Source organism: Ahaetulla prasina, chromosome 10, assembly GCF_028640845.1.
Source record: "Ahaetulla prasina isolate Xishuangbanna chromosome 10, ASM2864084v1, whole genome shotgun sequence".
Taxonomy (NCBI): Eukaryota; Metazoa; Chordata; class Lepidosauria; order Squamata; family Colubridae; genus Ahaetulla; species Ahaetulla prasina.
Window position 1 is genome coordinate 28,043,277 of NC_080548.1, and position 56,991 is coordinate 28,100,267.

The window sequence follows — 56,991 nt, forward strand, 5'->3', positions numbered from 1 at the left end:
AATTAAATAAATATTATTTTATTTAGTCAGACCTTAAAGCAGGGGTCTCCAACCTTGGTCCCTTTAAGATTTGTGGACTTCAACTCTGGGAGTTGAAGTCCACAAGTCTTAAAATCCACAAGTCTTAAAGTCTACAAGTCTTAAAGGGACCAAGGTTGGAGACCCCTGCCTTAAAGGTACAGCAGACTCTAGATTCATAATGGCGAACCTATGGCACGTGTGGGCACGTGTGCCATTGCCAGCTGTTATTCTGGTTTCCGGTGCGCACTTGAGCGCCAGCCAGCTGGTCTTCGCAGGTGCCGGAGCACTGGAAAACGGCTTGAAAATGGCTCAAAAAAAAAGGCCAAAAAACAGGCCGTTTTCTGGCCATTTTTCTGAGCCACTTTTCACCCACTTTTAGGCCAAAAATGGCTCAGGAAACAGCCTGAAAGCAGCCCAGAAAATGGCCTGAAAAACAGCTAAAAATGCCCCAAAATAGGCATGTGTGTGCTGGCCAGCTAGTCTTTGGGTTTCCGGTACTCTGGCATGTGTAAAGACTAGCTGGTCTGCGCTTCGGCGCGCACACATGCACACGTGTTCCGGTTTGGGCACCCGGTGTCAAAATGGCCCACCATCACTGCTCTAGACGAAGGCTAGAATTAAGGCTTTATTGTTCTACTACAGCATTTTTCAATCATGGTCACTTGAAGACGTGTGGACTTCAAGTCCCAGAACTGCTATGCTGGCTGGGGAATTCTGGGGGTTGAAGTCCACATATTTTCAAGTGACGGAGGTTGAAAATCTCTCCATTAAGAGATAAAAGTGAAATGACACCTCAATCCTTGGAAAGGTAATGTGAAAAAAAAAGAAGACTAAAATAATCCTGCCTTGATTGTTATGTGGTATAAGAGAAGCAGAGGGAATGCTGACTGGGGAATTCTGGGAGTTGAAGTCCATACATCAGGTTAAAACTTGAGCTGTGAGATATAAAGGCAGTTTTTGGAGAATAATAATATTCCAAATCCTTGGGAAGTACTTGATAGGTAGATAAAAATGCCCAATCTAGTCTAAACATCTGGAGGATTGTGCGGTCAACAACAATGACAACAACACACGGGGAAAAAAAACAGAATCAGTTAAGATTTCCAGGGTGGAGTCGGTTTTCCTGCCACCTCCTTACCTGCCTTCACAGGTATTTATTATATGGTAGTCTAAATAGCCATTTCCTCTATTATTAAGGTACAAGTAATGTATAATTATTAAGTAGAAATGATGGCTGCCAGTTGTGGGACTCAGAAGGCATTTGAATGGAGAAACAGGAATGAAGGAGTTTCTTCTTCCTGTGTTGTGGTCCTCCAGCAGCCTGCGGAGCTGGCAACGGAGTCCGACAGCGATGAGGCTGAGGTGAGGCCAGGGCCATCGGGAAGTGAGGTGCGGACTCCAGAGCCTCCAGAGACTGATAGTAGTGAGGCAGAGGAACAGGAGGAGCCTGTTCCTAATGTACACATGAGAAGAGCTGGCAGAAGGCAAGAGCAGCTCAAGCAGAGAGGACAACTCGGGAGTAGGGCCAAGAGATGATTGGCCCCTCCCATAAGGCTTAATAAGAGACCAGCACCGGTGTTTCAGCTTTGCCGGAAAACAACGTTGTAGCTGTGTCTTCTGCTTCGTCTTCTGCTTCGTGTACGTCTTTGTTTTTGGTGGCTTCTGGATGTTTGCCAGGAAGGGCCTTTGGCAGTTTGCCTAATTGGACTAAGGTTTGTGAGATAGCTGAGGAATTTGTGTTGGGAGGCATTTGTTTTACTTTGAGTTGTACGATGCTGGGAATGAAGTAATTCCCAGCTGTTCGAATAAAGTTTGTTTTTCCACGGACTAAGTTTATTACTACTTACTCGGGTCCTGGGTCACAACATCCTGCTCTTCTTCCTGCAAATGTAACCACAGGTAGTTCTCAACTTACAAAGATTCATTTACCGACCGAAGTCACAACAGCATTGAAAACAGTGACATATGACTGGTCCTTGCACTGATGGCTGTCCCAGCATCCCTCCACAATCATGTAATTTGGGCACTTGGCAACTGTCACGTATGTACGACGCCTGTAGTATCCCTTGATCACCTTTTGTGACCTTCCCAGCCAGTTTGCACCAAATCAAGTCAATGCGGGAAGCCAAATTCACTCAATGACTACATGATCCACTTAACAACTCCAGTCCCGCTGGCTGGGGAATTCTGGGAGTTGACGTTCAGCTTTCAAGGAGAGATCGGACTGCCATCTGTCCGAAATGGTATAGGGCAAGGGGTCTATAAACTTGGCTCTTTTAAGACTTGTGGACTTCAACTCCCAGTTGAACTCTGGGAGTTGAAGTCCACAAGTCTTAAAAGAGCCAAGTTTGCAGACCCCTGGTGTAGGGTCTCCTGCTTGGGCAGGGGATTGGACTAGGTCAGGGGTCTCCAACCTTGGCAACTTTAAGCTTGGAGGACTCCAACTCCCAGAATTCCCCAGCCAGCTTTGAAGTCCTCCAGGCTTAAAGTTGCTAAGGTTGGAGACCACTGGATTAGATGACCTGCAAGGTCCCTTCCAACTCTGTTAATTGTTACCCTCTTAAAGTCAGCAAGTTTGAAAAACGCTTTAGAGATTTAAGTGCTGGCAGGTTTGACCAACGCAGTTTTTGAAGTTTTGACCCATCCGTGGCAGGCAACTTTTAACCGAGTTGGAAGAGACCTCGGAGGTCTTCTAGTCCAACCCCCTGCTCGAGTAGTAGGAGACCATTCCAGACAATCTCTTCCTAACGCTGATCTAAACTTTCCAGCCATGCAGCAGCACAGGCCCCAGAATGCAGAAATGCTGGGAGTTGTAGTTCAGCATCCGTCCAGAAACCTCCGCTTTTCCCCCTGTGCTAGCTCTTCGGCATACAACGTCAGAAGTATTTGAACTTGTCTGCCAAAAAAATAAAATAAAAATAGCAACCTTTGCTCCCAGTTCTCTCCCTGCTTGTCATCTGCTGCTGAATTTCCCCACCCGGCCTAAGTTGTTAATTTAAAAAGCCCCTTTTTTCCTGGCAGGGCAGACCCCCCCCCCGCATTTCCCCCCACAGCTGGGATTTTCCTAGTCTTCTTCCTCCCCATCCAATTCAGAGCAGAACTGTCCAGGGTAGCTAGTTCTCTCTCTCTTCCTCCCACCCCAACAACCCCCTTCCAGCGAGCCCAGTGATGTCACTGGTTTTGTTTTTCCAAAGCAGGGTTGTAAAACTTGTTTGAAAACCAGGAAGCCGAGCGAGCGGGCAAGCAGCGAGCTCCTGCAGGCTGACACTGCAGGCTGAAACAGTGGCAGAAGCCCAGCCGCTCCACTCCTGAGCAGGAAGGAGGAAGGCAGGCCTCTCGGGAGGTTTTTGCAAATTGCAAGAAAAAGGGAGGCCCCCCCCACCAGGTGAGTGACAGCTGCCTATCACTTTGGGATAAGACCCCCCCACCCCCCAATTAGAAAAGTGAGAAAAGCCAGGGGCACGCAGGTAAAGGGGGAGGAGGAAAGTGTAAAAAACGTGGGTGCGGAGGGTAGAGGAGAAAGACTGAAGGGCAGTCCTGGGAAAATAGACCCCCCCCCACCAACTACCCATTCACCCACCACTTTGCTGAGGGAAAGGACATCTGATTGGATTAGAAGGGAGCCACTGGATCCAGGGAGACAAAGAGAAAGTAAGAGCAAGCTTTCTCCTTGGTTGAGTGAATGAATGCACACGGCACACGATGACGGTCGTAGTAGTCAAAAGACTAAAAAGTATATTTCCTTCACCATCCAGATTGAGCCGATGCCCAGATGCTGCTTATAGAAGTACTTAAAAGCAAGAACAAATAGGCTGGAAAAAAAACAGCTTCTGTCCCAGAGCAGTCACTGTATGTTGAATTCTACTCTATGTAGTGCAAGATTAATGCAATGTCGGGGTTTTTCAATCCAATGGTATAGGTAGAATGTGAAGGATGTGTGCTTTCGTTTTATTTTTATAGGGTTCTTTTTAAAAAAAAAATGTATGATGTACACTGAAGATGGCATTTAATTTTGTTGTGCGAGGCGCAATGACAATAAAGTAAAGTAACTACAACCTCATGTTGTAGTTTTTGTACAGAAAATCCTCCGTCCAACTCTGATGGGCCAATATCCCGCAGAGCAATTCTGTGTCACTACGTTTCATTTAACTTTCAGATAGTACCACTTTGCCGATATTAATAGACACCTTCTTCAACGTGGTTGTAATTTTAGACCTCATCACTTGTAATTTTAGGGTTTACATCATGTAAATTTTAGGGTTTACATCATCACTTAATAGGGATGGATTTCACATATGAGATGCGAGTTATTTTACCAAGGTATTTTAACACGATCTTAAGTTTTATTCGTTTATGATCTTTTCCTGGTCTCGGGCCGCAGTAAATTGGATTGAATTGATTGAATGAACACTACTGGATTTCACATGAGATGCGAATTATTTTTCCAACGTATTTTAACACGGTCTTAAGTTTTATTCGTTTATGATCTTTTCCTGGTCTTGGGCTGCAGTAAATTGGATTGAATTGATTGAAAACACTACTCAGCTCTACTCAGAAAAAAATATCTGCAGTATCACACCGAGGAATGGGGAGTGGGATCTGGTGTTGGATGTTTCTTGAAGGCCAGGCGTGGAGAACCTGGGAAGGGTCAGAGATAATGACCTTATAGATTCCTGGCATACGGGGCAGATTGTCTGGCCGGTTCATCCCCTGGGAAAAAAACAGGCAGAATGGAGTAATTGGTGGGTCTCCAAATAAGGTTACTGCCTTCCCAGAAAGTTGGATTCCTTCATGCGTAGTAGCGTTCAAGGTCCGAAGCAAGCAATACAAAAGATGCATTTGTTGTTGTTGTTTTTCTGGAGTTCGAAATGGGGATCGTGAAGCCGAAGGAAAAGTTTTCCATCACCATTAAGAGGAGATGAAAGTGATGGCAGGGGTCTGGAAAGCTCCGGGAGAGGAATCAAAAGGTATTCGCGCACAGAAGGGTTAAAAAAAGATAGCGTCTCCCGTGCTTGAAAAGTTGTGCAAGTTGTGACAAGGGTTGGCTGTCAGTTAGGGGTTCTTCTGAGCAATGGTTGATTTTTCCCAGGAAAGTTTTGCATTCGGCTGTGGGCCAGTCGTAAGATGTGAAGGCAGAAAGGGGGTTGAAAAGGTTAAACAAATAATAATAATAATAATAATCAGGAGTTCCGGCAGGTAGAAGAAGTCGTGTTGGAACCCAGCCAGTAGGAAATCTATCCTGATGGACAGATTGTACCAAGACATTGCAATCGTATTTTAAATGTGATATGTGTATAAGTTTCTCCCTTGCTCAACCGGCTTGAAAATAGCCGAGCAAAGCAGTTTATCCCAGCACAGCCTGTTTGGGGTGCCACAAGCATCTAAATCAGATGCTAAGTTTCTGGAGCGGAGACAAATCTCTTTGCTGAAAGGGGATTTTTTGACGTCAGTCTGGTAATGCTCTGGCCACAGAAAATGGGCTGCAGTTGCTTTCTGGGCCTCCTGGTCCTTGAGACTTAGGGAAGTTGTTTATTCTTAAAGCAACCCACGAAAGGCAGCTAGGCTAAGCAAATAGCCACTTGTCCAAGGTCTTTACGGAGAGAGTCTTGGGCCAGATCAGAGCTGCGAATCTTTCTCTCCAAGTATAAAAACGGAGGTTTTATTTGAGATGGCTGATAACCCGGTGTTGCCCGGGTATTTTATTTATCCCAATCCTGTATTAGACAGGAAGAGCAATTTCACCCTGAGCATGGGTGAAATCCCTGACAGGTTCTGATAGGTTCTGGAGAACCGGTAGCGGAAATTTAGAGCAGTTTGGAGAACCGGTAGCGGAAATTTTGAGTAGTTCAGAGAACCGGCAAAAACCACCTCTGGCTGGTATTTGCAATGTCCTACCCCCAGGAGTGGGATGGGAATGGGGATTTTGCAATATCCTTCCCCTAGAGTGGGGTAGGAGTGGAGATTTTGCAGTATCCTTCCCCTGGAGTGGGGAGGGAATGGAGATTTTGCAGTATCCCTCCCCTGCCACGCCCACAGAAAAAAAATTGGATTTCACCACTGACCCTGAGCCCTGATTTCAGGGAGAATTAAACTAGTTACAAATGTTTTCCCTGTGCCCCAAGAAGCGTCAAATAAAATGGTACCACTTTGTTGTTTTGCTAGCTGATCGTTTTGTATGCTTTTTTCCTGACCTTGATTTAGAAGTGGCTTCTTGGCCGTGATATACGCACTAAACTGTTCGACATTGTAGTTTTTTTCTCATATGTAATCTGGGTGATGTATGTCATGTTGTAATTTCTAATGTTGGATTTTCCCCCTTCCCAGAGGGAGCCCCCTTGTGGATTACTGTGAAGCCATTACCATGGCAACTCCACTGTGCTGTACAGTAGAAGCCATTTTAAGGCAGGACGGTAGAAGCCATTTTAAGGCACAACAGGCTGTAACTTAACAGAACACCCCTCCCCAAGGGGTGTTAGGGGTGTCTTACCCCCACAGTATTTTTTTTCCAGAGGGTAAGTCATCTGTACCAATTTTGAAAGATATAGTCTCCGCCTCTTAAAATTATCAATAGCAATGGCAATAGCATTTAGACTTATATACCACTTCACAGTGCTTGGCAGTTCTCTCTAAAGCAGTTTACTAATGCTAATTAGCACTACTACTAATTAGTTTTATTTGTATTAGAATATAATAAAGTACAAGTAATAGTAAGAGAAAACATGGAATAATTGAATAATGACAGACCGCAACTTTATATAAATATGTATTACTATTAGAAATATATAAGTTGGATTGAAAGTGATAACTATGACTAATGCTATTAGTTTTATTTGTATTAAAATGTATGACACCCAGATGCCACACTGTTCATACATTGTTAGAATAGAATAGAATAGAATAGAATAGAATAGAATAGAATAGAATAGAATAGAATAGAATAGAATAGAATAACACAGTTGGAACGGACCTTGGAGGCCTTCTAGTCCAACCCCCTGCTTAGGCAGGAAACCCTACACCAGTTCAGACAAACGGTTATCCAACATCTTCTTAAAAACTTCCAGTGTTGGGGCATTCACAACTTCTGGAGGCAAGTCGTTCCACTGATTAATTGTTCTCACTGTCAGGAAATTTCTCCTCAGTTCTAAGTTGCTTCTCTCCTTGATTCCTCTGAGAAATGTCTTTACTGATCATCTAATTCCTAGTATAGGTATCCTCAACTATAGAATGGAATGGAATGGAATAGAATATAATAGAATAGAATAGAATAACACAGTTGGAAGGGACCTTGGAGGTCTTCTAGTCCATCCCCCTGCCCAGGCAGGAGACCCTAGACCCTTTCAGACAAATGGTTATCCAACATCTTCTTAAAAACTTCCAGTGTTGGAGCATTCACAAATTCTGGAGGCAAGTCGTTCCACTGATGAATTGTTCTCACTGTGAGGAAATTTCTCCTTAGTTCTTAATTTCTCCTTAGCTAGGTATGTTTGCAAAATAAAATAATAATAATAAACAACTTAATAATAATAATTTAAAAACAGAGGTTTACAGAATCAAGGTTGAGGAACAGGTTTGAGATTCTTCCATTTCTGTTTCCAGATCTTTAGATGACAACTGCTTATATGTGTAGACACGAGAATATTTGCTGTTACAAACACCTGCCTCAGAACAATCACTTTTATTTGTACATATATAGCCGCATGGATTTCATGACTAAGGAATCCCTGAATGAAAGCTATATGATTAGTATCCTCTGGATTTATTTAATTAGGCAACATTCCTGGTCAGGAAAGCACGGGTTTTATTCCCTCTCGATTAGATTCTTGGGCAGGGAATTACCGTATATACTCGAGTATAAGCCGAGTTTTTCAGCACATTTTTTGTGCTGAAAAACGTCCCCTCGGCTTATACTCGGGTCTATACGGCTTATACTCGAGTTGTTTTTTTTTCTTTTTTTCACATTTTACCGGACTGAAGCCCTGCCGGTGCAGTGAGAGGGCGGGGCGGGGGAGCCGCCAGCCTTCTCAGCTGAGGGAGGGAGGGTTTCCCCAACCGGTAGGTGCCTCATTTCCCACCCTCGGCTTATACTCGGGTCCCCAGTTTACCCCAGTTTTTGGGGTAAAATTGGGGACCTCGGCTTATACTCGGGTCTATACGGCTTATACTCGAGTTGTTTTTTTTTCTTTTTTTCACATTTTACCGGACTGAAGCCCTGCCGGTGCAGTGAGAGGGCGGGGCGGGGGAGCCGCCAGCCTTCTCAGCTGAGGGAGGGAGGGTTTCCCCAACCGGTAGGTGCCTCATTTCCCACCCTCGGCTTATACTCGAGTCCCCAGTTTACCCCAGTTTTTGGGGTAAAATTGGGGACCTCGGCTTATACTCGGATCGGCTTATATTCGAGTATATACGGTATAAATTATAAGGTGGGGCTGTGGGCTTTGATCTTCCTAAAACAAGTTAAAAGTTGTTTGAGATTTCACTGGAGAGCAATGGACCACATTCCTAGTGCGGTACAGTACACAAATGTCTTCAGTGTTAAGGTGGGCCTTAACAGTTCTGCAAGGTGATTTCCTGGGCTAAATTAAGCAAACGCAGAAAAAGGAGCGGGTAGCCTGGCTGCCCAATATTTAATTAACTCCTGCGCCTTAGCAGCGGCTAAAACTGTTGAGGTATGTGAGCCAAATGATGCTTTTGGTCATTTTGTAATAAAAATTTGCATTAATCAGCTACCACAGAAATTTAGGGACCAACCACTGGTCTTTTATCCCCAGCAAGGTTGGTTACCATACCTAATTTGGTTGATGACGTAACTGGTTTTGTTTTTTTAATTTACTCTGCTGTGAGTGAATGTATGTATATTTCTTCCTGTTTATAAAAATCTTTAATTAAAGGTCAAATAGCTAATGATGAAATAAAACAAACTCCAGCGAAAGGGAAAGGAATCTGTAAGTACATGTAAAATAATTCTCACCCTGAAGCAAAAAATGAAGTGAAATATGAATATATATATATATATATATATATATATATATATATATATATATATATATATATATATATATATATATATGTAGGTCTTTGGTTATTCGGTTATTTTCTCCCGCATAAAATTGGAAGTGTCTTGGCGACGTTTCGACGAAGTCTAATTCGTCATCTTCAGGCTTCAGCTTCGTGCTTCTGGGAGCAATGTGTGATCGCAGCTGTTTCTTCCTTTTAACTGCTAGTGGGGGTTTGAACTGATTGGATGGGAGCTTGGCTGTGCTCTGATTGGATGGGGGTGTGTCCTGTTTGGGTGGGGGCTTGGTTGTGCTCAGATTAGTCTGAGTTGCAGGGGGATTTGAGCTGGTGAGCTGCATTGCTGTTGTTTGGCTTCATGTTCGTGGCTGTGCTACATCTTCATAGTGGGTGACAGTCTACTGCATGTATGGATTGGAGGGGGTGAAATGGCTAATGTTGCAGCTGCGGTCTGGCTTCTGGTCCTTGGTCGTGCTTCATGATCAGTGTGGGTTTGGGTCTGCTTTCTGGGTGGATGTGTGGTGGTGACATCCTGTGTGGACCTCGTGAGTGTGGGTCTGGTGTCATTCCTCGTGTTAGGGACTCGTTTGTCAATAAGGGCGGGTTTCCAAATGGCTGGTAGGCGGGAGGTATCATCTCATTTTTTCATGCTGTGTGGGCGTTTTTCTATCTCGATGGCTTCTCTGATTATTCTGTTGTTAAAGTGTTCAGTTTTGGCGATAGTTCTGGTCTTTTTAAAGTCAATATCATGTCCTGTGACTTTAAAGTGTTGGACCAGGGAAGAAGTTGGTTCCTCTTTTTTGACTGAGTTCTTGTGTTCTTCAATGCGTGCACAATTTTACGCGGGAGAAAACCCGAATAACGAAAGACCTACATACAAACACCCGTGAAAACCTCAGAAAACAAATATATATATATACACACACAAACACTACAGGGTCAATTTACAACCACAAAATTTCTATTCTTAAGTGAGAACTTTGGTTAAATGAGTTTTGACCCATTTTACGACATTTCTTGTCACAATTGTTAAGTGAATCACTGCAGCTGTTAAATTAGTAACCTGATTGTTAAGTGAATCTGACTTCTTCATTGACTCTGCTTGACAGAAGATCGCAAAAGGTGATGATATGATCTCGGGGACAATGGTCATAAATATGAACTTGTTGCCAAACATCTGAATTTTGAACCCGTGAACACATGGATGCCGCAAAAGTCGCAACTGTGAAAAACGGTCATAAGTCACCTTTTTCCATGCCCCTTGTAATTTTGAACGGTCACTAAATGAGCTGTTGTAAGTCGAGGTCTATGTGTATTGTTTAGAAAGAGAAAGAAAGAAAAAGAAAAAAGGAAGGAAGGAAGGAAAGATAGGGAGGGAGGGAGGAGAGAAAGAAAAGAGAGAGAAAAAGAGAAAGGAAAGAAGGAAGGAAGGAAGGAGGAGAAGGGGGAAGAAGGAGGGCGAAAGAAGACGAGAAGGGAGGGAGGAAGGAAGACAGGAAGGCAAAAGCATTCTAATAGTCTCTTTTTCTTTTTTGCCCTCCATCTCTCTCTTCCCTTTGACCTCTAATGGCTACTTGAATATTTCAGATTATGCTTTGGACTTCTGTCATCATTGCTCATTTATATTTGGTTCATTTTAATTACATTTTAAAGTCGTTTCTCTTTTTTCTTCCAAACCTCTATTCTTAAACGGCTTAGCTTACATGTCTGCGGGACGTGCGGTATATAAGGGAACCGATCCTGCTTGAATTTAATTAGGCTTCGGCAGTCAACTTTTCCATTGCTGCGTCCTTTGTACTCCAATTACAGTTGCCCAGTCTTGTATTGTCCGCACGGCTGGCGTGTGTGTGTGTGTGTGTGTGTGTGTGTTGTGCGTTTGTGTGTATCTTAATGGCTTTATGCTTTCTTCGATGGCCTGATCGCTCTAAACACGCCTTAAAGAGAAAAAGATAGAAAGAAAAACTCCCACGAGAATAATTTTCTGGAGATATCAGCCACCAGCCTCACCTGTCACCTCCCTTTTGTGTCTTCATAGAAAGGAACTGAGGCCTTTGGCAGCTATGCATTATTCATAGGCCACTCAGTTCTTCCTGACAACACTTTTATCAGTGGGTGGAAATAAAAGTAAGACGCAGCCTACTAACTCGGTGTTTCGCAAACTTGGAAACTGTAAGACCTGTGGACTTCAACTCCCAGAATTCTCCAGCCATCCTCATGACTTCAGTCGGCGTGCTTATGAAGGAATTCTGGGAATTGGAGTCCAACTTGAAGCCGAGCTTGCAAAGCATTGATCTAATTCAAGGGTCTCCAACCTTGGTCCCTTTAAGACTTGTGGACTTCAACTCCCAGAATTCTCCAGCCATCCTCATGACTTCAGTCAGCGTGCTTATGAAGGAATTCTGGGAGTTGGAGTCCAACTTGAAGCCAAGCTTGCAAAGCATTGATCTAATTCAAGGGTCTCCAACCTTGGTCCCTTTAAGACTTGTGGACTTCAACTCCCAGAATTCTCCAGCCATCCTCATGACTTCAGTCAGCGTGCTTATGAAGAAATTCTGGGAGTTGGAGTCCAACTTGAAGCCAAGCTTGCAAAGCATTGATCTAATTCAAGGGTCTCCAACCTTGGTCCCTTTAAGACTTGTGGACTTCAACTCCCAGAGTCCCTTAGCCAGCAAAGATGGCTGAGGGACTCTGGGAGTTAAAGTCCACAAGTCTTAAAGGGACCAAGGTTGGAGACCCCTGATCTAATTCTAACCCATCTCAAAACCTGTTTAGGAAGTCAGCTGCTCCTTGGTTGGTAAGTAACCTTCTTAAAGAAACTGGGATCCGGACAAATCTTTCTATATTTAATCAATATATTTATTTACATCCACCTTGGAAGAAAAGGAGGTAGGATGGGTGTTCTGAAAAGTTAACCTGGTGAGCATCAGGTTCACCCACTGTAGAGTGGCTTTTATTTGTAAATGTCCACCTATGCATTTACATCCCTTGTGCAAATCATATGCAAATCTATATCCTGTTTGCTTATTTGAAAAGGAGCTTTTCTTATGTCTCACGTTAGAAGTACTGTAGATCTTATTTGCAAAGTAGGACATGTAATTGCTATCATTTTCATATAATGTCTTCCAAACTCCCATTGCCCTGATAAAAGTGATGGAAATGCAAATATTTTTATGGCTATAAATTATGAATTTCAAAAGTCACACTATATAATTAATCTGGACCAATAAATCCAGAGTCTAGGTTCACACAATATAATAGACAGGTAGTCTATGACTTGTGAACGCATTTGAGTCCAAAATTTATCCTACCAAGCAAGACAGTTGTTAAGTGAATCACTGCAGAGGTTAGTAACATGGTTGTTAAGCAAATCTGGCTTCCCCACTGATTTTGCTTGTCAGAATTTTGCAAAATGTGTTGCAACAGTCATAAATATGTGTACCAGTTGCCAAGTGTTCAAATTCTGATCACGTGACCATGGGGATGCTGCAGTGGTCGTAGGTGGAAAAAATGTTCGCAAGCCACTTTTTTTCATTGCTGTTGTAAGTCAAGGATTACCTGTATTAACCTAGTTAGCCAACCTGCTGAGCTGATGTTTAGCTGGGTGAACACGTCATGCGTTCCCACTGACCCCTGTTCAGCACTAAGGGTTAGTAATAGCAATGGCACTTAAACTTATATACCGCTTTACAGTGCTTTTACAGCCCTCTCTAAGCAGTTTACAGAGTCAGCTTATTGCCTCCAACAATCCGGGTCCTCATTTTACCGGAAGGACGGAAGGCTGAGTCAACCTTGAGCCTGTGAGGATTGAACTCTTGGCCATGGGCAGAGTTAGCCTGCAATACTGCATTCTCACCACTGCACCACAAGAGCTATTTATAAGACTAAAAGAAGGCAAAAGAGGGAGAGGAGGAGGAGAGAGAGAGGAGGAGGAGAGCAATAGCACTTAGATTTATAGAATAGAATAGAATAGAATAGAATAGAATAGAATAGAATAGAATAGAATAGAATAGAATAGAATTTTTTTGTTGGCCAAGTGTGATTGGACACACAAGGAATTTGTCTTGGTGCATATGCTCTCAGTGTACATAAAAGAAAGGATACCTTCATCAAGGTACAACATTATAGAAACATTATATAAACATATACTGCTTCACAGTGCTTTACTGCCCTCTCTAAGCAGTTTACAGAGTCAGCCTATTGCCCCCAACAATCTGGGTCCTCATTTTACCCACCTAGGAAGGATGGAAGGCTGAGTCAAGCTTGAGCCTGGTGAGATTCGAACTGCCAAATTGCAGGCAGCCAGCAGTCAGAAGTAGAAGAAATTGATTTGATGAGTTTTCTTTTTTTTATGTTTAAAAATAAATTAAAAAAAATTTCAGAAAAAAAAAGAAAAAAGGTAGCCTGCAGTACTGCACTCTAACCACTGCGCCATCGTGGCTCAGGGTAGTGTTCCTCAGCCGTGGCAACTTTGAGATGTGTGGACTTCAACTCCCAGAATTCCCCATGTAGTATTGTCCCAAAGCACCTGAGGGCAGAACAAGAAGTAACAGATAGAAGTTCATTTAAAGGGAGATCCATCCTAGAACTGAGAAGAAATTTCCTGCCAGTGAGAACAATCTATCAGTAGAACGGCTTGCCTTCAGAAATCATGGATGCTCCATCGCTAGAGGTTTTTAAGAAGAGATTGGACAACCATCTGTCTGAAATGGTGTAGGAGTTTCCTACTTGAGCAGAGGGCTGGACTACAAGACCTCCAAGGTCCCTTCCATCCAGGGGTGAAATCCAGCAGGTTCTGACAGGTTCTGGAGAACCGCTAGCGGAAATTTTGAGCAGTTCGGAGAACCGGTAGCGGAAATTTTGAGTAGTTCGGAGAACTGGCAAATACCACTTCTGGCTGGCCCCAGAGTGAGGTGGGAATGGAGATTTTGCAATATCCTTCCCCTGCCACGCCCACCAAGCCACACCACGCCCACCAAGCCACGCCCACAGAACTGGTAGTAAAAAAAATGTCAATTTCACCACTGCTTCCATCCCTGTTATTCTGTGTTCTATCTTAAAGTTGCCAAGGCTGAGCAACACTGTGGGTTAGTGGGAATTAAGTTTAGATCTGATCAACCCAACTAGCTTGTCCCTTGTGCGCACGGCCACTGAGCAGTTCTCAAAGGTTAGGATGCACCTCCTCCTCTCTTCCATCTCTGTCTCTGCGAGGTCCCGATCCGATCTGGATGTTGCAACGTGTTTGTAGTATTGGTTTTGTAACGTAGTATTAGCAACATTACAGGAAGGAGCAGCCTCCGAGTCCCTATTGGGGTGACGGAGCTCCCTAGGAAGGTGACTACACCCTGTTTGATGGGCATTTATGACTGTGCCACTGGCACACCAGAGAAGCGTGTGTCCTGGGCCAAGAGCTGACTGTCCCAACCATCAGTTGCTCAGTCATAAATTAGTAGAAAAGACTGGCTTTGCACAAGACATCAAGGCATATCATACAGTTTCAAAACAAGCCAAGTTTCAAATAGGTTATTGTTGGGTCTTGCGTAATCTCTGTACAGGTGGTTCTGGACTGATGACCACAATTGAGCCCAAAATTTCTGTTGCTAAGTGAGACAGTTGTTAAGTGAGACTTACTCCGTTTTTACTACTTTTCGTTCCACAATTGTTCAGTGATTCATGTTAAGTTAGTCACACGGATGTTCAATGAACCTCGCTTCCCTATTGATGTTGCTTGTCAGAAAGTTTCAAAAAGCGATGACGTGACGACCCCGGAACACTGTAACCATCATAAATATGAGCCAGTTGAATTTTGCTCACATGACCATGGGGGAATGCTGAAATGGTCATAAGTGTGAAAAATGGTCATAAGTCAATTTATTCAGTGCCGTTGTAATTTTGAATGGTCACTAAATGAGGACTACCGGTATTGTTTAGAAAGAGAAAGGAAAGGAAAGGAGAGGAGAGGAGAGGAGAGGAGGGGAAGGGAAGGGAAGGGAGGGAGGGAGAGAGAGGGAGGGAGGGAGGGAGGGAGAGAGAGAGGAGAGGAAAAGAAAGGACAGGACAGGAAAGGAAAGGAAAGGAAAGGAAAGGAAGGTAAGGAGGGAGGGAAGAGGGAAGGAAGGAAGGAAGGAAGGAAGGAAGGAAGGAAGGAAGGAAGGAAGGAAGGAAGGAATAAGCACTGCCTGCCCACCTAATTGTGGGCATCTCCTAATTGTACCAAGTTATGATGTTTTGAACTCTGCTTAATTATGACAATGATGGTTTATTAAACAAAGCAGAGTTCAAAACATCATAACTTGGCACAATTAGGAGATGCCCACAATTAATTAATACATGAATCTGGTCCTTGAGCCTTGGGTTACAAAACAGGTAGTAACTACCGTAGTTCCTACAGCCTGCTAAGCCAAAACTGAAAGTCACCATTCACCATCCACCGATCTTCATCTTGGAATTGGGGCTCACAGCAATAGGAGCATGAAGGCCTCCATTAGATGCCCTAATCGTGGGTTTTTTTCCCTAGCTCTTCACAAGATGGCTGCTGCTCTTCGGGCACTTCTCAGCCTGCTTCTTGGCATCTATGAAAAAACACTGACCTTGTTATTATTTTTGTCCCACATGAAGGCATCTCAAGTGGAAAGGAACAAGCTAGGAGGGATAACAAGGGAGAAACACATGCGCTCTTCAAGTGAGGTTTATTGTCCCTAATTAGATACACAGAAGACAATTCCTGGAATGACCTCTAAGCTCTAGCATTATGTCTGCAGATATCAACATGTTTTTTTGTGACCTCCAAGAACAACAGCCGAGTGAGGCGACCCCAGAATTTGCAGCTTCGTTTGAATTTGGTGGGGTGGTTTAAGGGCCACAATAGGTGTCTTCGGTCTTAGAGATGCCAGGATGGTATAGTAATGAAAAAGTTGGATAAGAAGCAATTAGACCCAGGTTCTAAGTCACCCTCAGCCATGGAAACTCAAAGGCAAGACTTTATTTATTTTATTTTATTTATTTAATTTTGTCATAACAATATACACAAGCATAATACAAAAAGATTATATAATATATAAACATATATATGAGGAGAAACAAGGAAGTATAAGCATATATATATATGTATATAATATATATTTGTTTTCTGAGATTTTCACGGGTGTTTGTATGTAGGTCTTTGGTTGTTCGGGTTTTCTCCCGTGTAAAATTGGAAGTGTCTTGGCAACGTTTCGACGAAGTCTCATTCGTCATCTTCAGGCTTCAGCTTCGTGCTTCCATATATATATATATATATATATATATATATATATATATATATGCTTATACTTCCTTGTTTTCTCCTCATATATATGTTTATATATTATATAATCTTTTTGTATTATGCTTGTGTATATTGTTATGACAAAATTAAATATATATATATAGGGAAAGAAACAATAGGACAGGAACGGTAGGCAAGTTTGTGCTCTTATGCACGCCCCTTTGAGCCAGTCATGTCTAAACCTGGGACCGCTGTTTTAAAATACATCCAAATAAAAACAACAAAGAGACAATAATTGATGAGTTTACTTAAAATTAAATTAAGCTTATTCATTTCAATAAGCTTTCTTAGAAAGTAAGTTTTCTAGTGGACTAGGGTTCAGAATTTTATTTCTTTCATTGTGTGTTAGATACCAGCATATACTATTCCTATTTATTTAATCTGCACGTACAACACTTAGTAACTGCAATTTTCTGGGAAGTATCCAATGTATTTTTCTGCAATCATCTCCCCAATGTAACATGTACTGGGCTGTTTGGCTTAAGCAGGTGAGGCTGACGAAATCCATATTGCCTTGAGCCGTGTGCCAATAACTACCATTGTTAGCCTGCTGACAGCTTTTTTCCTCCTGAAGTCAAAAGACCAAGGATCACTACTGCTCCAAGCATGGTGCTCCTCGCCATCCCATGTGTAGCTGCTTGAAATAAGATATAACCGCCTCTATGGATTTCTTCAAAAGAGACGCAGTGGCTTAGTGGGTAAGACGCTGAGCTTGTCGATCGAAAGGTCAGCAGTTCAGCCGTTCGAATCCCTAGTGCTGCGTAACGGGGTGAGCTCCTGTTACTTATCCCAGCTTCTGCCAACCTAACAGTTCGAAAGCACATAAAAAATGCAAGTAGAAAAATAGGGACCACCTTTGGTGGGAAGGTAACAGTGTTCCATGCGCCTTTGGCGTTGAGTCATGCTGGCCACATGACCATGGAGACATCTTTGGACAGCGCTGGCTCTTCGGCTTTGAAACGGAGATGAGCACCACCCCCTAGAGTCGGGAATGACTAGCACGTATGTTTGAGGGGAACCTATGGATTTCTATCTACCTCACATGACTGAATAACATCATAAGGCAGGGGTCCCTAACCCCTGAGCTGCAGCCATTACTAGGCCGGGCTGCAGATATGGTGGGTGAGTGCATTCACACACTGGGGGCATCCCACAGTCTGTTTTTGGGCCCAGGAGGCTGCAGGGAGGCAATCTAATTTATAATTAGAAAATTTATTAATTTCCCAATTATTATTAATTAATAAATTTATTAATTAATAATTAATTAGGAAATTAATCTAATTTATAATTAGGAAATCTAATTTTTTTTGCTACCGGTTCTGTGGGCATGGGTTGGTGGGTGTGGCTTGGTGGGCGGGGTCATGTGACTGGGTGGGCGTGGCTATGTAACCATGACACCCAGGTGGGTGGGTGGAGCTTCGCTCCATCATTGCTACCAGATCGCCGAACTACCAGCCATGATTGCTACCGGATCGCGCGATCCAGTCCCATTCGGGAGCATTTAACCCCTGCCTGCTAGGCCAAAAATTGGAGGTGGGGGGGGCGTGCATGCATGCACGGGGGTGGGGAGAGTGTGGGGGTGTCGCGTGCACATGTGTGTGTGTGTGAGGTCGTCCACGCATTGCATTATGGGTGCCAGCACGTGTGTGCTTTCGGCACACGACGAGGGCCTCTGGTGGCTCAGACTGCTAAGACAGTCTGTTATTAACAGCAGCTGCTTGCAATTACTGCAGGTTCAAGTCCCACCAGGCCCAAGGTTGACTCAACCTTCCATCCTTTATAAGGTAGGTAAAATGAGGACCCAGATTGTTGGGGGCAATAAGTTGACTTTGTATATAATATACAAATGGATGAAGACTATTGCCTTACACAATGTAAGCCGCCCTGAGTCTTCGGAGAAGGGCGGGATATAAATGCAAATAATAAATAAAAAAATAATAAAAAAGGTTAGCTATTGCTGTCCTAAGAGATATGGTCCCATCAGGTGGAAATAAATGTGATCAGATTGTTCAAAGCTAGAGGAGCAATTTTGGCAGATGCCTCATGGTTTTAAGAAAGGTCTTCTCTTACCTTTGTAGCTGCCGGCTCCAGCTTGCATCCTTCAGCTGGAGGGATTAGCTTGGCATTTGTATTAATCTAATTAATGGCTCTGGTTTTTTTTTTTCTCCTTATGAGATGCTTTTGTGTTCAAAGGGCGTTTCTTGCTCCCGAGACCAGATATTCTGAGAATGTCAGAACCAGTTTGTTGCCTGTTTATTTACGTAAGAATTTTTTAAAAAAGTGTCCACAGAGAGGGAGTGGGACAGATTAACACAACAGCCAGCATGTAGACCTTAACATATAAAACCCCTGAAGGTTTGGGGCCGACTGGATAATAACTAGCTTTCAACAGATCAAAACCTTCTTTCCGTTCAATCGTTTCCAATTTTTTTTCACGTTTTTTTTTTTCTTTTCTGTTTTGCGAATTGGAATATTTGAACTCCACCTCAGGGACCTCAGCAGAAATAGCTGCAGGGCGGATAACAGTTTAATGATATAAAAATATTTTTTTAAAGAATAATAATAATACAAAGAGCGAAAGGAATAAAAGAATAACATGCGTGATTCAACTTGTAGGACATACAAACACACAAACACACGCAAGCCTGCAGATACACACCATTGCCTAGAATGTTGTAATTAGCACAATGTTGGCATAGCTGATTGGGAATTCTATCTAGGTGGGAACATTTACAAGCAGACCTTAATTTACAAAGTTCGTTTAGTGACTGTTCAAAGCTACAACAGCACTGAAAAAAGTGACTTACTGTATGACCGTTTTTCACACTTACGACCATTGCAGCATTCCCATGGTCACGTGATCAAAATTGGGACACTTGGCAACTGACTCATATTTATGATGGTTGCAATGTCTCGGGGGTCATGTGATTCCCCTTTTGCAAACTTCTAACACGCAGAGTCCATGGGGAAGCCAGATTCATTTAACAACGGTGTGTTGTGTCTTGCCCGCTCTCACCGCAGCCGGGGTCTTCTTATCCGCTTCCGAACGCTGAGAAATGTCCTAGTATGCCTCCCGGCCCCAGCCCTGGCTCCATGCCCAGACAGGCTGAGGAAGAAGAAGTGCCTCCAGCCCCCAGCCCTGGCTCCATGCCCAGGCAAACGGAGCAACTAGACCCCTCCCCCTCCTCCACAGCATGTGAGCCTGAGGGAGGTCAATTGCCAACAGCTGCCGACTGGAGTGACCCTCGCGTCAGAAGACTTGATAGGCGGAGGCAACAGAAGGAAGGGAGGGGCAGGCCTGGATAAGTGCTGAGTCATGGAGCCACACCCCATGGCCTATATAAAGGACCTGCTTTCTGGCATTCTCTGAGTCAGGCAAAGTCTAAACATATCTTGCTGAAGTCACTTTCTGGTCTCCTGCCTGCCCTGAGGATTTTGCTAGGACTTTGGCAGCTCTGCAGAGGCACGCCTGATTCGGATTTCCCTGACCCGGCCGTCAGCGGAGGAGTGGGACACGACACGGTGCTACTAACTTAACAACTGCACTGACTCACTTCACAACTGTGGCAAGAAAGGTCGTAAAACGGGACGAAACTCCCTTAACAGCTCTCTTGCTTAGCAACGGAAATCTTGGACTCAATTTTGGTCCTAAGTCAAGGTCTATCTATATTATTGGCTGGTAGCTGATTTGTGGACTTACTCAAAGGATTGGATTAGACCAGGGGTCAACAACCTGCGGCTTTTTCATTCCTTTGCTGCGGCTCCCTGTTGCTGGTCGGCTCCACAATTGATAGGGCTTTCGGTTAGGACAGATAGAGGAAAAAGGACGTCGCGCTAGGATGAGACTCTATGGTGGGGGGACCGGCTTGCAGTCGGTAGAGGAAAAAGGATTCCACGCTAGGAGGAGTCTATGATGGGGGAACCGGACTTCCGGTCGGCTCCAGAATTGAATGGGGGCTTCCGGTTAGGACTTTCGTGGCTCTTTGAGAGTTTAAGGTTGCCAACCCCTGGGCTAGACCATAGTGGGAAATTTATGGTATTCCAGTTATTGCTGAAGTATAATTTCCAAGAGCCCAGCTGGCCCGGCCTACAATATGGGAATTGTAGTCAGCCAACATGCCAGCCGCTTGTTCTTAGCCTGAAGGCCATTTCTTTTGCAAGAAAGTTTGTCAAGGAGACGCCATCATTAAATAACGAAAGGCTAGAATTAAAAGAATTCCAGCAACGCCATCTTTTCCTACCTATGACCGAGATATCTACAGCATACAGAGAGTCTTCAATTTATAACCCTACATTCAGTGAACGTTTGAGGTTACGGTGGCGCTGACAAAAGTGACTTATGACTGTTTTTCACACTGATGACCATTTCAGCATTCCCACAGTCCACGTGACCAAAATTCAGATGATTGGCAACTGCCTCTTATTTATGACCGTTGCAGTATCCTGGTGTGTGTGTGTGTGTGTGTGTGATGTGATCACTTTTTGGGAACTTCTGACCAGCAAAGTCAACGAGGAACCCAGTAACCAAATTACTGACTTAACAAATGCATCGATTCACTGTAGCCAGAAAGATCGTAAAACAGGGCAAAATTCACTTAACTGTCTCACTTAGCAGCAGAAATTTCGGGCTCAGTTGTGGTCGTAAGTCGAGGACTACCTATACAGTAGGGCGGAGCCTTCTTCGGTTTTCTTTTCTTTTCTTTTTTTTACTGCCATTTGATCAAATTCTTCTCGTATTTATGACGGAACTGCCTCTTATGCTTCATAAAAGAAAGACACAGACTTCAGAGGATAATTAGAACTGCAGAAAAAATAATTGCTACCAACCTGCCTTCCATTGAGGACCTATATACTGCACGAATCAAGAAGAGGGCCATGAAAATATTTACAGACCCCTCGCATCCAGGACATAAACTGTTTCAACTCCTACCCTCAAAACGACGCTATAGAGCACTGCACATCAGAACAATTAGACACAAGAACAGTTTTTTCCCGAAGGCCATCACTCTGCTAAACAAATAATTCCTTCAACACTGTCAAACTATTTACTAAATCTGCACTACTATTAATCTTCTCATCGTTCCCATCACCCATCTCTTTCCACTTATGACTGTATGACTGTAACTTTGTTGCTGGCAATCTTTATGACTTATATTGATATATTGACCATCATTTGTGTTGTAAATGTTGTACCTTGATGAAGGTATCCTTTCTTTTATGTACACTGAGAGCATCTGCACCAAGACAAATTCCTTGTGTGTCCAATCACACTTGGCCAATAAAAAATTCTATTCTATTCTATTCTGTTCTGTTTTCTATTCCTATTCCTATTCCAATTCCATTCCTATTCCAATTCTTTTATGTACACTGAGAGCATATGCACCAAGACAAATTCCTTGTGTGTCCAATCACACTTGGCCAATAAAAAATTCTATTCTATTCTATTCTATTCTATTCTATTCTATTCTATTCTATTCTATTCTATTCTATTCTATTCTATTCTATTCTATTCTATTCCTTTTATGTACACTGAGAGCATCTGCACCAAGACAAATTCCTTGTGTGTCCAATCACACTTGGCAAATAAAAAAAAAATTCTATTCTATTCTATAACTGCAGGGCCCAGCAAGGACCATGCGCTGTTGAGCCGTCAACCCCAAAAAGCGATGGGACTGTTCAACCAAGGAGAGCTGTATCCTTATCCAGCAGCCTTGGAAAAGGGACAACTTCTGGATGAGCAGAAATGCAGCCGGTCGCCGGATTGCGAGGGTTCCCCTGCTCAGAGCGGTGCCGAAGGGGATTCGGTTTCTTTGGAAAACGACTCTCCGTCAGGCAGCCATTTCGGCGGCTGTGCGGAAGAGGATGAAGCCAGTAGCACAGAGAGCGCTCAAAATGGGGTGAGTATTGGCACCCAGTGCTAAGAAGCTTTACGCGTTTGTGGTCCGGAATTCTTCTTTTTGTTAATGCCCAACTCATAAAATTTATCAGATTTCAACTTCTATCCTCAAAACGACGTTATAGAGCAGTGATGGCTAAACTTTTTGCCACCGCGTGCCAGGAGGTGGGGAGGGCGGGTGTGTGTGTGTGTCACGCAATGGCAAAAAGGTAGCCATCGCTGCTCTATAACGTCGTTTTGAGGATAGAAGTTGAAATCTGATCAATGCTTTAAAATGCTTTTAAAAGCCTGTGATGATCAGGCAACTCAGCCGGGATCGCCAGAGGGAAAAAAAGCTTTTAAAGGGTTCTGACGATCCCAGCTAAGTTGCCTGATCGCCAGAACCTTTTAAAAACATTTTTTCTACAACCTCTTCGGCCGAAGAGCTTGTAGAAAACATGCTTTTAAAGGGGTCTGAGTTGCCTGATCGCCAGAACCTTTTAAAAGCTTTTTTTTTTACAACCTCTTCAGCCGAAAAAATGCTTTTAAAACTAAAAAAAAAAAAACAACCTCTAATGATCGCGTGGCTCAGCTGGGGAGTGGGGGGGGCAGGGATTTTTGCTATCGGTTCTCCGAACCACCTGCTGCCATCGCTACCGGATCAAGCGATCCGGTTCGAACCGGGAGTATTTCACCCCTGATCCAAATTATGTTTATACTTTTACCTGTTATCTTATACATGATTGGCAAAATAAATAAATAAATGAAATAAAATAAAATATCGTTTTTAAAAAGCTGACCCTCAGAGTTCAACTCTGAACAAGAATATAAAGGTCAGTCACCCTGAATCATCATTTAAAAAATGTAAACTGCGATAAGCTGTGTCCATACTGCTAAAAGGGTTTTCTAATTTAGGAAGCCTTATTACCATTGCAACGTTAGGCCTTGCAACTTCTGAGTCTGCCTCCTTCTCTCCCCCAGCATGAGGGTCTTCATAGTGGAAGCGCTGGTGGTGATCCTAAAGACGAGCAGCGTGCGGCTCTGAGCAAAATCTCGGCTCTTGAAAACCGGCTCAAGGAGCTGCATCATCGGAAGAAAGAGCTGAATATAGAGGTACACCTTAGCTTATTCGGTTCCCTCCCTGCACCATGAGGTTGTTGATTGGACAACAATCAACACCTGTAAAACCAGTATTGAGTGGTCCACACCCAAGCCATTGAGGAAGAAGAGAGGCGACATAGAAGGAGGACGAAGAGAAGGACTTGTTTCCTCCCTTGGACAGGAAATCTCCATCATCCAACGCCGAAGGTGCTTCACCTCAGTGGAAGGAGCCATTTTCTGGGCCGGAAATGTGGACGTTTGCCTGCTCGGATTCTCCCAGTTCTTCTCTCTGCACTTCCCCGTAGCTGTGTTGACGTTGCGTCAGTCAGTCAGCACACACATCGGGGCACGTCAAGATGTTTTGGCAACGCTCCCCTGACCTGTCTCCTCCTCTTCTTGGCAGATGGACCTGGAAGGTGCCTTGTTAGAAGGCGAGCTGCAGGAAGAGAGGCAGGAGCTACGGCGGGAGGAAGAACGGCTGGTGGAACTGAAGGAACGTCTCGTCGAGACAGAGCTCAGGTGTCGTGAAGAACGCGAGAAGGTGAGCGACTGCTCTTCAGCAGTTTTCTTACGATTTCCCGCCCACCCACCCCCGAAAAAAAATTTCTCTAATTGTAGCTTCAGTTCTGGACTGGATCAGGACATCTGAAGTCGATCATAGCTTGTCCCTCTTCCAATTCCTTAAGCAGAGGTCAGTTGAGCGGATGGTTGGATCTTGCTTCAAAATGAGTTGCAGGACAGGATGGTTGCCCCAAAAAAGGCCTGAAGAGGAGCCAAAATGCCCACAGCTTAATCCTCTAGCGCAGGGATCTCCAACCTTGGCAACTTTAAGACTTTAAGCAAAGCTGGCTGAGGAACTCTGGAAGTTGAAGTCCACAAGTCTTAAAGTTGCCAAGGTTGGAGACCCCTGCTCTAGCGCCATCCCTGAGTTTAAAACAGTTGCCTCCCTTCCTTTAACTTACAACTGGCTTGCAAGTACTGTAATTATTCCTTTATGCTGGGTTTCAGTAGTAGGTCCCTCATTACTCTCCAGCTACCGGTGGCTGAAATAACAAGTAGTAGTCTCATAGCTTCTATCCCGCCTTCCCTCTGGGGCTCAGGATGTGTAAATTAAAAACAAAGAGGCTGCTTTGAAAAATTAGCAAAGTTATTTCTACTGAATTCCCATGCTGGCTGTGGAGAATGGGCCTCCGCTTCTCTGGGGGGACTTCAAACTGCTGGAAGCGAAGGACTTATGTTTTGTGATGTCTGTATCTCTTTCGAAGGTCATTGTCCAGCTGGACTGACCGTTAACCTTTTATGCTCTAACAACCCCGTTGATCTCTTCTCCCTTATTTTTCTTCCCTTCTTGAATTTTATCCTTTGGCTGCCTTAATTTCCTCTTATCAGAAGGGCTGTTGATATTTTGGCCTCTGTCTTCATAACTTCCCGGACATATGGCTCGTCAAAACTTTGCTGGAAAATGTCCAGTCTGAACTACCACTCCTCTGGAATGGCAGGAGGAGCCCTGCATGGGCAGGAAGTGAATTGGAAGGCCTTCAAGATCTTTTCAGACCTTACGATTTTATAATTTAATGATCTCATAAAAATCAGGGGACTGGAGGCTAAAACATATGAAGAACGGTTGCAGAAACTCGGTATGTCTAGTTTAATGAAAAGAAGGACTAGGGGAGACAGGATAGCAGTCTTCCAATATCTCAGGGGCTGCCACAAAGAAGAGGGAGTCAAACTATTCTCCAAAGCACCTGAGGGTAGAACAAGAAGCAATGGGTGGAAACTAATCAAGGAGAGAAGCAACTTAGAACTAAGGAGAAATTTCCTGACAGTTAGAACAATTAATCAGTGGAACAACTTGCCTCCAGAAGTTGTGAATTTATTTATTTATTTTATTTTATTTTATTAGATTTTTATACCGCCCTTCTCCTGAAAGACTCAGCATGCTCCAACACTGGAAATTTTTAAGAAAATGTTGGATAACCACTTGCCTGAAATGGTGTAGGGTTTCCTGCCTGGTCAGGGGGTTGGACTAGAAGACCTCCAAGGTCCCTTCCAACTCTGTTGTTGTTGTTGTTGTTGTTGTCGTCATCATCATCATCATTGTTTTGGTTGCATGCCTTGCTAGTGTGCTTTTCATCACAGCTCTATAGCAGCAGGGATAGTATATAGCAGGGGTATCAAACTTGATTTCATTGAGGACCGCATCAGGGTTGTGTTTGACCTTTGGGGCGTGGCAGGGGGTGTGGCCAGCTTGATGTCATTCATGTCGGTGGGGGGGGGGCGAGGCACCTGTGATGGCCTGAGCGCTCTGCCAGTGAAAATGGGCTCCCAAGCTCCGTTTTCTGCTGGGACGTCCTCCTGCAACCCTTTGCCAGTGAAAATGGAGGTCAGGAGGGCCACACGTGGTCCATTTTCACGGGCAGAGGCACCACGGGCTGGTCTTTCACTGTTTCCAGGATGGCCCCACAGGCCAGATCTAAGCACCCCATGGGTCAGATCTGGCCCGCAGGCCTTGAGTTTGACACCCCTGGCATATAGGCTTACATACCACCCCATAGTGCTTTACAGCAGTGGTCCCCAACCTTTCCAGCTTTATGGGACCAGGGGTGGGAGGAGAGGGGATGGTTCTGTGTGAGTGGCAGGCATGCAGCCGCCGCTCCCACAAATGGAGCTCACCACTCACACAAGTACAGCTGTGCACACATGCTTACCTGCTGCTTGTGCATCCTGTTTCCAAATGGGTCACAGCCTACTACTGGGCCACGATCCGGGGTTTGAGACCCCTGCTCTACAACACTCTCTGGATGATATACAATGCAAGCATTATTTACATATTGCCCCTAACAATCTGAGTCCTCATTTTACCGACCTCGGAAGGATGGAAGGCTGAGTCAACCTTGATCCCCGTCAGGAATCAAACTCCAGGCTGTGGGCAGAGTTTGCCTGCAGTACTCTAATATTCTAACCACTGCACCACTTTATACATTATAGTGTTGAATCCCACTAGAGAGACCCGACCAGAACTCAACTCCCTAGGAAGGCTAAGATGACTTTTGTTGAGGGAGGCTACAATAACAACCATGCTAGACTGATTGTGCTCTATCTCAGGGGTCTCCAACCTTGGCAACTTTAAGACTTGGGGACTTCAACTCCCAGAGTTCCTCAGCCAGCTTTGTTCTATTTCCTCTTCTTATATTAGGGAGGTGTCCATCAGAGTCTCTTCCGCATATTTCTGTTTGTTTTGAACTTAATGTATGTCTTTCCCTTTGTTGTTTTGGTACATAGCTCACATATCTCCCGTCAAGGTCATCGGTCTTACTCTCTACAATAGTGTCCATCGCAATCTAAGCTTTAAAGAGCAAATATAAAAACACAGCTGAGGATTCTGGCTTCTTAAGGCCTCCCAACTCATCCGTCCAGTTATTCCTCCATCTCTGTCTTTTTATGTTTCTTTTCTGTCATTTTGCATGTTATGAATATGCAAACTAGCTTGGCGAAGTGTGGAGAGTTGGATATAATGAGAGGGCACGAATGCCATGAAGTTCGTTAGAAATTTTAATGTCTTTCTCCGGCAAAGAACAGGTGCGATGGAATGTGCACCTGGAGAAGGAGTGTGTGTGTGTGTGTGTGTGTGTGAATGTCAACAATAGCACTGTGGCTTCTCATGGAGTAGCCAGTTACATTCCAGAGAGGGTTCAAAGACAAGAGACTGCATGGTCTTGAACTTTATGGGAGTGGGAAGAAAAGAATCAAGGTACTCACACTCCAAAATCTCCCAGGGTATATCTATTAGGTTAGAGGGCTATAACTTTACTCTGGCAAGAATCTGTCTATTAGGTGTAAGCAGATCAGGAACTGCACTTGAACTGCACTCTTTGTGTTGTCTTTGGGCTTAGGCCTGACAACACGACAGGAATAGGAAAACAGAGTCTTATCAAGTCCAGCACCACCTAGTGACCAAACTATGGAATGATACTATCCATACAAGGAGGCAACCTTGTGGGATCAATTCTATTCTGCTGCTTTCTTCTACTACTACGTATTTAACAATTGTTGGTATTACTTTCTATGGCATGCTGGGGTCATCCCTGATCTCATCAGTCATGGAAAACTGATTTGCTCTATGGTCATCTCCAAAGGGGAAGAAAGAAAGAAAGAAAGAAAGAAAGAAAGAAAGAAAGAAAGAAAGAAAGAAAGAAAGAAAGAAAGAAAGAGAGAAAGAAAAGAGAGAGAGAGAGAAAGAGGAAGGAAGGAAGGAAGGAAGGAAGGAAGGAAGGAAGGAAGGAAGGTGCTCCAACACTGGAAATTTTTAAGAAAATGTTGGATAACCATCTGACTGAGATGGTATAGGGTTTCCTGCCTGGGCAGGGGGTTGGACTAGAAGGCCTCCAAGGTCCCTTCCAACTCTGATGTTATGTTATGTTAAGGAAGGAAGGAAGGAAGGAAGGAAGGAAGGAAGGAAGGAAGGAAGGAAGGAAGGAATATATTAGGGGATATAAAAAAACACTTGCCTGCCCTCCTGAAAATCTACGCTTATTAAAACAAACGATTTGTTCATTTTATTCAATTCATATTGTTTAGTTTAAATAATGTTAAACTAAACAGACCATTTTGGGATGAGGAACTCATTCTCCTCCAGATGTCGCTCAGTTACAATTCTCAGATTCCCCCCATCCTGGGATAAATAGTCCGGCTAATGAAATGTCAGCTTTCCCCATTTCTAGCAATCTTTTATTCTGCAAGCAGCCAATGTGAAAAGAGCAACAGATATACAGGACAAAATTCCCATTTTTCTGACTCGGCTTGAATTGTTCATGCTTTCTCCCAGAATCCTTTACTGATCAGTGCTTTCCGACTTCTGCCTGCTGAACCTGCTGTTCAGACTTGAGGGAGATGGACGTACATTGATGGCGGTTCTTTTTGACAAATTCCACGGAAATAGAAAACAGGGATTTATTTTAAGCTAGCCTCTCCTTTTCTAATTGGTAGATTTCAGGGAGAGCAATATTTAAGACTGGAGTGCCTCTGTCTATACTCCATACAGTAGTGTTTCTCAACCTTGATCACTTGAAGACAGGTGGACTTCAACTCCCAGAATTCCACAGACGGCCTGTTGGCTGTGGAATTCTGGGAGTTGAAGTCCACCCGTCTTCAAGTGGTCAAGGTTGAGAAACAATGCAATAGAGAGAGTCTTCTCTATGGTGGCACCAGGGGTAAAATGCTCCCGGTAGCGATGGCGGCAGGTGGTTCGGACAATCGGTAGCAAAAATCCCTGCCCCCCCCAATCCCAGCTGAGCAGAGGGTTTTTTTTAACTTTTAAAAGCATTTTTTCTTCAGCCGAAAAAATGCTTTTAAAAGTTTTTTTTAAAAAAGCCTCTGATGATCGCGCGGCTCAGCTGGGATCATCAGAGCCTTTTAAAAGCATTTTTTCTACAACCTCTTTGGCTGAAGAGGTTGTTAAAAAATGCTTTTAAAAGGCTCTGGCGATCCCAGCTGAGTTGCCTGATCGTCAGAGGCTTTTCTTTTCTTTTAAAAGTATTTTTTTTTGCCTTTAAAAGAAAAAAAAAGCCTCTGACAATCAGGCAACTCAGCTGTGATCGTCAGAGGAGCCTTTTAAAAGCATTTTCTCTACAACCGCTTCGAAGAGGTTGTCGAAAAAATGCTTTTAAAAGTAAAAAAAAAAAAAGTTGCCCACGTCCACCCAGTCACATTAACCCTCCCAACCAAGCTATGTCCACAGAACCAGTAGTAACAAATTTTACATTTCACCCCTGCTCAACTCCCCCTCTTCCTTCCAGAAGGTTGCAGACTTGGCTGGTTTCCCAGTTGCCACACCTGCCCTTTGGTTGAGCAGTTGTGTTAGGAGTTCGTTGCGGTGCCTCATTGCTTTTTAAATTTTATTTTTGTGTCTGGAGATTGTTATTGTACACTGCCCAAATGTATATGTTTAATCTGGTTGGCTGTGTGCATTTTCTAAATGAACGGCTGAATAATACATGCATAAAACTGCCCGGCCCTTGCTGTCATGGGACTCTACAGATAGTCCTCGACTTACGACCACAATTGCACCCAACATTTCTGTTGCTAAGCAAGACGGCGGTTAAGTGAGTTTTGCCCCATTGTGCACCCTTTCTTGCCACAGTTGCTAAGTGAATCACTGCAGTTGTTAAATTTAGCCACACGGTTGTTAAGCTTCCCCATTGACTTTGTTTCTCAGAAGGTCTCTGTGGCTCAGACTGCTAAGACAGTCTGTTATTAACAGCAGCTGCTTGCAATTACTGCAGGTTCAAGCCCCACCAGGCCCAAGGTTGACTCAGCCTTCCATCCTTTATAAGGTAGGTAAAATGAGGACCCAGATTGTTGGGGGGGCAATAAGTTGACTTTGTATATAATATACAAATGGATGAAGGCTATTGCTTGACATAGTGTAAGCCGCCCTGAGTCTTCGGAGAAGGGCGGGATATAAATGCAAATTAAAAAAAAAAGGTCACAAAAAGAGGATCATATGACCCCGGGACACTGCAACCGTCGTAAATGTGAGTCAATTGCCAAGGGTCCTAATTTTGTTCACGTGACCATGGGGATGCTGGAACTGTTGTTAAGCGAGAAAAACCATGATAAGTTAGTTTTGTCAGTACCGTTGTAACTTTAAGCAGTCACTAAACAAATTGTTGTAAGTCAAGGACTATTCAGTTCATGGAAGTTTCGATTCGTGCAGTGTTCAATTCATGCAGTTTCCTGCTGCAATTCATGAAGTTTTGGTGCTTGTTTCTGACTTTTTTGCTAGTTTCTGGCCAAAATGGGGCCTCTATGGCTCAGACTGCTAATGCAGTCTGTTATTAACAGCAGCTGCCTGCAATTACTGCAAGTTCAAGTCCCACCAGGCCCAAGGTTGACTCAGCCTTCCATCCTTTATAAGGTAGGTAAAATGAGGACCCAGATTGTTGGGGGCAATAAGTTGACTATGTATATAATATACAAATGGATGAAGACTATTGCTTAACATAGTGTAAGCCACCCTGAGTCTTCGGAGAAGGGCGGGATATAAATGCAAATATATATATATATATATATATATATATATATATATATATATATATATATATATATATATATATATATATATATATATATATATATATATATATATATATCTCCATTCAAATAAATTTGTTCTCTTAAACCAGGGGACTCCAACCTTGGCAACTTTAAGCCTGGAGGACTTCAACTCCCAGAATTCCCAGCCAGCTTTGCTGGCTGGGGATTCTGGGAGTTTAAGTCCACCAGGCTTAAAGTTGTCAAGGTTGGAGACCCCTGGTTTAAACTACTACAGTGTTCGCTTAATGACTGCCATGAAAAAGGCCAGAAATTGACTTATGATCGTATTGTCTTACGACACGATTTCCAGTTCCAATTATGGTTGTTAGCCGAAGATTCCCCGCACTCCATGAACCTAGTAATCCATGCCTCCTATTCCAGCTTGCTCATTTACCTGCTGGAATTCCTGATTGCCTCTAGCAAGTAGGGGAGTTGTTGTTCAATGCAACTCCGAGGTTACCCCATCGGGTGAGAAGAAGGCCTCCCAGGCAGTCTTATCAGAGCTCCGATCATCTCTGGGTGAGGAAGGTGTATCTATTCTTACTAGCAGGAGTGGCTGGATAGATTTACATTGCCCATGGACAGGTAGTGACGCTACCCTGCCCTCCTTCTCTTTCGGCAGGAGAAGGCACGTCTACAACGAGAACGTCAGAGAGTAGAAGAGCTCCAGAGGCAACATGCCGAGTCTCAGATCCATCTGAACAACCAGCCGGAATCGATGAGGGAACGAATGCAGAAGCAACTACAGGAGGTCAGTGTACGTCAGTTCAATTCAACCTTCAGCAGGAGATAGTCCGTGTCCATAAATCACACGGGAATGATCTCTTGACAGAATAGGTGTTTAGCGCTTGTCTTCTTCTGGGCCGTTGCTTTGACTTCCTAGTCTCGTCTCTGATCTTGGAAATTTCACGGTGAGTTCGAACGGGCCTGACCTGCCTTAGCTTGTTGAGATCGGTCAAAATTGGCAACGCGATCCTACCTAGGTTGAGTGATGTGCTGAGTTTTGGAATATAAAGAGGTCTGTTTCTGGTGGGAGCACTTCAGTCGTGGTCGTGTGTCCCATCATCTGAGGGAAGATTGCACTTGGATTTTGGATTTTGCAGAGTTTTGAATCAGATGCGCCAGTGGCGAAATCCCAATTTTGTTTACTACCGGTTCTGTGGGCGTGGCTTGCTGGGCCTGGTGTGGCTTGGTGGGCATGGCAGGGGAAGGATATTGCAAAATCTCCATTCCCACCCCACTCCGGGGCCAGCCAGAGGTGATATTTGCCGGTTCTCCGAACTGCTCAAAATTTCCGCTACCGGTTCACCAGAACATGTCAGAACCTGCTGGATTTCACCCCTGAGATGCACCCATTTTTTTAAAATTTATTGGAAGGTGCTCTTTGAGAAGATAAAATCCAGGGATGGTAGCTGCTCTTCTACTTATGACTATAACCTTCTTGCTTGTATCTTATGACTATAACTTTCTTGCTTGTATCTTTATATTGTTCTATTCAGTTTCCCTGTATGATTCTAACTGCTTATTTAGTATCCTATGACTATCACTAAATGTTGTATCTTATGATTCTTCCCCCCTCCATGTTTTATTTGTTTTATTTATATAACATTCAATTTCCATCAAACAGTGTGTGATCTGGATACAGTAATTTTTAAAAAATCATAATCCAGATATTTGTTGCAGTATTTATCACCATAATATTAATAATATAATAACAATAATACTTAGCATCATTTTTTAACAACTTTCACATTTCTTCTTTTTATATCTCCTCCTTTCTAACTTCTGTTTCTCTTGTCTAGCCATTGATAGAATATATCCCATATCAAAATACTCAAATTTCTTCTTTATCCTTAATAGCGAGCATTAATCTATCCATTTCTGCACATTCTAATATTTTCTTAATTACATTCCCCTCAGACAGAATCTCATCATTTTCCCATTGTTGTGCAAATACAATCCTAGTTGCAGTTAAGAGATGCAAGACCCAAGTGTTGTATCTTATGATTCTTGATGAATGTATTTTTTATGTACACTAAGAGCTTATGTACCAAAGACAAAATCAGGGGTGAAATCCAGCAGGTTCTGACAGGTTCTGGAGAACCGGTAGCGGAAATTTTGAGCAGTTCGGAGAACCAGTAGTGGAAATTTTGAGTAGTTTGGAAAACTGGTAGCGGAAATTTTGAGCAGTTTTGAGAACTGGTAGTGGAAATTTTGAGTAGTTCAGAGAACCGGCAAATACCAGCTCTGGCTGGCCCCAGAATGGGGTAGGAATGGAGATTTTGCAATATCCTTCCCCTAGGAGTGGGGATCTTGCAGTATCATTCCCTTGGAGTGGGGTGGGAATGGAGATTTTGCAGTATCCTTTTCCTGGAGTGGGGTGGGAATGGACATTTTGCAGTATCTTTCCCCTGCCATACCCACCAAGCCATGCCCACCAAGACACACCACGCCCACCAAGCCACGCCCACAGAACCGGTAGTAAAAAAAAATTGGATTTCACCACTGAACAAATTCCTCACGTATCCCAATCACACCTGGCTAATAAAGAATTCTATTAATTCTTTCCTAGACATCTGAGATGCTAGAAGGAGCCCTGAGATGTTATGAAGATCTGGAATTCCAACAACTAGAACGCGAAAGCCACCTAGAAGAGGAAAAAGAAGCCATTTGTCGCGCCCTGACTGAAGAAATCACCCAGTTGCAGAACAGCATTAACCAAAGGAAGGTAAGAAGCGGTCATCTTAATCCTTTTGATTCAATTTCTCCCCTCAGTTTTCAGTTCGCGATTGTCCCAGTAAGTCCTCCTCAAGCTGGTTTCTTCCAGTTATGTTGAACTTCATTACCAATGATGCTGAGCCAGCACTGTCAAAGGAAATGCCGTTTAGTATTTATGGAAACTGACCAAATATTTTTGGAAGAAACCGAGTAAATAAGGCCATCTTTTACAAAATGATCAGAAGGGCAGAAATTTGGATGTTATTGGATCCAAACTGGGTCGATAGCCAGCCATCAACACCCCAATCAACATCTAAAAAGCCACACACAACAAGCACAATACCACATACAGAACAGCTCAAAGTACACACTTCAGAGAGAAGTTCTCAGGAGATGGACTCCAGCACAAGACCAAAATTGAGAAGTTCTAGCTAGAGAGAAGTTCTCAGGAGATGGGCTCCAGCACAAGACCAAAATTGAGAAGTTCTAGCTAGACAGAAGTTCCCTGAAGATGGGCTTCAGCACAAGTCCAAGAGAGAGAAGTTCTAGCTAGACAGAAGTTCCCTGAAGATGGGCTTCAGCACAAGTCCAAGAGAGAGAAGTTCTAGCTAGACAGAAGTTCCCTGAAGATGGGCTTCAGCACAAGTCCAAGAGAGAGAAGTTCTAGCTAGACAGAAGTTCCCTGAAGATGGGCTCCAGTACCAGCCTGAAAGCTCGGAAGAGAAAACCTCTGGTCCCCATGATCGACCCAGATTGGATCCTGAAACATTATCCTGGAACACGTATGTATATTCGAGTTAATTCGTGATAGATGTTATTGATAAAGGAACATCCCAGCTTGTGCACCAAAATAATAGGAAATAATTCTGGAAACCTTTTATTTTGACTTCAAACTTAGATCTGGTTGAACTGTAACTTGGTCATTTGAGAAATCTGACTTTAAAACTAAGCAGCATGTACATAATTAGGGCGTTCAAGTCTTAAATTCTTGCCTGTTTGCTTTTGAAGACATTCTGGAATTTTGTCATATTCAAAATGAAAGACAATTGAAAACAATGGGTTTACTTTTATCTTATAAGAATCTTAAGCGGCTGGCGAAATTGCTTTCGCCTTGAGATCCTTTGGTTTTGTAGCCGTACTGTACGGTGTTTTTTTTTTAGACAATACGCACTCTTAACCACAAAATCCCTGTAAAAAAGTAGATGAATCACCCGCAAAATATTTTGCAATGGGTTGGCGATTCCACAGTTGTATTTCTTTTTTTCTTTCTTTCTTTCTCTCTCTTAACAGCACCTGTCGCTTTTGAACAGGCGCTGTCTGTAGGGAGAATTACTATCTCTCTTGAAATCCTAGATTTTTTCGTTCACCGAGTTTCTCTCCACCCATGCAGAAGACAGTGGAGAAGCTGGAAAGCCAAGCCCTTCTAACACAAGAACAAATGGTGGGTGTGTGCCAGAGATTTGCACAAGAGGAGGGAGAGGCTGTCAGCCATCTCAATGCGGTAAGGAATCCCTTGTCCTCTGCCAAGAAGCTTTTGGGTATCCTGATTTCCACACTCAGGTTTTTTTTGGTTTTTTTTTGCCTACCCACTTTCCCACGCTTTTAAAATGTGCAGGCGGTAGTTCTAAATCCCTCAACCAAGTACCGTCTTCTCTTTCTAATCTGCGGTGAGATTGCAAGGGTGACATTTTGCTGGGTTCCTGGATGTGGTTTGTTTGGGGGAGAAACGTCCCTCTTGAACTGAAGGCTTGTTGGACGATCGAATTAGAATTCGCGATCAGGCAGTGACTTTAGAAGCTGCCAGCTCAGTTTTCCTGACTTTGAGCAGGACGAAAGTTTTAGAAGAACGTTTTAAAAAAACCATTGGTACCAACCTGCCTTCCATTGAGGGCCTGTATTCTGTACGAGTCAAAAAGTGGGCTGTGAAAATATCTACACACCCCTCGCATCCTGGACATAAACTGTTTCAACTCCTACCCTCAAAACCCTCTTGATTATCTATCTATCTATCTATCTATCTATCTATCTATCTATCTATCTATCTATCTATCTATCTATCATCTATCTATCTATCTATCTATCTATCTATCTATCTATCTATCTATCTATCTATCTATCTATCTATCATCTATCTATCTATTCTTCCAAATGTTGGCTGACCTAGGCATGGGTTTAAGAGCTGATGGAATGGACCATTCTTGGTTCTTCCCAGCTGGGTATCTGAAATATAGGTAGTCCCTCGACTTACAGCCATTCATTTAGCCACTATTCGAAGTTACAGTCGCGCTGGGAAAAGGGAACTACAACTACAGATGGTCCTTGACTTTGTTGAGTGTAGGAGAATTTGAGTTTTGGGATGAGATTTTATCCTTCATAGTCTAAGTTGGCTCAGTGGTTTAAAATGTCAGCTGGAAAGGTTCGAGACCCCCCCCTCCACACTACGGGTGAGCTCCCATTCCTTGCTCTAGCTCCTGCCCACCCAGCTGTTCGAAAGCATGTAAATGCAAGTAGATAAATAAGTACCACTGAGGTGGGAAAATAACAGCCTTCCGTGCTCCTTGGCTATATGACCATGGAAATGACAATGCTGGCTCCCTATGTTAAGAAACGGAGATGAGCACTGCCCCCTAGAGTCAGACACAGTTATTATCATTATCTCTTTTATTCATTAAACATGAAACTCAGTCAACTAAATATTTAAAAATGTACTTGGCAACCTGAAGATGTGTAGACTTCAACCTGAAGACGTGTGGACTTCAACTCCCAGAATTTCCCAGTCAGCTGGGAGCTCGGAGTTGGAAGTCCGGACATTTGTTGAAGTCCACACATCTTCAGGTTGAAATCTACATATCTTCAAGTTTATTTATTTATTTTGTCACAACAATATATGTAAGTATCATACAAAAAGATTATATGGCATATAAACACACATATGAGTAAATATTAGGAGGTATAAGCATATATGTATATAGGAAGAAGGAAAGAAAAACAATAGGACAGGAACGGTAGGCACGTTTGTGCGCTTATGCACGCCCCTTATGGTCCTCTTAGGAATAGGGTGAGGTCAATAGTAGAAAGTTTTTGGTTAAAGATTTTGGGATTATGAGAATTATGAGATTGCCAGAAACACTGCTTTAAGTCCGGACATCAGCAGGCAGCACAGTGCAGCTGATAGAGCAGGCTGAGAGGTGCTTCAGCAGAAACTTCTCCAAACGTTGTGAAATAGCTTCCCGATCTCAAAGAATGACTTGCGGCTTGTCTGCATTTAGGAGAAAAGTCGCCTCATGGATATGAGCCAGGAGTATTCAGCGAACGGGGAGGACCTGTCAGAAAATAAGGAGGGTGTGACCCAGGTAAGCCTCTCTAGGACTTCTCTCCCTCTTCTTTAACAGATTAACAGAGTTGGAAGGGACCTTATAGGTCGTCTAGTCCAACCTCCCTGTTCAAGCAGGAGACCCTACATCATTTCTTGAGGGCATCCAAGGCTGCGTTGCACATTCAGAAGGACATTGTGGACTCTGCACATTAGGGCATTTCCGGATGAAGACGGCTCCCCTGTTCCCCTTTTCCATGGCTTTAATGAATCAAAGCAGATAGAAATTTTAACAGGCACAACTTTTCTGGGGGGGGGGGGCTTTGAAACACAGCGGTCGGAGAAACTCAGTCAAGTGACTTCACCACATATTAGTTTTATTTTATTTTTTTATTTATTTTTTCCGCAATATGAGGAATCCATATTCGCCTCCCTTAACTGAGTGTGCAAATGTTTATGTTTATGTTTATTTAAATTTTTATACCGCCCTTCTCCCGAAGGACTCAGGGCGGTGTACAGCCAAGATTAAAACAATTAAATATACAAAATTAAGATAGCAATTAAAATACATATTCAATAAATGGCCAAATTAAAACCGTCAAATTGACCGATACTAAAATACCCCAATAAAATTATTAAAAAGTCAAAAATTTTAAAATTTAAAAATCAAGCCAGTCCCGCTTGGGTAAACAAATAAGTTTTCAATTCACGGCGAAAGGTCCGAAGGTTAGGTAGTTGGCGCAAACCGGGGGGAAGTTCGTTTCAGAGGGTAGGTGCTCCAACAGAGAAGGCCCTTCCCCTGGGGGCCGTCAGCCGGCATTGCTTGGTGGACGGCACCCTGAGGAGTCCCTCTCTGTGCGAGCGCACGAGTCGGTGGGAGGCATGTGGTAACAGCAGGCGGTCCCGTAAGTACCCGGGCCCTAAGCCATGGAGCGCTTTAAAGGTGGTAACCAGCACCTTGAAGCGCACCCGAAAGACCACAGGTAGCCAGTGCAAACTGCGCAGGAGTGGTGTTACCCGGGAGCAACGTGAAGCTCCCTCAATCACCCGCGCAGCTGCATTCTGGAGTCTGACTGGAGTCTCCGAGTGCACTTCAGGGGTAGCCCCATGTAGAGAGCATTGCAATAATCCAGACGAGAAGTGACGAGAGCATGAGTGACCGTGCATAAGGCATCCCGGTCAAGAAAGGGGCGCAACTGGCGAACCAGGCGAACCTGGTAGAAGGCTCTCCTGGAGACGGCCGCCAGTCTTCAGTCTTTTACGTCCCTTCTGGTGTTCGTTTGGTTCTAGTCCAGAGAATGGGGATTACGGGGACCTCTGGATGTTCCAGGGTTGAACTTCAGCAACATCTGAAGGGCTTTCTTTCGATTTGGCATTTCATATTTGGAAAAGCAGGCCCTTTCCCTTCTACCCCCACCCTCCTTCCAGCAGTGATGCTCACATCGATAACTGTCTGTATCCCTGCAGCTGACTTTTACGCAAAAAACGGATCGGAAGGTCATTGTCTTGGGTTCCGACCAGTCGGACTCGTCCTCCTGTGTCTTCTCTGTCTGCAGTTCTGTCAAGGTATGTTTATTTATTTATTTATTATTTAGATTTTTATACCGCCCTTCTCCCGAAGGACTCAGGGCGGTGTACAGCCAAATTAAAACAATACAGTGTACAAATTAAAACAACAATTAAAATACATATTTTATAAATGGCTGAAAATTAAAACCGTCGAATTAGACCCATAATAAAATACCCCAGTTAAAATTATTAAAATTCAGAAATTAAAAAATTTAAAAATCAAGCCAGTCCCGTTTGGATAAACAAATACGTTTTCAATCCACGGCGAAAGGTCCGAAGGTCAGGTAATTGACGCAAACCAGGGGGAAGTTCGTTCCAGAGGGTAGGTGCTCCAACAGAGAAGGCCCTTCCCCTGGGGGCCGCCAGCCGACATTGCTTGGCGGACGGCACCCTGAGAAAAGATGTTCTATCTCTTTGGCCTGGGTTAATTTTCAATGCCGTCTTTTTTACAGATTGACAGAGTTGGAAGGGACCTTGCAGGTCATCCTGTCCAGGGGTCTCCAACCATGGCAACTTTAAGACTTGTGGACTTCAACTCCCAGAATTCCTCAGCCAGTTGAAGTCCACAAGTCTTAAAGTTGCCAAGGTTGGAGACCCCTGATCTAGTCCAACCCCCCCTGCCCAAGCAGGAGACCCTATATCTGCCTCTACCTAGGATCAAACTCACAACCTCCTGATTGTGAGGCAAGAGCTCCACCTCTAGGCCACCGCAGAAGTTCTTTTTACATGCGCTAAAGTTTTTTTTTAGAAACAGAAGATTTGTATTGTCTTTTTTGTCTCATTGTAACTTGAGAGAAGATATTTGTCTGTTTGTTGCAGATTTCTATGTTGGTTTTCAATACAGATCTTTTTCCCTCTCAAAAGAGCCTCCATAAGCTCCGGTACAGCTAGTCCTCAACTTACAACTACAATTGAGCCCCAAATTTATGTTGTTACGCGAGACAGTGGTTTAGCGAGTTTTGACCCATTTTACGACCTTTCTTGCCACGTTTTTTAAGTGAATCACTGCAGTTGTTAAGTTGGTAACCTGGTTGTTAAGTGAATCTGGCTTCTCTATTGAGTTTGCTTGCCATAAGGTCGCAAAAGTTGATCACGTGACCCCAGGACACTGCAACCGTCATAAATATGAGTCCATTGCCAAATGTTTGAATTCTGATCACGTGACCATGAGGATGCTGCAACGGTCAAAAGTGTGAAAAATGGCCAAAAGTCAGTTTTTTTCAGTGCCATTGTAACTTTAAACAGTCACTAAGTGAATTGTTGTTAGCCGAGGACTACCTGTGTTACAAAAGTTTTGGTTAAAGAATTAATATCAAAAGTAGCAATGTCAGTCTTTTTGGTCCACGTGGTAATGGGACCAATCATTCTATACCCCACACAAGGAAGTACAGTAAACATACAATAACAGTATTCCTTTCTTTTACTTTTTAACAATCTTGATCTTTGTTCAAAAGTAAAAGAATATAAGGTTGGCCTATTTGACCAAGGTTAAAATTGATTTGTTGTTATCTCTGGTGGTAACTTTTAATGGATTTTTGCTATTCAGGAAATAAAAAAGATTAAATAAAAGGAAACATATATATATATATATATATATATGTGTGTTTTCTGAGGTTTTCACGGGTGTTTGTATATAGGTCTTTGGTTGTTCGGGTTTTCTCCCGTGTAAAATTGGAAGTGTCTTGGCGACGTTTCGACAAAGTCTCATTTGTCATCTTCAGGCTTCAGCTTCGTGCTTCTGGGAGCAATGTGTGATCGCAGCTGTTTCTTCCTTTTAACTGCTAGTGGGGGTTTGAACTGATTGGGTGGGAGCTTGGCTGTGCTCTGATTGGATGGGGGTTTTTCTGTGCTCTGATTGGATGGGGGTGTGTCCTGTGTTGGTGGGGGCTTGGTTGTGCTCAGTCTAGTCTGTGCTGCAGGGGGATTTGAGCTGGTGAGCTGCATAGCTGTTGTTTGGCTTTGTGGTCATAATATATATATATTATGGCAATATTTGGACAATTATTAGGCATTCGGAAAAGGTTGAATTGACCCCAGATTACCAACATTTGCTGGGAATATTTCAGAAGAGAATATTTACAATAACTAATAATAAAATATAAAGAAGAATTTTGTATTTTGAGGTTTCCAGTCCAGCTGCTGACTTCTGTTACCAAAAACAATGGAAACGATCCTCATGCTGATTTGGGTTACCATTAAAAATAATTTTTAAGGGATATGAATGTTCTTCAATGACCTTTCTGCCTCTGTCCTCCCCAAATCTTTTAAAAAAATTACTGCAAAACAGCTGAAAAAAGTAACATATAAACTTAGCACAACGATCTTAAAAATGATTAATGCTTCGTGACCAAAGACCCTAAACAGGAAGAATAAGATTAACAAAGAAATCCCCAAAAGTTTTAGCATGACTAAAGACTAAAGTTGCTTTGTTTTACTATGCATAAGGAAAAAGGAGTCTTAAAGGGACAGAGTAATAATTTCTATAGAATAGTGTTTTTTAACCTTGGGAACTTTAAGATATATGCAGGGATGGGATTCAGTTGGTTTGGACCATATCAGGCAAACCAGATGTTACTTTTAATCTGGTTCGCCAAACCGGTTGCTCCAAGGACTGGCTGATTCTGCCTACCCCGCCCTGCCCCGGATGCCGTTTTCACCCTCCTGGAGGCTCCAGGAAAGCCTCTGGAGCCTGGAGTGGGTGAAAAACGGGCCTACTGGAAGTACCGGAAGTCCAGAAACGGGCCCATTTCTGGGCTCTGGAGGGCCTCCAGTGTCTGGAGGAGGCTGTTTTTGCTCTCCTGGAGGCTCGAGAAAAGCCTCCGGAGCCTGGGGAGGGTGAAAACGCTCCCCCACCGTGGTGCAGGAGGCCAAGTAGGCCACACCCCCATGGCCACACCCACCCAGCAACCAGGCAGCGAATTGGTTGCTGAAATTTTTCAGTCCCACCCCTGGATCTATGGACTTCAACTCCCAGAATTCCCCAGCCAACAACCCCAACATAGCATTGCAGATGTTCCTAATTAGCCATCCAGGGTGAAGTAGATGGGTGATCCAAGCTAGCATTTTGAAGCAGATCCGGATTCTGTTTGCGTGCGATGCATCCAGGATTCAACTCATCGGTGAGTTCAGGAACAGATCAAGATTAAAGAACCACAAAGTATGCAGAACCAACTTGCATCCTGGGAAGACCTGGCTACTCATCCAAAGCACTGCTGAAGGAGCCTCCCTTTATATTCTTCGCTTTCCCTTCTCAGGGTTCGATTGGACTGCAGCGGACCGCCAGTCTACCTCGCAGGAGCAGGGATCGCCTCCCGGCCCGCTCTCCCCAACGTCCCATTTCAATGCATGGTACGGGTTCAGCGGGTGGGCTGGGGTGGGTGGGCCATGTGGGAACCACGTGTACCAGTGAAACACCCTCTCTTTGGTACCCACTGACCACCGCAATGAAAAAGAAGACATTTTCATATAAAGAAAAATGATGGAAAACTCACATGGTCGCCAAGTTTCTCAAGATCTCCGAGTTTTTACACGTGGACTTGTTCAATTGTTCAATTTGGTTTTTTGTTTTTTTTTTGGTCTGGAATTGCAAGGAGGAAGGACGGAGGGAAAGGGGGAGAGGTAGAGGGGGGAGAGAGAGAGAGGGAAAGAAAAAGAAAGGAAGAGAGAAAAAAGAAAGAAAAAAGAAAAAGAAAAGGAAGGAAGGAAGGGAAGGAAGAAAAGAAGGAAGGAAAGAAAGAAAGGAAAGAGAGAGAGAGAGAAAGAAAGAAAGAAAGAAAGAAAGAAAGAAAGAAAGAAAGAAAGAAAGAAAGAAAGAAAGAAGAAAGAAAGACTAGGAACAAAAGGATGCATGATGCTATTGGTTCCATACAAACATCAGTGTTAAGCGAGGTGCCATAAAATTCTTTGTGGTATTAAATATTCTTCCTTCACTGATTGTCAACACTGAATGGGAATTTTGGCAGGCCAAGGTGTTTGACTACTCAAATACAGTCCTGGCAAGGTCAGTAGGACAGTCATGCAACCCTAAGCTTAAAGTAAGTAGCAACTGGACCAAAAGGAAGTTGATTTTAAGATGTCTTCTGAGGGTGCTGATGCTATCCTGACTTTGCCTCTATTTGTGTCTTCCAGGTGCTTTGGATCCCAGTCTTCTGGTGGCTCAAATCTCCAGCGGAAGCAACGGTCATTATCTGGGAAGTCCAAAGCTCCAATTCTCACGTTACAACAAACCCCTTTACCAGCTGCTGGCTGGCCAGGCAGCTACCAGGCAGGTGGGAGGAACTTCTCAAGGAGCTTACAGGTCAGCATATGATCCCATTCTCATCCCATTGATGTCTTCCTTATTTAATTTCAGCCTGCTTCACCAAAGATTGGGTTAACTTTGTTCTTTGCAGTCATCGCCAGTCAAACTAAATTGGCCTTCCCCCAAACGTCATTCTAGCCACAGCTTCCAAGGAATCCGTCTTCCTTGGAAGGAATCCGTGTTGCTATGTAGGATGAGATAAGTCCAGGGCGTAAGACTGATAAGAACTAGCGCAGCCCTATTGAAAAAAGAAGCATCGCCTTTCCTCTCATCCCACTCCTCAAATGCTATTTAGTCACTTTGACTTTAACTAGCTTGCTCTAGTTCTAGTCTAGGACTAGAGCAGGGGTGAAATCCAGCAGGTTCTGGAGAACCGGTAGCGGAAATTTTGAGTACTTCGGGGAACCAGCAAATATAACCTCTGGCTGGCCCCAGAGTGGGGTGGGAATGGAGATTTTGCAGTATCCTTCCCCCAGGAGTGGGGAGGGAATGGGGATTTTGCAGTATCCTTCCCCTGGAGTGGAGAGGGAATGCGGATTTATTTTATTTTATTTTATTTATTTAATTTTGTCATAACAATATACACAAGCATAACACAAAAGATTATATAATATATAAACATATATATGAGGAGAAACAAGGTAGTATAAGCATATATATATATATATATATATATATATAGGGGAAGAAACAATAGGACAGGAACGGTAGGCATGTTTGTGCTCTTATGCACGGATTTTGCAGTATCCTTTCCCTGCCACGCCCACCAAGCACACCACGCCCACCAAGCCACGCTCACAGAACCAGTAGTAAAAAAAATGTGGATTTCACCACTGGGCTAGAAGTGTTTGGCAGAGTCCAGATGATCAACTCTGAGGGATGTCAATGAAGAAGCTCCATCATCCAGGTAGAAATATCTGGAAGTTGAACCATGGCAGCTGGACTAATTTTCTTGTTGGTTTGAGATGTTTTGCTGCCCATCCAAGCAGCTGGTGCGGGAATCCTCCTAGAATTTTAGGATTTGGCACATCGCAGTGACTCTCTGTCCACTCAACTTGTTCAGGCTGAAGAAGCTGCTTGGATGGACAGCAAAAGATCTCAAACTAGCAAGAAGGTAAGTCCAGTTGTCGTGACTCAGTTTCCAGAACACTGTAGCATGCTACAGGTACATAATTCTTCCACCCAGCCACCAAATGGATTAAATTCCAAGATCACTTCCTATCTTAAAATTATATGGCTTGATGAGTCAAAGATTTCCTGTAGCAGACCTGTTTCCTTTCCGTTGGCATGGCCATACCTCTGGATTGATTGGCATTAACTGGGTATTTCTCCCCACAGCCTTGAAAACTGTGTCAGCAAACTGGCAGAGATGGAACGCCGGGTACGGGAAGCCATGGCGGAACGAGAACGATTGCTGCAAGAAAGGGTAAGAGGTCAAGTGAGCAGACTCAAGTCCTGGACCTTACTCAAGTTTTCCCCATCCATCCATCCATCCATCCATCCATGGAGATTCTCAAACATCCAGGTCAAAACCAAGAAAGACCAGTTGCCTTTTAAAAACGATGTGGCTCAGGCTGTAAGATAGCCTGTTATTAAACACAGCTGCCTGCAATTACTGCAGGCTCGAGTCCCACCAGGTCCAAGGTTGACTCAGCCTTCCATCCTTTATAAGGTAGGTAAAATGAGGACCCAGATTGTTGGGGGGGCAATAAGTTGACTTTGTATATAAATATACAAATAGGATGAAACTATTGCCTTACACAATGTAAGCCGCCCTGAGTCTTCAGAGAAGGGCGGGATATAAATGTAAATTTAAAAAAAAAAAACATCTTTGAGACGTTCATTCATTCATTCATTCATTCGTGGAGATTCTCAATCATTCAGGTCAAAACCAAGAAGCTTCAGTTGCCTTTTGAAAAGCACCTTTGGGACATTCAATTCAATTCATTCAATTCCACTCCATTCATTCATTCATTCATTCATTCATTCATGGAGATTCTCAATCATTCAGGTCAAAACCAAGAAGCTCCAGTTGCCTTTTGAAAAGCACCTTTGGGACATTCAATTCAATTCATTCAATTCAATTCAATTTCATTCATTCATTCATTCATTCATTCATTCATTCATTCATTCATTCATTCATTCATGGAGATTCTCAATCATTCAGGTCAAAACCAAGAAGCTCCAGTTGCCTTTTGAAAAGCACCTTTGGGACATTCAATTCAATTCATTCAATTCAATTCCATTCATTCATTCATTCATTCATTCATTCATTCATTCAATTTCTACAACTGCCCATCTCAATCCATGACTCTGGGCAGTTTAAAATTCAGGCAATACATTACAATTAAAAATACTAAAAACATCCAGCTTAAAATATATATACATAGGATCAAGATACTTGACCAGTTAGCAACACAGCCAAGAAACGGGGCCCTTAGCGTATTCAGCACCTCAAGCATGAGAACATAGCCAGTTTTTTTTTTTAGGGCCTTACGACAGTCTAACAGGGTTGGGATCATTCTAATCACCCTAAAGTTTCAATCACGGAATAATTCAGTGGTGAAATCTGAACCAGTTTACTATCAATTCTCTGGCTGTGCATGCGTGCTGGCTGCGCATGCGCAGTGCGCATGCATGCGCAGTGCGCACCATGCACCAAATGTGAGGTGCACGTGTGCAGTGCATGCCTAAAGGAGGCATGGGGTAAGTAGAACAGTGTGTGTGTAGGGGTGATCAGCTGTGGCACACAATCTTCTTTTTTTTTACTTTTAAAAGCATTTTTTACAACCTATTTGGCCGACGAGGTTGTAAAAAAATGCTTTTAAAAGTAAAAAAAAGGCTCTGACGATCGCGCGGCTCAGCTGTAATTATCAGAGACTTTTTTTAACCTTTTAAAAGCATTTTATTAACAACCTCTTCAGCTGAAGAGGTTGTAGAAAAAATTGCTTTTAAAAGTAAAAAAAAAAGCCTCTGATAATTGCACGGCTCAGCTGTGATCATCAGAGCCTTTTTTTTTAACCTTTTAAAAGCATTTTTTACAACTTATTCGGCCGAATAGGTTTAAAACAATGCTTTTAAAAGTAAAAAAAAAAAGGGCCTGACGATCGCGTGGCTCAGCTGGGCATGAGGGGCAGGCAGGGATTTTTGCTATTGGTTCTCCGAACCACCCACCGCCATTGCTACCAGATCAGGTGATTCAATCCGAACCAGGAGCATTTCACCCCCTGGAATAATCATACATCGACCCATTTCTGACTCATTGCTGTGACTTTTGCTCTAAACCCGAGTAACCCTGCTTCTCATGTGATTTTGAGAATGAGGAAGTCGTAGATTTCACCCTGTCAGCTCTTCCTGCATGCTGGGTGAAAAAATATCCAGAGTTGGTCTAGGAGGAAGAGAAAGAGCTTGTGGTCTTTCTTGTGTATGTTTGGGTTTGTGTGTGTGTGTGTGTTGAGGGGGGTGATATGTCTGCAGCAGCTGGGATGGTACTGCCTGTCCCCTCTTCTTACCACACGCAAACCGCCTTCAACCGCCTTTCCTTTCAGGAAGCTAAGAAGGTAGCCGAGGAAGTGAAACGCATCGAATTGTCCCCTTCAAACATGGTAAGGAGATCTCCGTCTTTATCTAGAAGAGCCCAAGAATATTGTTTGCTTTTGCCAATCTTTTTTCAATCTTCGGGAGTTTGAGCTGAGATGGAAAGGGAATCTCTAGAGCAGGGGTCTCCAACCTTGGTCCCTTTAAGACTTGTGGACTTCAACTCCCAGATGGCTGAGGAACTCTGGGAGTTGAAGTCCACAAGTCTTAAAGAGACCAAGGTTGGAGATCCCTGCTCTAGAAAATGCCCAGGTCTGCACCGGGAGGATTTTCTTAGCATGCTAGACTAGGTTAAAATGAAGTTGGGAAGTTTGTCTGATTAGGGCAGGGGTCTGCAAACTTGGCTTTTTTAAGACTTGTGGACTTCGACTCCCAGAGTTCCTCAGTCAGCAAAGCTTTGCTGGCTGAGAAACTCTGGGAGTCGAAGTCCACAAGTCTTAAAAGAGCCAAGTTTGCAGACCCCTGGGTTAGGGGAATCCAGAAATTGTCTTGACATGCTGTGTGAATCAGGCTATCATGTTGGGGGCTATGGTGTCGTTATTTGTTCAGGCGTAGTACGTCGGTGAGCGTGTACTCCAGATTTAGAAGTCATTTTCATCTCAGTGTTTTCATTAGAGGTGGAAAACTTCCCCTTCCTCTTCAGTACCTTGCATCTGAAGAACAGTGATTGCATGAACCAAATCAGGGGTGTGCAACTTTAAGACCTGTGGACTCCCAACTCCCAGAATTCCCAGCCAGCATGGGAGTTTGGGAGTCCACAGGTCTTAAAGTTGCCAAGGGTAGATACCCCTGATCTAAATAGTGAAAATACAGGTTAGAACAGTGATGACGAACCTTTTCGGCATCGAATGCCCAAACCGGAACGCGCATCCATGGGCGTGCATGTGCGCGAGCGAGCTGGAGCGCTGGAAACACGAAGACCAGCTGGTCACCGCTCACATGCCTGGTTTTTTGGCCTTTTTTGGCTGTTTTTCGGGGCTGTTTTCGGGTCATTTTTCAAGCCAAAAATGGCCTGAAAACAGCCTGAAAAATGGCCTGGTTTTTTGGCTGTTTTTTTTGGCTGTTTTCAGGCTGTTCTCCAGTGCTTTGGTGCCCACGAAGACCAGCTGGCTGGTGCGCATGTGTGCCGGAAACCAGGAGATCAGCTGGCGATGGAGCATGTGCCCATCTTTGCGTGCCAACTCTGGCCCGCGTGCCATAGATTCGCCATCACGGGGTTAGAAGAAGTCAGAAAGCTTAGAAGCTTATTTTCCGGTCTCCTGCTAAGATATACTGAGAGAACCATAGAAGATCCATCTTCAGAGCAGTTGCTTAGGTTACAGGAAGGGAACCGTCAGTTCCGACGTGGCCCAGCGTTTTTGCCAATGCTGAGTTCGCTCAAAATCTTTTTCCTCCAGATGAGGAAAGCAAACCACAGCACCGAGCTTCCTTAGGACGGTTTGAAGCCTTGCCTTCTCATTGCCCTACAGATCCACAACCCCATGGAGATCCCGGAATCTAAACCAGCTGCCTTTGACCTGCGCAAACATCTGGAGGCGTCGGGGCATAGCGTCGAGACCTGCCAGCACGTGAGGGTGACCAGCAAATCTTGCAAGGGTTACCTGGTCAAGATGGGCGGGAGGATCAAGACTTGGAAGAAACGTTGGTTCACTTTTGATCGCCAGAAGCGCGTCTTGGCGTATTACACAGGTGAGAGAGAGAGAGAGAGAAGAATCAAGACAGGTAGCTACTTCTTCACCAGGTTGCACTCTCTGCTGCTGATGGCTTGGTCTTAGCTTCAGTGCATTCCATTGCCATGCACTACCTATCTAAGGAACCAGGAGAAAGGATGCACTAACATGTGATTTTCAAATCATATTTTTTTGCTGATTTGGCTCAAAACAGGTTCATCTAGGGCAGTGGTTCTCAACCTTTATAGTGCTGCGACCCCTTTAATACAATTCCCCATGATGTGGCGACCCCCAACCGTAAAATTAATTTCGTTTTGAATTTATCGCGCCTGAAGTCAGACATAGCGGTCTGAACTGCTTGCGATTGCCTTGAGGACGGAGGCATTAAAGCGGAGACTCCTCCCCTATTAAGTTTATGGTGCCTGAAGCCAGATTAGGCTAGCGATTGGGAGTGATTGCAGCTGGCTTGAGAGGGAGATGTCAGAGCAAAGATTTCTCTCTTTTTTTTAATTCATCGCGCCTGAAGCCGAATTCGGCTAGCGATTTGAAGAGCCTGCAGCTGGCTTGTGGAGTCATCCATTGGAGCGCGATTCTTCGACTCGCAAGTATACTTCCCATATTTCCGATGGTCTTAGGCGACCCCCCTGGCAAATCGTCATTCGACCCCCAACGGGGTCCCGACCCACAGGTTTAGAACCGCTGCTCTAGGGCAATGATGGCTAACCTTTTTGCCGTTGCGTGCCAGGAGGGGGAGGGCAGGGAGGTGTCGCACGCACGTGTGCCCACGCCCATAATTCTATGTGCCCTGCCATCGCGGAGTGAAGTGGGAATGGAGATTTTACAGAATCCTTCCATTGCCGCGCCCATCAAGTCATGCCCACCAAGCCATGCCACGTCCACCAAGCCACGCCCAGTAAAAAATTTTGAATCCCATCACTGATGTAGATGCAGTTCCATTAAGGACTATACACTGAGAGTGATTGGTCAGCCACAGTTACACATCCATCTGGTGGTGATGCTGTCTAAATATATTTTTTCTTATCTTCTCAAGTAGTAACGGTATGTAACAGTAACAGTTGGAAGGGACCTTGACTGTGGTCTACTTTATCAAATGCCTTACTGAAGTCCAACTAAATTATATCCACAGCATTTCGTTGGTCCACTAATTTTGTCACTTTGTCAAATAATTCTGTCTTTTCCAGCTTGCTAACATGGACCTGTGATATTATTATTTTTTTAAATCCCCCTCCAGACAAAGAAGAGACCAAGCTTAAGGGTGTGATCTATTTCCAGGCCATTGAAGAGGTTTACTGTGATCATCTCCGCAGTGCTTTTAAGGTACCAAGTGTAGAGATTTGCTGAAACTCTCCGTTTTAATCCACGCAGAACCTGGAAGGGCCAGGTTCGAATTTTGGGCTGAGTGACCAAGGCTCTCTTCCCAGAATTGCTCCACAAAAATTGCTTTTCATTTTATTATTCGATGGAAGCATCCAAAATGATATTTCCCCAGAAACCTTGGAATAAATTTCCACAACATTGGGTTGCATGCTTAAAATTTAAAAATTCTGCTCCAGGCTGATTGTACGACTGCTTGCTTGGGCTGCAAATTCCAATTTTGTCTCTGTCTAGTGATAGATGATATTATAGACTTATAGTATGAAGGTTTAGTGCATTGTTTCTCAAAGTTGGGGGACTTTAGATCATATGACTTCAACTCCCAGAACCCCCTAGTGGGCTGGGGACTTCTGGGAGTTGAAGTCCACTTGTCTTAAAAGTTGTCCAGTTTGAGAAATTAGTGTATTTTCATGAATTTAGGTCTTTCCTTATGATATTAGATTTTTATTAGTAGCTATAGGCTGGCTTGATCAGAAGGAAGGAGTAGCTATAGGCTGGCTTGATCAGAAAGAAGGATGTTATCAATATCATCTACCAATCAATTAAATATTGCAGGAGTTCTTAAGCTTGCTATGCTATGTATCACTCTAAAATGATAGCTGGATATATTTGATGTTGTTCTCTCCCCATTGATCATTTCACTAGATTTGGGCAAAAATGGACATACCACTGCCTTTAATGCTCACATTTTAACCAACTGTGTCACAGAGGGCCTCTGGTGGCTCAGCAGACTAAGTCTGTCTGTTATTAACACAGCTGCTTGCAATTACTGCAAGTTCAAGTCCCACCAGGCCCAAGGTTGACTCAGCCTTCCATCCTTTATAAGGTAGGTAAAATGAGGACCCAGATTGTTGGGGGCAATAAGAGTTGACTTTGTATATAATATACAAATGGATGAAGACTATTGTTTAACACTGTGTAAGCCGCCCTGAGTCTTCGGAGAAGGGCGGGATATAAATGCAAATTAAAAAAAAAACATAAGACAACAGTGCAACCTTGCAACTTTATCAAATAAAACCACTTCGTTAGAAATAAACGATAAAGCCATCCAATTAAATCTTTCTGGGTTTTTTTCTGAATGGCAAAGGTGAGCTTGCTCTATTTTGCGTAATTCCTAAAGTCTGAGATGCTTTAATTTTCATCCCGCATTCATTTTGGTGTGAGGTTTGTTCTTTCTAGCCAGAAATATACACAATCTTGACTTAATGCTGGCTTGTCCGGGCTGAGTTGGAACAGCAAACCAACTTTGTGGGTGCAAGTCCCCCGCCCCTCAGATATTTCAAACATCGCCCCCTCCAAAGCAGGGGTAAAATCCTCCCGGTTCGGTCCGGTTCACTCGAACCGGTAATAAAAAAGGCTACTGGTTCACCGAACCGGTAGCAAAAAATGTAAAAAAAAAGGTTCAACGATCAGGTGAGCGACGCCCGATCGTCAGAACTTTTTAAAAACTTTTAAAAGCATTTTTTTACAACCTATTCGGCCGAAAAATTATGCTTTTTTAATAAAAATTATTTTAAAAAAGCATTTTTTAAAAGCATTTTAAAAAATGCTTTTAAAAGTAAAAAAAAAAAAGATTGCGTGCCACAGCTGATCCCCCTCATGCGCTATTCTACTTACCCCATGCCTCCTTATGGCGTGCACTGCGCACGCTCGTACCCCGCAATTGGTGCGTGGTGCGCACTGTACATGCACGGATGTGCAGCCAGCGAACCGGTAGTAAACCAGTTCAGATTTCACCACTTTCCCAAAATCACAGTCCTAGGCAGAAAACATCTGATACAGCGTATGACTATAAACCGAATAATTTCCGGGAAGAGAGACACGAAGTTTGAAGTGGCTTAGTCAAAACAGTGTCCTGCGAACCATCTGACACCTAATAAATTTTATCCAGAACTATTTATTCAACAGAAGCTTTTTGCCCCTTACATTTGGTCTGGGAATGTTAATTGCAGAAGGCAGGAACTGCCTGTCGGACTTTCCATAAGCAAATTGCTCTCCCGGCAAATTTTCCCACCACCTCTGAATACCCTCCTATCATACTTCAGATGACTGAATAATGAAACTAGTTTAAGATCACATTGCCCTGAATTTCTTTGGAAAAGTTGTCAAGATAATCAATTATCTTGGCTTCTTCGCTGACTTAGTTTGAGAAAAGCCCCGAGACATATCTTTTTTTTTTTATGTATTTAGCTTTTCGTGTTTACAACCCCATTTTTAATTACTGTCAGTTTTTAATTGCTTAACAGCGCTGCGTTTGCTTCTGCCTTCTGTGATGGGCCTTTACCTTGAAATTTTAATGCTTGTGGTCTTTTTCTATGTTTATTTTATTACCCTTTGCACTAACAGTTTTATTTATTTTTAAGAGTTGTTCTCGGGCTTGCTGCAAACTTTGTTTATTTGGCATGTATGCAAACATACCAAATAAACAAAGGACAAAACAAACCATTCTTTAAAATAATATAGTATTTATGTTTTTACACAATGATCTTCACTTGCCATGTGTTATAAACATAATATATAAATCTCATAGTTGCATTGATACACCATATTCAGCATGGCTGTCAAAATCTAAATTAGGTTTTCTGTTGTTGCTTATATGCATTGCTTATAGCAATAAGGCCAGCACATTGAGTCAACGTATATTATGAACCTTGACGGTATTTTGGTACAATGATGAAGGCACCAGGCTAGAAACCAGGAGACGGTGAGTTCTAGTTCCACCTTAGGCATGAAAGCTAGCTGGGTGAGTTTGGGACACTCACCAGGAGACAGTGAGTTCTAGTCCCACCTTAAATATGAAAGCTGGTTAGGTGAGTTTGGACCAATCACCATGAGACGGTGAGTCCCATCTTAGGCATGAAAGCTAGCTGGGTGGGTTTGGGACACTCACCAGGAGACAGTGAGTTCTAGTCCCACCTTAAATATGAAAGCTGGTTAGGTGAGTTTGGATCAATCACCACAAGATGGTGAATTCTAGTCCCATTTTAGGCATGAAAGCTAGCTGGGTGAGTTTGGGACACTCACCAGGAGACAGTGAGTTCTAGTCCCACCTTAAATATGAAAGCTGGTTAGGTGAGTTTGGGCCACTTACCAGGAAATAGTGAGTTTTAGTGCTGCTTTAGGCATGAAAGCCAGATGAGTGAGTTTGGGCCAATCACCAGGAGACGGTGAGTTCTAGTCCTGCCTTTGGCATGAAAGCCATCTGGGGAACTTCGGATCACTTGTGCTCTCTCAGCCCACTAAGTCAGGCTTGGGTGACAAATCAATCGGTCAATTTCTATGGCAACCAATGGACCAACACTTGATTGGTGTGGGAGAAAAAGTGGAGAATGCCCTTGCAGAAAAACACTTGAAAGAAAGAAACATCACCCTAATACAGTAAGTGGGTTAAGAGGTTCTGTGTGAATACAGCCCACTATTTTCATTCATCCATTCATTCCCCTTTTTCGCTTTTGGCAGAGTCCCAGCCCCAAACTGACCTTCTGCGTCAAGACCTATGATCGCCTATTCTGCATGGTGGCACCAAGTCCAGAGGCTATGAGGATCTGGATGGATGCGATTGTCACAGCAGCCGAGGAAAACACTCGATACTGACCAGGTTTTTCCGACGAAATGGACTCTTTTAACTCCTCAGTTGGCGGGAAATAGCCTTTCTCTCCCAAGGTTTTACTGGGGTATCTCCTTCTAAGGGAAAATTGACCACCAAGGGGATCCAGCAGCCGAACTTGGATGCTTTAATGCTTGTTGGAGTCTAACTACCATATAGGGCTTGTTCAGTACCCAGAGCTGCAACTGTTGATACTTGAAGATGATGGATAGATTGGATGTTTTATGGACCCAGCTCGGAAGACGTTTCCGATCACGCAATTTCTGGAGAAAACAGCATTTTGGAATAGCAGGCTATTTGGCATGGATTCCAGCCAGTTGCATAAAAAGATATGCAATCTTATTCCAGAGAATTCAGAATCTGCAATTTCTCTGGAAGATGCCCTTAACTCAAAAGAAAACACGAGACTTGTCTGGAAAGTAGAGGGGATTTTATTTTTATTTTTTTTGCAATGGCGTAAGTCAGTTGGCTGATGGAAAATGTTCTTGAGAGTTCTGTAGGACACTTTGATCGGAAGTGCCGCTTTCCTCGATCGGAAGGGAGAACTTCTCCCCACTCCCCATGCTGTATAGATCTCATTATTTCTATTACGTGTTTTGGGTTCTTTTCTTTAAAAACCTGGGGACACTGTTAAAAGGGAAGGCATGTACAAAAAAACCCATGTATTTATTGTATAAATCCTTCAGGTGAAAACAGACTCGGTTTATTCCTGTCTAAAAAGACAATATTTTAAGAAGCCCTCATTCAGTGGTAAAATCCTCCGCGGATTGCCACCGGTTCGCTGCGCGCGCATGTGTAGTGTGTACCAAATGTGCGCTTCTCGTGGAGAAAGAAGGCTTAACAAGGTAAGCAGAAGAACGAGGGAGGGGGAATAGCTGTGCCGCGCGATTTCGATTTGCTGGAAAGCAGGATTTTCTGCTTTCTAGCGAATATAAATCGCACGCCACAGCTGATTGTTGGAAACACCAGTTCAGACGAACCGGTAGCGGTTTTTTTACTACCAGTTCACTGGAACCGGTGCGAACTGGTAGCATTTCACCCCTGCCTTCATTGTTCCTGAGGGCTCATTTATACAAGGATAAAAATGGTTGTAGAGCCATGCCCACCATCTTGTGGTCATTGAAAGAAAGACAATGACCTCCTCGACTTATGACCACAACCGAGTGCAAAATTTTTGTTGTTAAGCAAGACAGTTAAGTGGGCCTTGCCCCCTTTTATGGCCTTCCTTGCTAAGTGAATCACCGCTGTTAGATTAGTAACACGGTTGCTAAGGGAATCTCCTTGACCAGGGGTCTCCAACCTTGGTCCCTTTAAGACTTGTGGACTTCAACTCCCAGAGTTCCTCAGCCAGCTTTGCTGGCTGAGGGACTCTGTGAGTTTTTTTTTAAATTATTATTATTTACATTTATATCCTGCCCTTCTCCGAAGACTCAGGGCGGCTTACACTATGTTAGCAATAGTCTTCATTCTATTTGTATATTTATATACAAAGTCAACTTATTGCCCCCAACAATCTGGGTCCTCATTTTACCTACCTTATAAAGGATGGAAGGCTGAGTCAACCTTGGACCTGGTGGGACTAGAACCTGCAGTAATTGCAGGCAGCTGCAGTCTGAGCCACAGAGGCCCCTGAGTTGAAGTCCACAAGTCTTAAAGGGACCAAGGTTGGAGACCCCTGTCCTTGACTCATCTCCTCATTGGCACTTGTTTGTCAGAAGGTCAAATGTAATCATGTGACCCTGGGGACACTTCAACTGTCATAAGTACTGGCCAGTTGCCAAGCATCTGAATTTCGATCACGGGACCATGGCGGTGTTGCAATAGTTGTAAGTGTGAAAAATGGTTATAAATCACTTTTTTCCCAAAGCTGTTGTAACTTTGGTCACTAAGTGAACGGTTGTAAGTCGAGGACTGCCTGTACATACAGGATCCCACTTATGTTCTAATGTTGAGGTGAGAGACAGCTGGGGGAGAATCCTCTTCTTTTTTCCATACCATTTCCCTGAAAATATGACCTATTCAGACAGTAAGTCCTAGCTTGATTCTTACACGCGCCCAATATAAGCCTTACCCCAAAAATAAGCCCTAATTAAGACACCGTCAACTTCAGGGTGCATGGGTAAAAATTAAGCCAGGGTATTGTGAGCCAGGCCCAAGTAGGTAGTAGGAAACTCAGTCACTAAAACAAACAAACTTTATTAAAACAGCTGAGAATTACTTCATTCTCAGCATAGTCCAACTAAATTAAAGCAAATTCCTCCCAACACAAATTCCTCGGTCCTATCACCAACCTTGGTCCAATTAGGCAAACTGCCAAAGGCCTTTCCTGGCAAAAATTCAGAAGACACCGATACGAAACAAATACAACAAGACAAAGCTATCAACATTGTTTTCGGGCAAAGAGCCCATATGCCTTTGCTGGTCTTTAAGCCTTATGGGAGGGGCCAATCATCTCTTGACCCTACTCCCGTGTCGTCCTCTTTGCTGCTTTTGCCTTCTGGCAGTTCTTCTCATGCGTGCATTAGGAACAGGCTCATTTCTTCTGCAGCCGGCAAGGCTTCCCTGAAGGCCTCTGTAGCCGATAACAGCCCTCTGGAATGATCTGGAGCTCTGTTTATTGACTGAGGAGGCCTTCAGGTAAGCTTTCTGGCTTTGCCGGAAGAAGAAGTTCCTGAAGGCCTGTGACAGCGAAAAGGAGGCTATATATATATAGCTGAAGCCTGAAGATGACGAATGAGACTTCGTCGAAATGTCGCCAAGACACTTCCAATTTTACGCGGGAGAAAACCTGAATAACCAAATACCTACATACAAACACCCGCGAAAACCTCAGAAAACAAATATATATATATATATATATTTGTATATATATATGACAGGGTCTTATTTACAGGGAAACACTTCTATGTGAGATGTAGAAGGGAACCACGGTACTTCTATATACACTTAAAACTCTTGTGTCTGTTTGTAACCTTCACTTGGGCGAGTATCACAAGGCAACAATTTGTGGATCAACGTGCCTCAAATGGGCTACCTTACAGAACGCATCTAAAATCTGGGAGCCATAACTCCTGTGGGATTGAAATTTGGCAAACTGTGGCTGCTTCAGTGCTCCATGATTCTCAACCTGTGCTCCACGGACTGTTGGGAAGGGGCTGTGATGTCATCACGGGGTCCGTCAAGGCTCGGTGCAATCTAGTGCTTTTAAGTCTTGAGTTAAAACTTGGGGGCTCCGTGGCCATGGTCCGTGGCCACGAAAGGTATTTAAAGGGGGTCCATGGTGAAGACAAGGTTGAGAACTGTTGCACTGTGCCACTGTGGTAAGCCACAATCATAATTTCCCACGCTCCCTGTCAGCTTCCTACAAAGAAAGTCACTGGGGAAGCCAGCGGGAAGCCAGCAGGATGTCTTGCACTCCCTGCTTTTTTTTGCCCATAATGTGGTCATTCTATTTCTCTCCTTAGGTAAGGAAAATATATCTGATATGATAAGCCAACCAGTCACAGGTTGTCTAGTTGTTATAGTAACAAATCTATATTCCTCCACAGAGCCCAGAGTAGTACAAAAATATAAAAATATAAATCACAGCATAAGAGTTAAAAAACATACACATTTCAAACTAAAGGAAACACAGAGCAAGCAAGCCTAGGAAATAATATTGAATTGGGAGGTGTGGTGCCGTTCTTTCAAAGCTGACGGTCCCTTCCAGGTACATATAGTCCTCAACCTACGGCCACAATTGAACCCAGCATTTCTGTTGCTAAGTGAGACTGAGCTTGGAAAAGGTGAATCAAAGGTGAAGAGCCTTCCTCTGAAGTTCGCTAAGTTGAGAAAGTTCATTGCAGAATCCTTAAGAGCGCATCGGTCAAACTCTTGACAGATATTGCGTTATCTAAACAGCTGATTTTACAACAGTTGGTTAAGTCTCTTTTGCAACATGCATTTAAGAGTGTGTTTGTATGGTGGAGTGAAATGACAGATTTACTGCAAAACATCCCAACAATCCCAGCACACCTTGTAGGAATTTAGCACCTACCCCCCTCCTAGAAGAATGAAATATTCTAGGAAATATTTTAAAAAGCAGAATATTATACCTTCCTGGATGAGAAATGGAGAAACATATTTTAAAGACAAAGGAGCTCCCTGCAACTTCCTGACTCCCCCCCACCTTTGTCAATGGGCCACTAAAAGCCTCACGTAAGCTCACTCATTCTCCCACCTTTGTCAATGGGCAATTAAGGCTTCAACCAAGCTCACTCAATCCCCCCATGATTTGCAACACAATACAACTGAAACTCACCACATGGCAAGGCTCAAGCAAGCTTGAGAGACAGCCAGCAAGGCTAGCTAAGACCCCCACCCCCTGGGAGTCTGACAACCAATCAGGATACTCTTCCTGTGCCCCAGAAAGGTCAAAG

General features: G+C 43.6%; 1 protein-coding gene across 1 annotated transcript; it reads left to right on the plus strand.

Annotated features, from left to right (window-relative positions):
• The first annotated feature begins 3,260 nt into the window (after nucleotides 1-3,260).
• Nucleotides 3,261-53,103, plus strand: PHLDB3 (pleckstrin homology like domain family B member 3). The gene is made up of 16 exons (XM_058195007.1): nucleotides 3,261-3,406; nucleotides 21,953-22,230; nucleotides 23,190-23,321; nucleotides 23,713-23,850; nucleotides 31,027-31,155; nucleotides 32,977-33,132; nucleotides 34,513-34,623; nucleotides 36,392-36,475; nucleotides 37,903-38,001; nucleotides 41,259-41,352; nucleotides 42,133-42,301; nucleotides 43,643-43,730; nucleotides 45,853-45,909; nucleotides 47,371-47,590; nucleotides 48,824-48,909; nucleotides 52,426-53,103. The coding sequence occupies exons 2-16, from the start codon at nucleotides 22,000-22,002 to the stop codon at nucleotides 52,558-52,560; spliced, it is 1,929 nt and encodes a 642-aa protein (XP_058050990.1). The 5' UTR covers nucleotides 3,261-3,406; nucleotides 21,953-21,999; the 3' UTR covers nucleotides 52,561-53,103.
• Nucleotides 53,104-56,991: the final 3,888 nt, after the last annotated feature.

Excerpts from the sequence above, each read along its gene's own strand:
- PHLDB3 (XM_058195007.1), top strand. The coding sequence starts at position 22,000 with ATGGGACTGTTCAACCAAGGAGAGCTGTATCCTTATCCAGCAGCCTTG. Across the intron at positions 34,624-36,391 it reads CTGTCAGCCATCTCAATGCG|GAGAAAAGTCGCCTCATGGA; the intron begins GTAAGGAATCCC and ends GTCTGCATTTAG. Across the intron at positions 38,002-41,258 it reads CTGTCTGCAGTTCTGTCAAG|GGTTCGATTGGACTGCAGCG; the intron begins GTATGTTTATTT and ends TTCCCTTCTCAG.